The sequence below is a fragment of the Ceratosolen solmsi genome, unplaced genomic scaffold, assembly GCF_000503995.2.
Source record: "Ceratosolen solmsi marchali unplaced genomic scaffold, CerSol_1.0 scaffold29, whole genome shotgun sequence".
Taxonomy (NCBI): Eukaryota; Metazoa; Arthropoda; class Insecta; order Hymenoptera; family Agaonidae; genus Ceratosolen; species Ceratosolen solmsi.
In genome coordinates, this window is record NW_011948417.1 from 2,714,005 (window position 1) to 2,786,093 (window position 72,089).

Genomic DNA, 72,089 nt, shown 5'->3' on the forward strand with positions numbered 1-72,089 from the left:
ATAATTAACAACACAGTCTAAATGTAGGCCGATGTAAAAATTAATTGTTACAAAATTATTTCTACACTGGTATGTAGAATCTGTAATCTAGTAATGATTTCAATTTTGTAAAATCCGAGACCCTTTTTTACAAGTAATCCAAGTTTAGAACACTCTTTTTAGATTTAATATGAAAGATTAAATTTGGCTTTAGAGGCTGTTTGTGTCAAGTAAAATGTGGACTTTATAAGAAAAAGAATTTCTATCATAAGTAGTTATAAAGTTATAAATAAAATCTTTTTCAACTCTAAAAGTTATTACAGTTACTAAAAACTTTGTATTAGACGTACGTGATATATGTGTACAAGTTTTCGGGACAAATGTACTGATTTATAACCTCCTGTTTCATTGTTCTCTACAAGCTAATATAGCTATCCATTTTTTTTACTGAAAATTAAATTCTTAACAATATAATACGTAATTATAATCCGTGAGATACAAAATAATAGTGCCAAATGGAATCAAACTACATAGAGAGTAGCAAAAGCATTTCCGAATGTTGATGAAAATATATTATAAGTATATACAATTTAAAGTTACATTATGATATTTATAACAATGTAAAGTAATGTCAGATCTAAAACGATAATTTAAAAGTCTAAACAGCAATTTTTAATTTAATTAATCCATATAAAAAAAATTACATGAAAAAGAAAAGTCATCGTAATAATAATATTAGGTAATTATTAGTTAAAACTTTTGTAATTTCATACTATTAGTAATACATTTTTTTATTAATTGGATTGTTTAAAAATTATTATGCGGGATATAAGTTATATGTATTTCATCAGAATATATGTTTTAAAATATTTTATCAAGATCATAATTCTTTCATTACTGATCAAAGTTAACTATTTTATTAATTAAAAATTATTATACCTTCAAATATATCTGCAATACTTTTATTACGTAAAAATATCTATATACTATTATTTTAAGACAGTCATATTAGAATAAAGAATTTAATGATTTAATAATTGCTTCAACACAATTAACATATACTGTTGGCACAATTTTTATTATCAAATTTACCTTTCAATAAAAATAGAAGCAAAAATATTTCTTCTACGTATGGTTATTAATTGGCTTTTAAATAAAACAAATTATACACATATGTTATATGTTTTTTCAAAAGCAGTTAGTTTCTTTCAGTGTATACAACGAATCTGACAGAAAACGATAACAGGAAATAAGATATTATTTATTCCAATACTTAAAGAATAACTTATTCCTATATTATCTTCTACGTCTACTATATTGAAGATTAATAAACTAATATACATTATCTAAAATTAATATAAAAAATTTAAGAGAAAACATAAATAACTGAATATTTTAAATATATATATATATATATATATATATATATTATTTTTAAACTTGTAAATTAAATTGTAAAATAAATTAAAATATTATTAATATATCGTATAAATAGTCAATGTCCATATTATTTCATAGAAATATATGGTAAGACTATGATTATATAGATGTTCTTTTTTTTTTAGAAATTTTTAATCATTTTTCTCTTCCACTTATATATTACTATGTAATTATTAATTGAAAATATATCATGAAATATTTTTAAAGAGAATTGAACATTATTCTCTTGATATAACAATAATTTGGATAATCAACCAAAATCCTTATTGACTCATGTCACTTTATATTTTTATAGGCAAGTCATACACATTATCAAATATGCGGCCATTTGATTAATTTTATTAAACAATATTAAACGCAGAAATATTCTAAAGTTGATTTATTTCTGAATTATGTAACACAATATATGTTAGTTACAAGATGGATTTTACTTACATATGAGGTTTTTCATAATCTAAATCTGTAAATACATTTGTTTCTTTCGATATACTTCGACTTGCATTAACTTAAATTTCTTTTGCCAAAATATATTAATATTTGTATAAATATAGATATTTATATTATTTCTGCAATACTGATATACCAATATAATATACTAATATATTCAATTACAGTGTTGATAATCATACTTTCGAATATCTTTACTTACAGGTAACATATTTATAATAATTCATCTATAAATAAATCTCTGTGTATTGCCATACTTAATTAACTATTATTTATCGACTTTATTCATGCATATATTATAATAAAATATTTTTACTTACCGTGCAAAATAATATTTATACCTTCAAACAATTTATGTTTTTATAGTAATAAATAGTCTTTATTATTGTTACTTTTAATTAATTTAATTACTTTATTAATTATTATTAGTATAATAATCAACTTCTTAAAGTATTTAAAAGATTAACTATAGTTTGCATATGAAAATGAAGGATTTATTACATTTAATATTCGACTCTTTGTTGTAGATGTTATTTAATACAAAGTATCTTTAATAGACTTTCAAGCACATCGTAATATAAAATGAAGAATTTAATTTAACGATGATGTTTACGATTATTTGTAACATATAAACATTGATAAATTGGTTTTTTGAAATATATACTTTACAATGTCTAAACGGGTACACTTTACTTAAATTATTATTAACTATTTTAAATATTATTAGATCATATTGTACAAAAATTTTTAATCATAAATCAATAGCTCATAATAATTTATTAAAAATTAAAAATTCCATAAAATTAAGTATCTATAAACATTCAAAGATTTAATATTTTTCTACTTTAGATTCTATATTTTATATTATAAACTATGCTATTTGAAATGAATTATATTTAAAGTTTTTATTCTCAATCATTAGTATTTAACAAATCATAATTACACCAATTTAAATATTCTAGATGTGTTAATGAACATAGAATTATTTATAAAATATATTTAATAAGAGATATTTTAAAGTTGGCATATAAATACAAGTATTGTAAAGATATAATTGGAATTTATATTATTCAACTAAAATCGAGTAAAAATAAATCAGACTAATCAAATTCGTAAGCAAAAGCTTTTACTAATAGTGATATAAATAGTTAATAAAAATTAATAAAAATCAAGTAATCAAACATTTTTTTCATCAAAGTCATCTGAGACTCAAAATATTTTACAATAATAGCCAAGTAAATCTAATAATTAAAAACATTAATAATAAAGGGTTAATTAAATAATATAAAATTTAAAAAAAAAAAAAAAAAAAACAAAGTAATTTTATTAGTATAGTCGTATTAAAAATCATATATCTGTATTAAGTGTTATTACCGCCTAATAATAATTTTATAATTTTATACATTCTTGTGACTCATTTTTCTCAAAGTTCTTAATGTAATATAACATTAAGTTATATTTTTTAGAATTAAATTTTTCTGAAACTTTCAATAATTTAATAATTTCAACATATCATAAGGAATAGAAATAAATTGAATAGCTGTAACTTTCTACATTCATTCATGTACTTAAAATATGTAAGTAATATACATTAGTTTTTTATAAAAATGTTTTCATAATATAAATATCAATAATTGTCTAGTATACAAATAAATATTGTTCAATAAATCTAATATTGTTATTTTAAAAAACTCTCAGTATATATTGGATAAATTTGAAATAAGATATTTAAAGAAAATGCAATTATTATTAACATGTGTAAGACATTGATTTCCACACTTATTTACGCGTGTACATTACATTATATAATCAAGAATAAAATAATAATTTAATTATTTATAGCTACTCTAACAAGATTGAAATTCAATAATTATCTAAATGAGTTAAAAAAAATTATTGTAATGGATAATTAATAAAATGTTAAATTTGTAATGTTTATTAAATTTTGTAACTAATGAATGCTATATAATAAATTGACAACAAATATAATCAAACATAAATATATATGTAAATTATTAATATAATAATCTAATTCGATTATCAACAATATAATTGTCAATACAGTTTTATTTTTTTACTAAAAATATATATATAATATCGAAAAATTATTTTATACTATTCTTATAAATATTTACATAAATACAGCTTACTTATTTTGTTACACAATAGCCAATTGAATAATGAGAATAATAGTAAATGTATTTATAATATATCGATTGTCAGTTCCTCCACATCGTGTGAAACAATATCTTATTTATTGTTTTGCAAATAATATTCTAATACACAAACGCAATGCATATCTTGAACTGGCATGTTTGTAAGAAGAAGGAAGTAATTTAATGACTCTAATTTACTTTTAACAAAGGTGAATTTTAATATAAGGTATATTACAGCTGCAATTTTCACCTTCAGCAATTTTCACATTTAGTCTGTAATAATTTATAGCCGCATAAATACGTACATAAGAAAGAAACTTTGTCTCGAATCGACAAAATATTTTCAACGGCCTTTATCAGTTTCATCACTAATGAATGAATCGCGAATATGAATAAAAATTAAAAAATTCAACTCTCATTAGAGTTTCGATAAAGTTTAACTTAAGTATATTTCATTCGTCACTTGATCAACGAAAGTTATTTTATTTTACTGTGAAAATTATAATTATAATTTAATTTCAGATTACGGAATTAATTAAGTTTTCAAACAAGCTGAAATATTATAATTACATTGAAAAATTGAGATACCAAGTGTAGTTTAATTATTTTATAATGAGCACATCTAAGCAACTTAAATACGCGATCGATTTTACAAAATACAGCATTTGGATTCTCCATTTCTGGTCATTTCCGCAAAATATAAGCAAAATACAAAAGATAGTTTTAGAAATTTCATTGTTTCTATCGCTCATAAGTACAATACACTATCTTATTTCCTTAATATTGGCCGTTTACGTATACCAAGACGATTCTGAAATCATGACAAAAAATGTTTGTTTCTGTTTTGCAATTTACCAATTAGCAACAAAACAAATTTGCATCAGATTACGACGTGATAAATTACAGGTTTACGTGCACATATTTTTACTATAGTAGGTAAGGTGACTGTGATTTACATATAATTATACGGATAATTTCAGATTAAATGTGCACTAATAAAAATCTCTTCTAAAATATATTTATCTACACTTGTTGTAGTTTAAGAAGAATAAAATTATAATACTATTGGCGCGAAAAGAAATTAATATTGGCAAGTTAGCAAATATTTTATTTCTTAAATTTTTTTTTTAACGTGTGCTCGCGAATTACATAGCGTTTAAATTAGAAATACTTTTTAAAATAATGTTCATTAGTTTGTAGAGAATTCTCGATATTCTATTCATAAATATAAATATTTTCAAGACCTATTTGGCGAAGGGAATGAAAATTAAACATTTACTTTGTTAATGGCACTTTCGTCGGTTGAATTATGACGAATTATGAAATCTTCCTAAAATAACGTCATTATACGTGACTATCTGATACTAATTATGGAGCGTGAATAATAAAAAAAAAAAATAAATAAATAAATCAATAAATAAATAAAAACAAACAAATACAAATAAATAATGTGCACTACGTTATATCTAAATAAGAAAATTGAATTTATTAATAACACAAAGATAGATATTCTACTTACATTAACAATCATCAAAATAATTAATAATAATTTTGTAGCTTAAAAAAAAAGATGAAAGTATTATTTACTAAGTGCACATTACTTGGAAAATAATTAATGCATTAACTTATGAATTATAAAACACTCACTACGACTAATGTTAGAGTACGAATTTTGTATAATTATCGATGATTATTCGCTTACAGGCATAAACCATTATCTCGCTTCTATATTGACATGTTCTTCGATGCATTTATAATTCATTATGGTACCTCTTAAATTTTACATCTTAAAGTTCTAATTTACGTTAGCTTTATGAGTAGAATGTAATTCTTTCTAACAGGATAACAATGTAATTAACAAACTCATGCTCGAAAATAAAATAACGAAAAAGTAAAATACCTGCTTACTTGTATATAATACTTTTATTATTTTAATAACACAAAGGGTCGTTTTCTTCTTTAATTTGCCGATTAAAAAGTAAATTAACATGAAATACATTTTAGAATTTCGTTTTACGAAGGTTACGCTTGACCTGAAATGACTTGGGTATTAGTTATTATTGAAAGCCTTATTATTCACATTGCCACACTGCAATACGATTGTGGGGATAATTTTTTAATCTTATTTTTTAATTGCTAATATTCACGTGTCATAAAACACATTTAAATATATAATGAAAAGAAAAGTATTTATATAATAAAATTTATATAATGATTAAAGAAGAAGAAAAATTGGAAAATAAGCTTTACAATAGCAGCGATATGAACTAAATCAAAAAAAAAAAAAAAAGATCACAAGTACCTTAGCTCAATTATAATAGGTAATTTTATTTAATAATAATTTAATCAAATTCATTTTAATACCTCGATGTAGAATTTATTCAACGAAATGGAAAATTTCATACAATATGCTAGCCACTCGGATAAGCTAATTTTAATGAAGTATATTACAAAATGTAAAACTATCCATATTGGTATTGCATTGTGGAGCTATTCAACGGCTGTTACCTTTATAGTTAGACCGTTTCTAACCAAATATCCATTCCCAACTGATGCTGTATATTCTTTTCCAACAAATAATATTTATAGTATAATTTTCATCTATGCGCAACAAAGTCTCGCCGCCGTTCAAACAAGCGCTGCTGTATTACTCGATTGTTTAATAGCGGTATTATTATGGTTTGTATGCGCTAGATTGGAAATTTTATCTCTATCATTAAGAAATTGCGACAATTATAAAGACCTTTTAATTCATATTAACCAGCATCAGAATTTATTGAGGTATGTATTTGCACGATATCAATGAATATTTAAGAGCTTCGTAAAAAAAAAAAATGTTCACTTTTCTTAATAATCAATGGCGCAAAGTATATAGTTTATTTAGATATTAAAATAAAATAAGTATTCATTGATAATATGATCTAATGGCTAAATGTAAAGGCACTTTCTCCTAAAGGTACGTCAATGACGTAAATGAAACAATTGACCTTTTTGTAATATCAACATTAGTGACTTCGGTTGGCGGAGTTATATTTAGTACTATACAGCTAGTGAGTGTAAGTCGAGGCGCATTATTATTTTAAACAATGCTACAATGTTTGAATGTAACAAATTAATTTAAATTAATTTTATTACGCCATTAGCCGGATATGTCATTAGCCGAGAAGGCACAGTATGGGATCGTTGCAGTCACAGCTAGTTTTGGGCTCTTTATATGCTCATGGGCTGCTGATTCAATGCTTGATATGGTTTGCATATTATCATTATATATTAAAAAAAAAAAAAAAAAAAAAAAAAAAAAAAAAAAAATATTATTACATGTCAATTGTTGGCATTCAATGTGTACATGTCGATATAAAATTTATATTTTCGTTCTAATTTAGATTTTCATTCATTATTTATTTAAAATCAATGTCCAATTTATTGTAGTTTAATTATTGTAGGGATATGTTGTTGGAGTAAATGCATTTAATTGCAAATGGTATGGAATGGAACAAAGGTCAAAAACTTGCGTACAACGTCTTGTAATGCAGTGCCAATGTCCATTAAAAATTGAAGCGAATCCTCTGCTTCCTAATTTGACGTTAGAATTTTTCGCACAGGTATCTGGTTACGATCCATTCAATTATAAATTCATAAATAATAGCTGGTTGATTGTAAATTTATATAATTTTTGTTCCAGTTTGCTCTATTGACTTTTAAAATTTTCACGAGCTTACGCGTAATGGTTAGCTAGAATGGATATTATAAATTTGTCAATTTGCTAATTGTATCAACAACATAACTTACCGAATTAACAAATTAAACGAATAAATCGACAAAAACAAAAACAAAACAAAAAAAAAATAAAGAAGTTCAATATTTAAGTTACACCTGAATATGAGCAGATATAATGAAACAAATAAAGTATAGGCACAATAGTACTGTAAACAAATATATTTTTATTAACTGCATATTATCAACTGTATTTTAAATAGCATAAACTAATATAAAGTATATTGACAGATAGAGAGAATAAAAGACAATAATTGCGAGAAAAAATAATGATGAAAAGAATTAATAAATTTTAATGTCAACTATTATACTTGTTCTTTGTAAAAGTTTTAACTTGCTCGTTTTCTCCAGGAATTCCAAAAGATTTTTGTCCAAGGCAATAAAAAATTTTTAATTTTATAGTAAATGAATTATTAAATAAATCTTAAAATTATTTTTTTCAAATATAATAGAAAAACAGCACAATGTTGTAACTATTGTTGGGTTTTTTTTTTTTTTTTTTTTTTTTTTTTTTTTTTTTTTAAATACAATAAATAAAAATATATATCAACCTTGTGAATTATATCCAGCAATAATACTAATTTAAACTCAGGTAATTTATTATATTTCATTAAAAAATTATTTTTTAAGATTTCTTGTTAGTTCTTTATAAATAAGAGAGAAATTTTTGGATAATGTATGTTGCTTCTTTACGTAAGGTGAAATAATTTTAAGCAATAATACAATAAATCGCATGTTACGTTATAAAAGTAGAATCTGGCGATGTAAAATCTAGGGCTATAACTTTTAAAATATTAATCAATTCTCTCTATAAACTTATAAATAATAATTTGTTTAAATTACGGTGAAAATTACTTTTTGGTTAATGTAATTATTATAAAAGTCCATTTATATAAATTTATTTTCCTACCATTTATATAAAGAAAGAAAAATTTTTTGTATACATGAAAGATGTAATAAATACATCGATCTTAACCACCCTAAGAATGATAAAAAATGTTGAGCATAAAATTGTTAATAAACAAATATCGTGTACATGTTGAACGTTTATTCTTAGTGGAAAGAACAAAATTTCGATAAACGAATGAAGAGTCTAGTGGATTACTTCCACTTTGATGAACTCGCCTTTACTTCTCCAATACTGCATATACTTTACTTACTGTATCAGAAAGTTAATATCACAGACAATTAGTTGCAATCAATAACTTTCTTTAAAGAAAAAGTACAGAGTAGAAGCTGAATGCTTTCAATCACTGTTTTCAATCATTCTACACAATAATATATAGTGTAAAGATATATATATATATATATATATATATATATATATATCCAATTTCAAACGTATCTACTATAGTACGGTGGATAAAAAATAATTTGATCTTGTATGAAAATTAATATCTCTTGAAGATATTATAGTGATTATTTCAATGTATACGGTATTACTGTATTACGAGGACGAGAGGAGGTCACTGTGCGTGGGGAGTACACTAATATCTTCTTGGTACGGATTAACAGTTCGAACGTACACAAACAGGGAATTAGTATAGAGAGTAAGACCTCTCAACGTGTTACATGAATCGCGTTAGTCTAAAATATGATAGTTGGCGTTAATCGTAAGTTAAGTTATTATAACAGACCACAGGAACAAACTTGTTCGCGCAAATATCTATATATGCAACACTATGTGCACGTACTCCGTGTGCAAATCGGAGCTTACAAGCCGAGACCGTTACTCTTCGACTAATCGAAACTGCTTTGAACCAATTTCATAATTCAAGCCTTATAGCGAGTGCTTACGTATAATGAATTTTCTGGTTTAAGAAGGTTATTATTATATTAATATTTAGATGATCGAGCAGAATAACAAGCTTTCTGTATAAAAATACTTGAGTCATTCCTAACACAATGATACTTCTCATAATCATATTATTATTTCATCATTATTGTTATACTTAAAACTTATGACTAATAATTATTATTCCTTATAAAATCACTCTCAATGGGATTTACAGATATTTGCATAAAAGTGATTTTATATTTCGTGAAAAATAATTGTGAAAATAGTTATGTGTAAAAATAAAATTTACAATCTTCAAATTACAAATATTCATGTAAATGTAAATAAAGTTTTTTTTTTTTTTTTTTTTTTTTTTTTTTTTTTTAATATACTAATGATATTATTTTATATGTATAAACTAGCAACTTGTAATTAATAAAAAAAAAAGAAAGGGAGTATAAAATAATAGAATTAAATATCCTTTATTTATGCGTATAAATACGATATGCTGTTCATAATCACAAAATTAATTTTACTTAAATCTTCGATCATAAATTGATTTAAACGTGTAAATTATAACTTTGAAATTACTATTGTGCTTCCGTACATAATTATATTTCTACCAATACAATCTGAAAAATGATAAAAAAAATAAAAAATAATATTATATGTTAAAACTAAATAATTAACTAATTATAAATTACATAAGAGTTAAGTTCAGTATCATTTATTATTTCATTCAGCAGGTAAGAAAGTGTTTAAACTATTAAGTTTGTCATAAAAAATTAAAGATTGGTTTCATACATTTTAATAAATTTATATTATTTTAATTTAAATATTTTCATAATTTTAACAAATCCTATAATATTTAATATCGATATAATTATAATTATACTATTATTCAAGATTATAATGGTATTATAATTAATTAATTATAGAGTTATATAATAAATAATTATATATTTGAGATGGTGATTGAAATTTGTGCTCAATATAAGGAAATTAGAACGTTTTTAACTATTTGAAAATTTTAGAAAATTAATAAATCGATATTTTGAGATTGGGAAAAAAAACCCCAATAATATAATATTCCAAAAGTCTACTATTATGGTATCACGACGATCCGATTGAAATTGTGAAAGTAACAAGTTTCCAAAAATCATTCTCCTCAACAAGAAAAAAGTACAATCATGGAGTAATAAGTTATTGGTTACCTAATGAAATCAGTAATAATTATATCTTTTTAATTTACTTAAATAGTCAGAGCTGATTAGGGAAGTAATTTAAACGAAAACAATTTATCCTCAAACACCATTACTTTTTTTATATTAATTCATGCATGAATACACGAGTATATTCTTATAATCTATTATAAAAATGAGAAAGAAAATAAATATCAAAAACAGCAAGGCGCAACTGAAACGTTTAAATTGTAAATAAACTAGCAATGCTTTGTTTGTTTTTCGGCAAGTGAGTTAAGACACTTTTTCATCCTCGAATAAATAATAATTTACAAGATACGAAGAAACTGGCAAACAAGCATCGTCTCCAATCAAGAAGAAACTTATCCAGAACCATTATCCTCGTATTGATACGTCGAAGGAATAAAATGAAATGCAAACTAGATCTTATCAAGATAACGAGCTGCTTACTTTGCTATTTGCAGTTTCCCCTTGTCGAAAAATTCTTGATCTTGTTAGTGGTACAGTAAAAAGAATCAAATACCTTCGTAATTGTATAATTAATATAAGTACAGAAGTAATGCTGATTTTTTTCAATTCTAAGTGATCAGAAATCGCGAACCGAAGAACAATTTATATAACAAATATAGAATAAGTACGCGTGACTAGTAAGCTTAAATAGAATTGACAGAAACATAGTCCTCAACAACATATTATATAATATGTTAAAGGCAATTCTATTCTACCTACAAATTAAATACACTCATTCCGTTAAAAAAAGATTTCTTTCTTAAAGCATAAATGATCTTCAAGCTGTAGCCGCTAAAATTGTATATAATCTATATTCTATTCTAATACAATATTTATTAATATTTTTATTAATTTTATTAAATATACATAGATATAACACTAATGCATAATGTTACATACAAAATTTATATATAAATTATATATATATATATATATATATATATATATATTTCAAGTATTATTTTTAAAAAATATAAATTTTACTTAAAAAAATTATGCTTACATAAATTAATGTTTTAATTAAGTTAAACTTCACAAAACCTTATTTGTTTGTATAATATAATTGTATGAAATTTCGAAAGCTTTATATTACTAAATATTTACCTTTTTTAATTGTTTTTTCTTTCCTGAGGCTTCTATTTTATTATTTTAGTTTTCATTAAATTTTCTAAATAGGGAAATTAATTTGATAAATCCAAACACTTCATTTTTGTGGTTCTATGAGAAATTCTATCAAGTCCTTTTTAAAGTTTATCTTTAAAGTAAAAATATTATTATTATTATTTTGATAATTAACAACACAAAAAATAAAAATATAATGAACTACCGATATAAATTTATAATAAAATTTACCATACATTATCTTAAAAACAAAATATTCTATAAATATTACTTAAATAATTATTTTAAAAATATAAAAAAAAAAAAAATATTAATATTTCATTACAATAATAATACGAATGCTGAAATATAACTTATAAATACATATTATCTTCTTTATTTGACATTCTATTTATCATTATAGATTTTGTTTATTATTTTAATATTTAGCATTATCGACAGTTAATATTATCTAAAACAAAGTCAAGTGTCAATTATTTTTTTGAGAATTTAAAAATAATATAATAAATACAAAATAATATCATTAATATTCCTATGTATACTAATATCTCTTATGAATTAAGCATCATGAACTGCAATAAACTACATCATCTATATTTAGACGATGTTTAATATAAATTAAAATACATTCGAATCTTAGATGTGGATGAAAATGTAAAGTGAAGCATAAGTAAGCAAATTATTTACTATAGGCACAGCATATTGCACTTTTGAATGAAATTGTATTATAGTTGCATCAATGTAATGGAATTAACAAATTGCTGCTAAATATCAATTAAATGTGCACTTTAAGCTATTAGCATGGAAAATCTTAAGAAAGCTTACAAATATGAAGGCGAGCACTTTAAAATATCTAATAGTGAAAATAAAAAGTCGTATTGTATATTATATGTATTTAAATAATTATTAGATAATAATTAATTATCAAATACTTTAATTAGTAAATCAGTTTAAAATAATTTCGAAATTACTCAAGCATTTATTTACTATTATAAACATATAAATGTTATGAACATTAAAAAGTAAAGAAATATTTCAATTTGTTGCATCAAATTTTTGTATTATTATTGGTAATCACTAAATATAAATAACATTAAGGATACAATTTCTATTACATAAAAAATACTAAACATTTAATAAATATATAAAATAATAAATATATTTTTTATTTTGTAATATTCTTTACTCTACTCTTGTTGACACTTTCAATTTTTTTAGACGATCTTGTCACACCGTTCGAACGCAGCGATATTCTTATAAATGTCAATGATCTGGATCGATAGTGTAATGCAGATAAATCTATTGGTCTTTTTTCATACTGGAAATACTCTATAATAATTTGAAAATCGAATAAGCAAAATTAATTTAATAAGTCGGTTTGATGTACGTAAGTTTCCAATTACAAATATAGTACAGAAAAAGTATAAACATTATGATAGATATTACTAAAATACAATAAAATTGTATACCATATAAGTTATAAAATGATACGATTTATCATATAATAAATAAGTATATTAGTGAGAATATAAGTATTTTTAGAAAAATGTTGCATACACTTATAGTTTATTAAAATACAGGAATAATAGATACTTGAAACTTTATAATCAATACTTTAAACCACTGAAATGATTTTATCGGCTAATATATAAATTGAAATCCTAAATATTGTCTATTAGAACAATAATTGTAGATATATTCTCAATTCTAAGTTAATAAATACCATAAAAAATCCTAAAAATTAATAACAATTACAATTTTATAAAAAAAAAAAAAAATTAAAACAAAATAAATCCTAGGTATATTTGTTATGATATATATATATATATATTACGGGGATAAAAAAATCTTTCGTGAAAAAAAAAATGGTGGAAATCAGGAGAAGGGGAGCATTCAAAAACACAATATCATTTAAATTAATATCAAATATAGTTCCTTTTCCACTGTTAATATCTGAGAGATTAACTTAACTATAAAGATAAACTAAAATAAAATATAAAGATAAACCTTTGCTTACTCGAATCAATAATAATTTGTCGTATACGTTCAGCAAACCGAGCAGATTTCAAATTTTGACAACGAGAAATGCATGTTGATAGGGACTCCCCAGAGTGGTTTGGGAGACGCGTTGAATCTTAAAACATGAGAATACTATCGATCATAGTGGAAAATAAGTTATAATTTAAGAATATGCAGAATATAAATCCAGCCTGTACTTTGATTGCGCTAAAAACTAAAAAAAAAATAGAGGGCGCCATGTTGAGACATAATAGTTTACCAAGACGATTTTCTTAGTAATCTATAATAATCAATATTTACAATTTATATAATACTATATTATATTCTATTTAATTAAAAAGACAATTCCACATAAACTCTATGTATTTTTTAAAAGTAACTTATTATATTAATCAAATTTTTCGTATGAGAAAATTACGATCTATTCGGTCACCATTTAAAAAACTATAATTCCATACCTTTACTTTAATAATTCAATCTATATTGAATAAAATTGGATTAAATGTCATCAAATGAAGTTAGATTACCAAACAAACCATTTTATTTATTTAAAACCCATATATATATATATATATATATATATATATATATATATATACATTTCCTATTAATATCTTGAATTACATGGATACAATTTTAAATAAAATATATAAATACATAGTATTAATCAAAGTCAACATAATAGATATTAAAATAACAAAAATATTCAAGTTGATATTAAGCAAACAATAATATTAGTAAATTCAAAACATTCATATTTAATAATTGTATTCTTCTTAGAAAAATGTAGATATATTTTTATTGGAAAAAAATTTTTTTTACATAAAGTATTTATAATTTCACTTTACCTATTATAGAGTACTTTACATATTTATATAGTTTTATATAGAAATCTATCGTTGGCGCATATATTATTGAAATATAACATTACGTTACACAAAGATTACATTTGGTAAAAGCTGGAAAAAAACAATTATACTAAAATTACGAAAAATACTTTAAATGTTATATGAAAATATTATTTTAAATATAATATTTATCTGTTTTCTTTATAATATCGTAACTATTAAGATTATTGCTATTGATTCTCTTCAAATAGGATACATCCAATAAATTGTTATAAATAAGTTATAATAAATTCGAGCTTCTATTTTATTTAAGAACATATAAGATTTAGGCATCAAGAATAATAAGTATTTACTAAATCATGCAATTTAATAATCGCTATCAACAGTATTTAAAAATATTTAGTTAAATTATTAAACAAAGTTATAAGTTACTTCAATTATTTTTTAAAAATTAGTTTACTCTATTATCAATATGCATTTAGATTTTGAAAAAATGTATTGTAAGAAAAATTAAAAAATAATAAGTATCTAATATTATATATTTTTCCATTCAAACTATAATTTAAAAATTATGGTATTATTAATACTATTATGAATATTAATAATATTATTAGTATTATTCTATTAGTACAAGTATTATCATTATATTCTATTCCTTATATAAGTTTTATGAATGCGCTGAATATAAATATTTTTCATATAATATTGTACTGTTTAAAATTAGAAATAATAACTATCCATTTTAAAATATAAAAAAATCGGACACTAAATAATCAATAACAAATATTTCTCTTATTATTTCTTGTATAGTAAACCACAATTATAATAGAAATTGATACCTTCACGGAAAGTAGGAAAATTACTTTTAATAATATAGATCAACTTTATTTTGTAACTATAATATTCTGAAATTATGTATCTTAATCAAATTTCATTGAAACTGATATAAAGCCTCATTATGGAGTATAGATTCAGCAATTATGTGATACTGATTCTATTACTTTGTATTATAAGACGTAGATGATTTTATTGTTATAAATATGTGTAAAGTGTACTGTATTTTGTAGTATAAAGTTACATTAGAATAATAGGAATACCGTATCTTGAATATATAAGAACAATATTTCTAATCACTGACAGTGAAATTCATTGCAATTACGTATGCAATTAGCATATAAACAAAAATTCAAACTCAATTTAACTGTAATTAATTAAACTATTTAAACTATAATTAATTAATATTCATTTGAATAAAATTGCATTATATAACTATAAAATTGTAATATGGAATTAAATTCTATTATAAAATTCTGACATAATATTAGTGATAGTATAGAATGACGTCGCATTACTAAGATTATTTAAAATTATTTTGATTTTGTTAGTGTCATTTTATAATTGCTATTATTATATCATAGCTCTATATTATTCATATTACTGATAATTCCAGTTTTATTTAAAACACTTTTTATTAAATATCAATTATATAAATATATATATATATATATATATATATATATATAAGAAAATGAGACAATTTTTCAATGAATAAAGATTATTGCGATTATTCGTTTAATTCGTCGATTGCAAGATAAATAATGAAATAGAAGAGACAATATCTTCACTAAACCCAACTACAACAACCTGTTATCTTTAGAATAAAAAATTGGATCCATGCCAAATCACATAATTATTTGAAATCAGTCATAAAAATATGCAAGCTTGAAATAAATTTTTAATGATTTCCGAACATAATTACATAACGGTGAACTGAAGAGGTATGTCCATTAATTCATCTAATACATATAGTTTAATTATTAAATCTTGTCAACAATGTATAGTTATTTTTAAAAATTTATATCAAATTTATGAGTACCTACCCAACATCAAAAACATTAAATGTCTAATAAGCCGAATAAGATTCTACAAATTTACAATATTAAGGCAGTAGAGATTATGATTTGTAGATAGCTATTATTCAAATGAGAAAAAATCAAATCATTAATTGTGCGTATTAACATTTTTTTTACAATTTGAAAAAATATTCCTTCGTTCTAATTATAATAATATAAAAATGGTAGTGAATGTAACAAAACAAATTATAAATGAAATAGAATAGAATATTAAGATATACTTATTTTTAGAACTATAATCAAAGTTATTGAAAATTAATTTCTATGTGTGCAGATGGGTGGAATAAATATTACATAATACATATAAATTAATATGCAAGATTAATTTCCTTATAGTTTATTTCAAAAGATATATCTTCAATTGGTTGTACAAATTACAATTTATCATAATTGACTGGTCCGTAAGTTCTGAACATCTTATGACTTGTAAAAGTCCTACATTTATTTTTGTTTGATAATAAATTTATATTCAAAGTAATATATACATAAATATTTTTTTTTTCAAAGTGCATTATATAAAGTCATATTGGATGATTATTGACTATTACTATTAAATTCAAAGTTTTTAATTTTACTTATTTCCGTATGAATTCAATTTTGTACTTATATCCAAAATACTAAAATATTAAGCAATTTTTTTCATATGTTTTTTTTTTTTATATCAATTTTCATTAATTTTTTTAAACGAATACAAGCATATAAATAATATCTGTAATTATATATATATATATATATATATATATATATATATATATATATATGTTATGACACTTCTATAAAACTCGATAGTAAAGTCATAAGGTAACAAGTAAAATAAAAAAAATATTCAATTTTTCTAGATATGTATGAAAAAATAAAACTAAATCTTTAAAAATATTTATAGAATTTTTTAAAATAACAAATAAAATTGTTATAATACCAAAGCTTCCTTGTATATAATAATAAAGAACAAATTTGGCAACGCTTCAAAAGATATAAAATTCAAAGGTGTAAAGAGATCAAAACTCCTTTACAAACTTGTAAATAAAATTCTATGAATGATAAAATTATATCAGAAAGTATATAAAAAACTATAAAATATTTATAATATTTAAGTAATATTTAAAAAATTATAATACTATAAAAACAATTTGTAATTAAAGCAAACGTCAATATTTTAGATTAAATGAAAATTTGTATATGAAATTCTTTTCACGTGTAATAGTTTTTAAATAAAGTATTTGATCGGGTGATTGAAAATAATTATTAACAGTGAATTACTAATTTTCTCTATCATTTTAATGAAATTAAAAAAGGTAATCATGAGAAAAATATGCTTACATATAGTCGATTTCATGTACACATGATTTAACGAATGAAAATTTTTTAGTTACGTCCAATCGGTATTGATTTAAATAAAAAATTATTTTGTATTCGAACATTTAATTCTTTCTGTAAATGTAAGCTTAATACATTGACTTACAAATGTGCGAAGAAATTTATAAAAAAAAAAAAAAGTATTCACTCATTTTGATCTCCCAACATTCATCTCATAATATATTGCAGTCAATTTTAAGAATTTCAGAATTTTCTCACATTACTATATATTTATAATACTAAAATTCGTATTTTATGACTTAGTAAAATGTTTAATAGCTTTTAATAAATAGAACATGTACTCTTCAACAATTAAACTTGATATTTAACGCTGTACACAATGATAAATATTAAAAATAAATTAGAAATTTATGTGTTAATAAAAATTCACATATAAAATTACTCTCATCTGAATATCAACATAATACAAAAAATCATTCAACATTGTTGATAGTATTTCGTAATATAGGTGGAACATAACTTTTTAAGTTAGTAACATGAAAATTAGTAATCAAGAGATGATCAAATTTATTCCCAATAGATAGTTTGAAGAGAGTTAAACAGATTTATTGTTATGATTCTTGTTGCTGAAGTAACAGTCAAACAATCTAAAATCATGAAAACAATAAAAAGATAAATATTGCTTTACTTACCAGATAAATATTTCTTTCTAATCGTCACCTTCGACGAGAGGACTTATAAAGTTAAAAAAAAAAACAATAATAATAATGACAAGAGCATTTGTTTTAGCAGTGTTGCCAATTTATCTGCAACCTTATTTTCGATTATCAGTGAATAGTAATAAAGTGACATTAATATATTTCTTATCAAGTTGTCTCTTGTATTTTTCTCGGCTGGCATCCTCGTCTATATTTATGTTTACGGGTCTGTGCATACTGATGTTTTGTTTTTTTTTTGTTTTTTTTTTTTTTTTTTGTTTTAAACATATTAAGAAATCAAATTATCTTGAGCACATTTATAAGCTTGGAATATTGTAAATAATTTTTAGCAATTTGATGAAAAATTGTCATATATAAAATAATACGTTTTGTAAGAAAAATTTTAAATAACTATGAAAAATTTTTAAAAATCTAATTTATCTTTCAAACGCTCAAAATTCGTATTTACATGCTGATTTGGATAGCTTCATATTTCCGAATATATTACTGTGGAATTATATGCGCGCACGAAGAATATATTAATATCCGTTATTAATATCCTCGGTAGATGTAAAGACGTCTGTAAATGTTATTCCAATTCGGCATAATGAAATCATGATTAAGACTATTCTCATCCAACTTCGTTTTATACTGGACTTTGTCTTATGTACTAATTGACATCTTTCTAGCCCCTTTCAGAAAATAGTTTATAGTGCACAACGTAGGAGTGCAGTTACCTGGCAATCCGAGGTACATTGAATATTCTGTGCTTAAATCAGTTATTCTTTATAACATTTATGCTTATGATATATTCTCCTCGTATGTTATATTACTCCCGCTTGATTTTCTCTTAAAAAGAAAATATATTTCTCATAACTTGAACTATAATTACATTTGCGATTCACAATAATAATTAATAAATGATAATGCTAGTAATTTCATTCGTACTTATGGCAACCAACTTCTCTAGAGAATTAATCGAAAAAGTTTTGCTGCAAATTCAGCATTAAAATACGAGTTTAATCAAGCGGGCTAGTCTTAGGGAAAAAAAAGAAATAAATAAAAAATTAGTATGATTATGCGAATCAAGAATAATTGAATGACGAATTCTAATGAATTATCGATAGTGCGTGAAAGGAAATTGACGTTCCGATTTGTCAAGTATCCATTCATAAATTGTCAATTATTTCAGAAGGGTAAGAGTATGATGAGCTGGGCGATAAAAACAAATGTATGCCCAGACCGCGGAAATAACGACCTCCCTACCGATGCTTATAAATGCTTATAAAAACGATTCACATTGGTCGAAAGAAAGACGAAATCAATGAATGGGCTTGATTTTGACAAGCAATTATACATGTAACGCAGTAGGAACCGGATGAAGAAGGAGAGAATGATGGAGAATACGATAGCTCCGCCAATCTCTCGTTGCGGACAAACAGCCAGAAGCAAGTTCGCACGGCTAAGCTTGAGAATTACCGAGAGAAGGCAGTGTACACAAACAGTCAATGTTTGAATCCAATTCAAACTGAGTGACCTATATAAGTGCAAAATAAATATACTATGCATTCAGACAAAATTGAAAATACGAAAATGAAAGCAACATTCTTGAGATTTAAATATTTTCAAGTCCTATGGCGAAAGAGTAAAATTTTACGTTAGAGATGGGAAAATCATTTTCAGTTATTAAATAATCTATCGAAAAATTTACATCGTCTACTTTCGCATATTTACGACATTTTTCTTTCTTTTTTTTTTCACCGTGTTAAACTCATTCTTCTCAAATTCTCTTACAAACTGAAATAATGATGCGCGCTCGCATTATACGATAGCAGCACCATCTACCGCGAGTTCCCAAAGACAAAAAAAAAAAACAAAAAAAATACCTACGTTCCACAAACTCCAATATACTCTCTACATGGGCGCTGATTCTAAACGAATGAATCATCCAATTTATACTATCAGCAAATATTCTCATATAAAATAATAATGAAAACATATTTTGGACTTAATAAAATTAAAGTCTAATTAATTAAACTTAATATATTAAAATTAAACTAAAAATTGAGTCGCAATCCAATTCAACGGCAAATTACCTTCCGTTCGTAATTCAGTAATCTTACATGTGACATTTTGTCCTCGCGAACTTTAAATAAAAAAACTGTAAAAACGATTTTGGAAAAAAAAATCATTTTACTTGTTCATGATTATACATTTAATTATATCCTGCTGCATACAGTTCAATTTTCAAGGGTTTTTATTAATTGAAAAAAAAATTTCAAAGAAAAATGATATGTCCTACACGTAATTGTTATTCGCTATTATTTTTGTATTATTCCGAAAACTAATTTTTATATCAACGGTATTACAAAAACATTCAAAACTATCTTAATACTTGAACTTTTATATTCAATACATTTTGTTTATTACTAGTTTACTAGTTTTATGCCGACCATGCGTTTTGTCGGGATTGATATTTCAATTTTCTATTATGCATTCAATGTATTTTGAATTCGTTCGTTCGTTTTTTTTCCATCAACATTGTGCCGATCTCATATTTTTATACTTTTACTTTTCCGCATTTTATTTTATCAAATACATTAAAAAAAAAAAAAAAAAATTTTTTTTTGGCCCTTTTATATAATACACAACTTCTCGTTTAAAAAAAAATATCTAATTCCACGCTTTTTCTATGATATCGCGGTAAATATTAACAAATATATAGTCTTGTATAAAAAAAAAAAAAAAAAAGAAGTTTGAATACAGCGGGAAAATAATTTATTGAAAAATACGTTTTTTTATTTCCAAACCGTAATATTAGTGGTTAGAAGGCAGCCATACAAAATGTTACTCATGTCACATTTAAATCTAATAGATAAAATATTGAACATACTCACTTGCTCTTCAAATATTAAATTCACAATGACATCATATTCTATTTTTATCAACAAAGTCGTTAATACAATTAAATTAATTATAATAATGCGAGTTGCATTTTTTTTTTTGGTTTTTTTTTTTTGTTTTGTTTGTTTGTTTGTTCGTTTTTTCTTTTTTTTTTATTATTATTTAATTACAGATTTCTTCAAGCTATTTCCCATCGCTCTCAATCCCACCGTGTATTTCGATTTTGATAACTTTATGTAGTAACTGTGATTGTAAAATATAAAAGGAATTGAATGGTGCAATATTTATATAATCGCCGTCCAATGGAATGGTGAATGGTTTCCTGCCAGGATATTTTAAATCAGAAATTTTTCCTATTTTGACCACAATCAATGAACGATGCGAGTCGGAGAGAATATGGAATTCCTTTGCCAATTGCAAGCTAGAAGCTTAAAGGCTCTTTTGGCAAGTTCTTTAATTGGATTTTGAAAAGAGTTGCACAATTTTTTTTTTTTTTTTTTTTTAATATATGCTAGAGAAGATAAGCATTGCATTCGAAATAAGAGCCTCGGTAATTCAGTTCGCACGTTGGTATATTGTACGATTGATGTATAATTTAATGAAGACATAAAATAATAAATATAAATTAATAATTAAGTTTATTTGCGATTTATTATCTCCCATTAAACATAATCCTCCTCCTGTTAGATATAAATATTTTTGTCGCCTTACAAAAACACTTGATGCAATTAGGATCCACATAAATTTCGCTCTAATTATCATAGTGTTACATACTTTTTGTAAATTTCTTTTTCACACATAAGTCATTCGATATAAGTTGAGATTCCTGACCGTAAATCTACTTACCTCTGCATCGTCATAAACTAAACGCACTCTGCTTTAGCAAAATTACTTGTTCCTAGCACAGCCCCATTGAGATGAATAGTGGCTTTCCGCATTCTCCTCGTTCGACAGTATTTTCTTTCTGGACGGCGATACCATTACAGCGCAATTTCACTACCTGACACAGCAGCATCCAAGTCGCATTTTCCCGCGGGTAGATATATTCGGGTAGTTGCTGGAAATTTTCGCGGTCGCGATATAATATAAAAATAGGTCAAAGATGGAAAGCACGAACGGAGCGCTCGCTATTCAACATTTCTGTCGCATTTCAATTTCCATTTCCTCCCGTTCCTCTTCACTCCCTTACCCACACATCTTCGTTCCACTCTTCACCATTTTTCTCACAATCTGTGATGCATTCTTACATCGCTCTTCTTCATCCCTGACGAGGTCGTCACAAATTGCATAATTCATGTTTTCTAAATACATGTTGTGTTACTAATCATTATTTTTATATTCCATACTCTGCTTAACACCTGTCGCGCTAAATTTATTTATATTTGTTCTGTATATGTTTACCTATTTGTTATACTCGTTATATTTCTTCAATCGCTTTCATATACTTTTACACGTTCACCTTTAGAACATATAATATAATATCCATACATATTTGTATAATATTATATACGTACATATACAAGAGTATTATCATACAATTTATCATATAAATTTTCATATAAGAAATAACATTAACTTTCTCACTTCAATTTACATTAGTATTATTTATTACTCCTCGATTATACATTCAATACCTGCAACAACAAATATATAATTTTTAGTATTCGAAACGTTCATCTTAATTTTAATGATCTAATTCTCATAAATGTTATTCAATTTTATTATTTCGATATTATCTTTACCTTTTTCTATCACCTACCGAAATTTTTAATAATATTCAACATCATTCGTGACATATTTCCTTACTAATAAAGAATTCTAGAAAGATTCTAATCACTTTGACTTGGATCAGCAATTTTTCTATATTCACTCTTATTTCTAACTATTCAAATATAAGTTAATTATTAACATTTGACTCATTTTTTTCTTAATTAACAATATCCATATCCATAACAATTATCACTGCAATATTTATCAAAGAAAATAAATAATATTTAGCTATGATTTACCCCGAAAATTTACTCTTCCATGCAAAAAATAAAGGCAATTTTATTCTTTTTATTTAAAGAGATTGATAAATAAATTAGTAATTCATGTCTGATTATAAAAATACGTGTAATGAAAGGATGAACGATACACTAATAAATTGATCACTTATGCTGAAGTTTACATAAATTATAATTCTTTATCGTCAAAACTTCAATTTTAGAAACTAACTTTTAAAAAGTATCTTCACGACACTGTAAATACTTGTTTCATAAGCTTATCGGCATCTTTACTTAATTATCAAAAAATTGATTGTTGATCTCATTTTAAACAACTTTTAAGCAACAATTGTTTAATAAAGAAGTCACTCACCCAAGTTTTGCAATGTTTTGTTCACTGCGATCGAACTGGCAATTCCTGTTATTCTCTATCCTCAATTTCTACAGTGGCATGCCACAACTGCATCAAGTCTTTCGTATATATACATATACAAAGGTGTGCATATTATATATATATATATATATATATATATATTTAAATGTATATGTACATCAAATTTGGTTGCGGAGAAATCCTCTAACATCATAAAGTTGACAATCCCGGATTCACGTAGGAATTACGTTTACTCAATAGCTCAACGTTACAGAAGCGAATACTGTGTTTGGTAAGACTCATTAATATTTATATGTGTTGATTCAATTTACAAGTACAATCTAAATTAAGCAGTAAATCGTGCAAAAAGTACATATGAATAATATAAATTTTGTTATGGTATTTCAATTTAGTGTTGGTATTTCATTTTCCAATAAAAGCAATAAGCAAAATAGGATTTAAAAAATTATAAAAACCTTATGAATTAATGAATTAATAAATATTGTTGGAGACTTCATTTTACAGACACACGCTACACACACACACGCACACGCACAGAAATACATACACATGTATATATATATATATATATATATATATATATATATATTTAAGAATAAATTATTTATTCTAATTTAACTAATTTTCATAAGAGTTTTAAAAAATGAATGTAAATGTTACTTGTAAAAAAATAAACAATAAAGAAAATTAAAGACGGAAGAATATTATAAGAATGTGTGCAACAGAAAACTGTGTGATTGTACTATAGTTTCAAATCAATATAATTTAACATTATTTTAATAAATATATCATCAATTGATATTATCGATTAAATCAAATAAATGTATTTAAGGAAATAATATGCTGGCTCAATAATAAAATTAAATTGAATTACAACCATTTTTGTCAAAATTCGTAAGGTATTCGTTTAAAAACAAATAGAATATTTTTTATTTCAATTATTCGTTAGTATTATAACTTAGGATATCAATAATTATAAATAATTTTTACCGGCTTTTATATTTAACACCAATTTTTATTTATAATTTATAGCGCAGTATCGTATGAAACAGTCTCATTAAATATTCGTATGTATATCTAAAAATTATAACGTTCTTAATAAAATAATTAAATCAATAAAATAAGTGATTTTAACTATAGAATTTTAATAAATTAACCCAATAAATTATTGTAAATTAAAAATATGTTTAATGTTGAAATTTATTCTATGAATACAAAAAATATGGTGATTTAACTTATTAATACACTGGCGCTTTAAACTTGAATTTACTTCCCTCGTCGCTGCTTTTCTCATATCCTTTGTAATCTGTAATGATATTTCACCTTTTCTTTCTTATATTCTCGAAATATTAAAAATTCATATTCCATGGTTTACATGGTTTAACCTGTGCTCCATGTTTATTTAATTAATTTATCCCATTTTATTCTCCGTATGATATTTAAACAACGTAATAACATTCTTCCTTAAAAAAATGTTTATACGATAAAAAATAAAGAGTGTAACAAATAAATTGTAAAAACTATAATATATATATAACTGAAAATAAAATATAATTATTATAATTTTGATTGTTTTCATACAATGCATTAAAGTAAGAAAATTAAAATTCTAATGATAAATATAAATATAATGATATAAACTCAATATGATTTTACCCAAAGTATTCTGGTGCTCATAAATCACGAATAAAAACAATTGAAACATCCAGCTCATAATCACTTTAAAGTATGTATGAATAAACATATCAACAGATATTTACATGTGAACTGAAGTACCCATAGAATGTACACCTCTACGCCTGTCATTTTAATATAAAAATATAAAAAATACTGCGTACCAATATTGACTGCAGATTTAGTTCAATTAATATTCACATTAGGATTTTATCCAATAAATTATATTAAAACTGCAAGTAAAGTTAGACTTGAAGTTACGTAAACCAAACATACATGATATGTTATTCTATTTTCATTATTTATAAGCTACAGTATTTATTGTCAATTTAGCCATCGATATTTTATGAGATGTTTTATGAGATATTTTATGAGATTTTATGAGCAAGATGACTTGAACGTTTTGAATAAAATTGAAATCATATTTCAATACATATAGCATATTTTTATAATTATATAAAATTCCAAAAAAATTTTCAATAGCCTTTTTATTAATTATCTATAAAAGCTTTACTAATCGTCTTACAAGATAAACAATAAACACTCGGTGTATTTCATTGATAATTATATATGATCGCATATTGTGTTAAAAATATATATAATAAGTAAACAATATTATAAAAGGAAAATTGTAACTGAAACACTACGGAAAGTAAATATAATATGAAATTTATGATACCCTAAATATTAAAGGATGAAATTATATTCTACTTCGTTATACTTTACAATAAGATATTCGACAAACTTTTGTCAAAATTTATAATGAGTTGATTAAATTATGCAATTTGTGATTTATGAATTGAATTCGAAATAATTATTGTAAAATTTTTTAGTTATTTTAAATTAATTAATATGTACATTTTTTACATAAAACTTATACATATAAATATATTATAAGATACTTATATTATATGATAATATAGGTTATAGAATTACCAACAATAACGTTTTTTTACTTTTTTTTTTTTTTAAATATATTTTAAGTATTAAAAGGTGTACTTCTACATCAAATAGCTGAAAATTTTTAGATAAAAATTCACTGAAATAATATTAACTACAAAAAACTAAAGAATAAATTGCGTTATATACAATATAAGATAGATAATCTATCAATTTTATTTTTTCATTTCATTATTAAAATTATACTAATTATGATTAAGAAAAAAAATGCGATATCAATATATATTTTATAAAATGTCCAATTCTTATAATTTTAATATAATTTTTGCAAGTAAATCTTGCCACTTTCATTTATAAATACGGAAAATGACTAATATTGCTCAATTTATATCGTTTATAAACAAAGTCAATTTTCGTTCGTTTGTACTTTAAAATTTGTATTTAATTATCTAATAATTTCATTGATTTTCAGATGCATTAATTTGATTGTGCAGCATAACTCATATATTGGCTATTAATTACATTAAATATCGATAAATATGAGAACGATCTCGTTATTGTCTTCTTTTCAATGCAGAAAGATAAAAAGGTATAATAAAAGAATGAATAAATAAAATATGATTTACGTACAAACAAATTTTCAATTACAGATAAATGTGTGTTAGCAGTCGTTTATTAGTCTATCATAAAAGGAAGCTTTGTATGTGTTGGAAATCCACACAGGTAAAAATATCTCAACAGCTATACAATTTTAAATATTAATTTTTATAATTAATAGTGTATTATCTCTATTATCACAGATATTTATTGTAATTGTAGTTATATATTTATTTTTACTTGTATCTAAATTTATTCGATAAATGAAATTTTCACTTCAACTATTACGATCATGTTAAATAAGTTGGCGTATTTACAAACGTTGACGTACTTATGATGAAATATAATAGTTTCAAAATTAAATTGAAATAATAAATCCTTATTGTTGAATTGAAAGCCTATAAAACAGCATCTACTTCAATGACTAAATAAATAAAATGGATTTCGAAAGTAACCCTTCTCTTCTATAGATTTCTCTCTCTCTCTCTCTCTCTCTCTCTCCATCTATTTATTCTCCTATTCGTTCTGCCTTTAACAGTATTTATATTGGATTTGATTTTACCATTCTATGTTAATTTTAAAATTACTCTTCAAGCGCCATTGTCTGCAAATTTAACGATTTCGTAGCCCAGTTAAACACTAGCTCGTTGCTCATTTTCCGTTCACTCGTCAACTGATTACAAATCATGTACAAAGTGAATCGTTGATTACAGTGGACAATGTATACTAGGTTTCTCCTCATTATCAAATGGTAGAAAGTAATGATTGATGTAAGTGAACGTACTTTAAACGGTGCCTTAAAATTCTAAGTTTCTGTTTTAGTTAAAGTAGATATTTGTCACACGATTAATAAGTTTCATCACTAAATAACCTTTGAAGAATTTAATTAGTTAATAAATTTATAGTCTCTACCATATTAGCATTCGATACAAAATGAACAAGTGCAATTGAAATAATGTTAAACAAATTTAATTACAATTTTATAAACTGATTATTTATTCAACAAAGTATAAGTTTTTCGTCAAGTATTTAAAGTATTTGTATTCTCTTATTTATTAATTTATTATTCATACTAACGAGTTTTTAATATATGCCCAAAATATTGTAAAAATATGATTCAAAAATAAAATTCTCTTTAAATTTTTAAAAATGTAATTTTTATATATATTACATTATGGTTAATAATTACTATGAATATTAGTTTAATTTATTTACCTTTTTATATAATCGCTTTATTTAAATTATAAAAAGTTAAGGCATAACGCCTAACACAAGTTGTATACTGATAATAGCATTTTCAAAATTACAACATATATTCTGAATACATAGTTTTAGTTTAGATTTTGCGTTTTAATATAATTTAAGACTGCGGACAAATACTACAAAAATTAAAAAAATAAAAAAGTTTTTTAAATATACCTTGTTGAATGCATTTTGTAAATTACAACATTTCTTTTAATATTAACTCTTAGAATAATAACATACCTATTGATATATCTATACAGTTCTTTTGTTATGTATAGTAAATCAAATTGTTTGTTTTTTTTTTTATGCTAGTATAAAGATATTAATGATTATTATTGAGAAATGCAGACTTGTACTTCTTTTTGAACAATAATTGTCACAGATACGTCGTTTTATCGCAATTTTCTTATGAATACTTTTGGTAATTGTAGGAATGGAAAACAACAGGGGCATTCAAATCTTTGAAAAATTTAACTTTAGAATGAAGGCTTTGAAAACATATCGAAAGTCTTGCAAAATAACAACTATACGCAAATATCTATAAATAGAAAAACTACTATAATATGCACAGCAGCTCAATAATAATTAGAGCGTACAAGTGCTACAAAACATATAGTTATTTATCCTCGCCATTTTGATTAATTTTTAATGTGACGCACTAAATATACTTTCGCAAGTTTTCTAACTGACGTATTGGAGTATTTTAGCTATTGGGCCTCTATTATAATAAAGGAAAGCCCAATTAAAGTACAACCCTTGTTTAAAAGCCATAGTAGAAGCAATAATAACATTTAATTAAAAATAAATAAAAGATATATAGACTAATAAATAGTGTAATGGAAAGGATAGTTTTAGCCGCGATCCGGTATATGAAGTGAATAAAATCTAATTATAAAATTTGTTTTTTCTAATTGCCATACGAATTCATATAGAATTATAAGTCCATATAAATATTACAATTAAATTTATGAACTTTATTAATAATAAATTATTTCATAAATTATTTGATTAATTCTCATAACTCCTTTACATTGATTGAATAGCATTTAATTTCGAATATATATATTTGTAAATCCAAAACTATATATGTATAATGCTTGCCTAGGCCACTTAACATTATACATTTAAAAACATTTTTTTTAATATATACAGACATAAATTATCAAATGAATTCAAAAAAATTTGTTTCCTATATAAAATTAATGGGCAAAATTACGGCAATCTGGCCTTTAAATAATGACGCGAACAAAACTCAAGTTTATCGATTTGAAATGATGTGGTGGATGCAATTCATTATAAATAATTCGGTGTTAATACCACTTTTACTCGGAGTTTATTTTTTTCGTAAAGATTCTTTGAAAATGACAAAATCATTATGCGAATTTGCATCTGTAAATGAAATTTTCGTTAATTTTTTAATATCTAAAATTAAGAGAAAAAACTTTCAGGTAAAATCATACAATAATAAACATTTTATTATTTAAATATAATTTACTTTATTTAAAATATGCATTAAAAAAAAAAAAAAATTATTTTATTGATTGTAAATATTTCTATACAATTAACTGTTATTTATTTGTATTGGTAGAATACCATATGATTTAATACAAAAAAATTCTATAGAAACATTTCCCCTGTAAAAAAGAATTATATTTGTTATTATTTTTAAATAAAAGTGTAATAGTCTCTTATTACACTAACAATAATGAAAAATGAAAAGAAATCATCTTGAATAATAAAAGTATTGCGTAATTTAAAATATAAATATATATATATATATTTCACTAACAGGAAATTTTTAAAGAAATTGAAGATTTCATTGGGAATGCTAATCATCGTGAAGAAATGTTGTTGAAGAAATATATAAATAAATACAAAAATTTGCAAATAGCCACGACTATAATTTTTCAAATGACAGCATCATTATTTATAATAAAAAGCGTATTTAATTCGGAGCTGTTACCGTTAGATACTTGGTATCCATTTTCATATGAATCTCAAGCAATTCGAATTGTTTTGTATATCATTCAAATAATAGGAATTCTACAAACTAGTCTTGGCATCATAATGGATCTGATGCTTTCAATTATATTTTTCTACACTGCGGTGCAAATTGAATTAATAGAATACAAAGTAAATGAAGCTAAAAGTAAGACGCAGCTAATAAAATGTGTTCAAAGCTATCAAAAACTTAAAATGTAATTAGTTTAAGTAGCAACTTTTGACCAATGAACGACTACATAATATTAAATACTTAAATGCAAAGCTAATTTAATTTATTAAAAAAAATGTCTTTTCATTGACTTGATATTGATTCAGGAGCAATGATAAATGTTTGCCAATTGTATGTTTTCATTGGTCAATTTATTTTCTAACTTATTCAAGATATTATCTTTCAATAATAGTATTAATAATAACAATATTATATCATTTAGATTTATTAATAAAATGAAAAACTCTATTCAGTTGTTAATTTTAAAGACAAACGTAGGGATGGTATTTGTTATTATAAACGCTGCCTTGCAATTACTTCAAGTAAGTGATATTAAATAATTACCTGTAATTGTTTAAAAAAGCTTTATTATTCTTAATATGTCAAGAAATAATCATTTATTTCATTAATGTATCGGTGTGCGTTTGTATTTGCGTGTGCGTCAGTGCGTTCGCGTGCGTTTGTATCCGTGTGTGTGTGTTCTTTTATGTATAAATTATTCGTTTTAGCAAGAGTCGATTGGTTCTTCAACAGCATTTGTTTCAATGTTAATAGCAGGTTGTGTGAGAGTTTATATTACTGCTCAACCGGCTCAAGATTTGTATGAAAGTGTAAGCTTTTAATGCCTTAAAACTATGGCATCATAAATAATTGCTCCTTATAAATTTTAGTAAAATTTTAGGGACAAAACTTAGCTGAACGTACTTTTCAAATATCAATGCTACAAAACTCCGTATCAAATGCGAAAATTGGATTTATGTTGGCTATTCATTGCCGACAACCAATAGTGATTTCAGTGCCAGGACTTATAAAAGCTTATACTTTACAATATTACGCCGGGGTAAGTAAAAAAGTATTTTCTTATTTCATGAAACAAGTATCGTAAACGACTCAGTAAAATTCATTTTATTTTTTTTTTTTTAAAATATATGCACAAGAAAAGTTGATCATACGTGGTTTTTAAACTTTAAATAATCGTAATATTTTTAAAAATTAGAATAAAATTGACTTTATTACTGCTATCCAGATGCAATAATTTATTGATATATTTATATGTTTTTGTGTGTGCCTATGTGTGTGTGTATGTATTTGTAGTTTCTATCTACATCTGTAAGCTACTTTGTTAATTTGAGAACAGCATTAGATAGATGAATATATAGTCGAACTAATGGAATTATTTATTACATACTTAATACTAAAATGAAGCTTTCAAATACTATTAAAGAGATCCAGAATCGAACATAGTGGAATTCAACTTTCAGTTTATCTATACGACTAACTAAGTAATAATTGTAAACCTGATGTATGAACATTCATTACATATTAAATTATTACCATTTTTTATGGAATATATTAATTATTGTATTAATCAATCATGACTGTCGATAAATTTTACAAAAAATACATAAAACTTAATTTATAATTATTATAATAATATTATAACGATATAATAATTATTGATAAATCTAAAAATATTTGCGGATAAATTACCAATAATTTATATTGATTGCATAATTAATATTTAAGGCACACTTCAATGAATGTTAGAAATTTGCATTTATAAGGACATTACTTGAACGTCTCATGAATTAGTACAATAAACATTTGCTTTGGAAATTCGAGACTTTTGCTTATATGATACTTAGTTTGGTTTGTGAATTTCACATTATCAATAATTTCTTTCATTATATGTTTGCCATTTACTCTGGAACATCTTTTCACGTCTTTAGACATTTTCTTCTCGTTGTTTTTATAACCTATAGGTTCATTCTGCCTTTTCTCATAGTAAAAACGATGAAATAAAACGATATCTCGAATGATTAGTATATATGCACATACACACACACACGCACACACGCACACGCGCGCACACACACACACACACATATATATATCGCGAAGAATAAATAAAATAACGCGTAACGAAAGAAAAGTACATTATAAATTGAATTATGTATTACAGTGAAAAGTTTGAAATTTATTGATCAGCAAAATTAATAAAAATTTTAATAGTTCTTACAAAATTTTGTATAATAGAAAAATGAATTTTAATCTTTACTAGTAACTTTTTTTCACATTTTTCTGTATAATAAATAGCATTGAAATTAAGAGCGAAATTATTAGTTTTGATTAAATAAATATTATTCATCATTATGGATTATTATAAAAATTTGTTGGAATGAATTATTCATTTTAAGCAATAAATTACAAAAGATATAAATAAAAATAAATAATAAATTGCTCGTTATACGAACTAATACACAAAGACGAATAATTACAATAAAATAATTAATAAAAATTAAGCAAAACATATATTAGAAATTACTAGTTCGAGCAATACAGATCTTCCAAGTAAACATGTTAATTACTTAAAACATGTTAATTTTATTTTAATTAGCCTTAGTGAAATATAAGATATCGGAGATTAGTTTTATAAATCAAATATTCACATTCCAATATTGAAAATGAAGTTTAAATGTGAGGGATTAAAATTTTACAAAATTCGATAAAGTTATTCAGGGATATATTATTGAAATACTACTTCTCAACCAACTAATAAATCATCGATCTCCTTCATTTTTTAGTGCCATTAGAATTATGAAAAATATTGTAAAACGGCAGCGCCGAGTTTTTGTGAACATAACGGACCATAAATAATCCAACTATAAGAATCGGGAGTCGGGCGAAGAAAAATTTAACAATCGAACGTCAGCTGATTGTTTTACCCTCTTTAACTCTCTAAAATTATCAAAACGTTCGCTCTACCTTAACCCCTTAATTCTAATACAACTAATAAAAAGAAATATCATCTGATTATATAAATCGTCCTTATTTCCATTCTGAAAATACCTCATCGACTCCATTTACAAAAAAAAAAAAACATCAAAAACCTTACGTCTAGAAATTGAAGACTTGAAGATCGAATGGTTGTTACGTTAAAAAGTTTGTATCCAAAAGTTTATGTCAAAAAGCTGACTTTTTGTACTTAAATCGGCTTTACCCTAAACATTTATAAAATTATCATGCAGCGATAGTCTTTAAATACCTAATGCACAATCAAATGATAAACCACTAACGTATCGCTCTTCTCGTACTTACTTTCATAATTATTAAATACTTATATAACCATTCATTCTCATTTCTTCTCTATAAAATCCGTCATACGAATTGCAAATGAAGGGAAAGGAAAATTTTTTCATTTTAAAATATTGGTGGATTTTAACATATTCACTATATATAAAATATATATTAGATAAATAAATGTATATAATATATATATATATATATATATATTAGAATTTTAACCGCTTATAAATTCAATTTATAAGTAAATTCAGTAAAATAAGTAAACTAGTCTAGTTATTAACAAAAATAATAGTATCCAATATTATTATTGTTATTCTATCAACTATTATTTTTATGCTTTTATAAATATCGTTGAAAAAAAAAAACTTCATTGCTCTAAAAACGCAACAGCCTTCTTACTCTTCGTAGTTTTTCAGTGTCTAACATTTCAATTTTACAACTTTCTATACGAACGAAGCAATTTTTCGTGGAAATTAAATGACACGTAGTACTCTATATATTGTAAATATTTAAATACGTGATTTATGTAGATGAAAAAAACAAGTCATTTATCTTAAATGCTGCAGAAGTATGAAATAAGAAGGATTTGCGATAACTCGTTCGGTAATGACTCGAATTAATCAAATGAGCTTCTATTCTAATGTGAACTAAATTTTATTTGAATTAGGTCAAATGTTATCCTTAAAGTAGTTCCAAGTTTATTTGAAAGTAATTAAATAAAAAAACATGAATACTTTAATTGGATGCTTAAAATGCGACTTAAAGTGCCATTATAATTAAAATTATTTTTATTTATAATTACTGAACATAATTAACTATTATTTTAATTTATAGACTTTTATTTATTTTATATTTTGTAGGTATGATGTTAACTAATTTGAAAATCATAGAATATTTTATTGTTAAAAGTAAATACAAGATTAGTAGCAAACTTTTTATTACCATTCGTTAAGTAAATAATATTTTCCACATTCTAATTAACGTATTAATTATTATGTTGAATGTAACAAGAATATAATTACTGCGATTTAGTTATGAATATAACAATTCTATTATTGTTTATTACTTTTCTCTATTGTACTACTTATCAGTTTAAATTGTGTAAAAATCAATAATCCGTATATCTAATTTCTATATTTATATTAATTGCCAACTAAATTTTAAATTCAGCTTTAAACAACAAATAGCATTGTCAAATATTTTATTTAGTTAATTATTATAATTTATATTGCAGATCAAATTTTTCAATGAATGTTGTATAACCCTAAAAACTGATTTTGTCTATGTCGTAATTTATTATATATATTGTTCTCATATAGTAAATTAATATTTCAGTTTTAAATTCCAATGAAAAATATATATTGAAACATACAATTTTATCATAAAATTTAAATTATTTTTAACAACTCTAACTAAAGATAATAGAAAATAATTAATGAATACTATCAAACATAAAACTATTTCCCCATTGTCTCGAAAATACTTATTTATCCTATATTTATTTAGTTTAAATAAAAAAAAAAAAAGAAGAAAAATATTCCTCATGTACAATGAAATTATTAAAACAGTATATAATATGACATTGTTAAAAATTTGATATAATATTCGTAGAAATATACTATCCACGTTTATACACATACTTGTAATTGATTTAGGAGTAAATAAAAATTACCTAAATTGAGAGACCAGCTGCTTCAATGCAATATTGTACTAATTGTTTTAATGTTGAAAGAAAATTGCAATTGCAAATTATTGATTAATTTGACATTTATATATTATTATATTACTGATTATATTATGTTTTAAATTATAAATTTGTAAAAAATTCACTTAATAAAATAATTTTCACTTTATTGTGATGACATTTGTTTTTCTACTAATCAATTTGATATATTGAATCTTCCTAAGGAATTGTAAAACTAACCAAATATATAGATTATTTCACTACTACCAAATGACTAACATTAAATGATTTTTTTTTTTTTTTAATATATATTTATATTCTTTCGCATCATCCAGATGAAACAAGAAATTTTAATTCAATCTTTGCGTTATACCCTATTAGCTATTCGTGTCTCCTACAATATCCAAAGCAATTTATGAAAATGAAAAAGAATATAGACATGCGATAATATATAATAATATGAATAAAATAATACGTTTTATCCTTATTAAAGAAAATAGCATTAATGCAATATAAGTCTTACGTATTTTTCTATTTTTCTTGAAAAATAATCCTATCTATCAATATATAACGTATGTCAATATAAATATATATAAAGAAAAAATAATCAAGGAAAAAAAACATTTATATATATTCAAAATAATTGAAATTATTACAAAGTACTGGAATTTTTTCCAAATCATACAAATTTCCACAATATATATAAACTTATTATTGATTAATAAATGAAAATCAACACAATAGAAAAATAATAAAACAAAAGCTATTTGCGAATGGACTAATATAATAGTTATATAACATTATTACGAAATTGATAAAAGATAAGTTGTTATTGATAAGTAAATCGCTCGTTATTGGCCAAAACTGCGAACTCTCTACTAGAGCTTCCATTAATTTATCAAAATAGGAATATCTCTCACACCTTATTCATCTCTCTACTTACTACATAAGACAAACATCCGTTTCTTTTGGCTGTAGGAATTATGTATCTAAATCTGCAATAGTTCAATAGTATATTCTGAAATATACCTCCAAGAAAATTACAAAATCTGTGGAAAGCATGTTTCTACATTGCGTCATAACCATATCACTATTTTGTAAGAATTAATTAACGAGTGTGCAGACCTAATAAAATAAGCATATAAAATAGCAAACAGCAATAGCTTAAGATTAATTTTAAACAACACACGTACATTATATTAAAAAAATATATATTATAAATTTATAGTTCAGTAGAAGATTAATTTAATTGCATTTATTTTAAATACACACAATTTTATATAAAAAAAATTTTTTCATTTACATAGTACGTATATATATAAATTGAATTTAGATAAACCTAGTTTAATATTTGATAGGTGAACTTTGTTATAAAAAAAGTTTATTTAATCAATATATAAGCCATTGTCAATATTTTAACTATAAATACATTTTTTGTATAAAGCTGATTCAGATATATCCGTACTGTCGATAACAAATTAAAATAAATTATTAATTCATTAATTTGTCGCTTTAGGGGAAAAATCTTTCATAAAACCAAAATAAATATTTATTATATGAATGATAATGAACATTACAATGGAGATGATCATAAAATAAATTTCTTCTATTAATAGGAAAAGAAAATCGCATAAGTTTATAAAGAAGTAATTTGGTAATTTCAATCAAAAAATATAAATAAAACAGACATACCTTACAAAATTATTATAGCCATTTTGATTACTTAGATTTCCATGGAAATTACTATTTATTTTTGTAAAATTTATTATTAATTCAAGAAATACATGTTTAGTTATTTTACTTTAAAACTATTTAAATATCTGGATAATTTTTTTAAATTTATTCTTATATTTAATATTACATATCATGCAATGTTAATAAATGATCATTAATATCATTGATTATACATCTATGATATTCATATTTTATTAATATCAACTTTAATGAAGAGATCTTACGAGTATTACATTTATTTTGTAAATATATAATTTAAAGAATACTAAATTAACAAATGATATTTCACAATTATTAAAACTAATACAATTATATAAAAATCTTACATATTAATTTAACTTATAAATGATAACTGATTTTCAATTTCTGCTAATAAAGCGGAAACGAAGGGGTCTATCCGGTACATTCATCATTAAGAAGCGGCTTTCTATATCTGCATAATCATATTCGATTATAAATTCGCGAATTATCTGCAAAGTTAATGAGTGTTTAGAATCAAATTTGTGAACAATTTCAAAATTATCTATTCGATATAATTAATATAAATAAAAATTATCAATAAAAGTAAAGCTGTTGGGGCTATAATTGTTATGAATTTTAGCAGTAATATATTGGAATATTTACCTTTATTGTAAGAAGCATCATTTCTAGCTTGGCAAGATTCTCTCCAATACAGTTTCTAATACCTTTTCCAAAAGGTAAATAACTATTTTGAGGATAAGAATCATCGGAACTCTTTAACCATCTGTCCGGCTTAAATTTATCCGGATCTTCGAAGTTTTCTTCCCGTTGAGATGATATTTGATTAGCCATAATGATGTAAGTCTAAAAAATAAAGTTTTTTTTTTTTTTTATAATCAAGTGCAATACATATGTATAAATTTCATCGTTATTGTTTTATTTTTACGCCTTTAGGAATCTTGTAGCCATGTAGTATTATTTGCTTTGACAACAATCTCGTTATATATGGAAATGCTGGTCGCAACCTAATTTATTTAGAAATTTCGTGTAATTAATATGTGAAATTATATTTATTCGAGTGAAATTCAATATTACTTAGGCTAATAATTGTACCTTAAACATTCATTTATACATGCATTTAAATATGGCATATCGATAAATGTTTTGCTCGTGAAACTATGATCTTTTGGTGTTTTCGAAATTACTTCTTCGTGTAAGCGTCTTTGTATACGAGGATTCTTGGCTAAATAATAAAGCAAAAATGCTTGACTATTGGTTGTCTGAAAGCAAAATTATTATGTTACATTAATTTTTACTCGAAAGAGATTAAATATACATGAAAATAAATAAAATTAAATGACACGACCAATTATAATAATGAATGAATACGTGAATATTTATAATATGAAATTGTAAAAAAAATAGATAAATGATGTTTTAAAATATTGAACTACAATGAAGTAGGATTTTTTTTTAAAGATTTTCAAGCAAAAATATCATAAAATACTGTTGGATAGCGCAATATTTAATAATAAATTTTTTTTTCATTATTCGTGAAGAATGAAAATTCAATTTACAGTTTATCTGAAATATTTACTCCTTCAACTTTTCATTAAATTTCTGTAATCTAGATTAATTTTATGAATTCGTAAAAATATCTAATGACAATTGTACCGCATTAACTCCTAAGATTATCATATCCATTAATAAAGTTGCCAACTCCTCTGGGTTCATACGCTGCTTAAAAAGAAGATTTTCGAGAATTGTCAAGCGATGCTGATTTTCATCTTCGTGCATTGACAAATTGTTACGTACATGACTCTGTGCATTTCGAATGTATTTTCCAATTATCCTAAATACAATTACATAAACATAGTTAAATAAAAATATGCATTATACGTGACTATGTGTGAAAATAAATTCAAAGAGTATATTATTCTTTTAAATACATTATTTTATAATACTATACATATAATATAATAGTATACTATATCATTTTTTTATTTACTTTTATTCACTTTTTTGTATGCATTATGTTATTTTTTCTTTGCATTTAATTATTAATAGCACTATTAATAATGTTAGACTATCAATAATACATTATGATGGATTATTATACAATAATAATATTAATCTCTGTATTTCAATTTTATATGCAATACAATAAATATCCAATGAGGATACAAATTTTCCTATAATAAAGTATTGCTTGTATTAATAACAAAAATTTTTTAAGAATATTATTGAATAATGCTTATATATTGAATGCTATCAAACTGATAAATAGCAATTATATAGATTAATATGATATGAATTGCGATTGTAATAAATATTGGATAGTAAATTATTAGTCATATTTTTTATTTCAAACCTTATCACTTTCAATCATTATTACTACTAATCATATTTACTAATTGGCTTACGTGGTTAAGAAATTATTATTCCGCTTATTCAATTGTGTTATGAGACAAATGCACAAGGCTAGGTATTCTATTTCTAGTTTTAACAAATCTAAAATATTATGAAAGTTTAGAAAAAGTATTAGTAATGTTTACTCTTTAATAAAGTCAAAAGTTTTAACAAAACTTCGTTAAAAGGAAAAAGAAATAAATATTTGACTTTTTTTCTTTAAAAGAATAACATGTTAAAATTCTTTTCTTTTGGAACTTTTGTACTTTTCTTGCTTCTCTCAAACATCTGAAATTATTTTATGAAAGTTCTTTCGATACTGGAACAAAGAATCGACTTTCATTATTAATCAAACAGCAGATCTTGTTCCATTATTTATTTTCCAATTACACGTATAAATGAAACAGCAAGTTTATCGATCAGTATAAATATAATATTCATTAAATTACTTTCGTAATATCGTTTCAACAACTAATAGCATTGAAATCAATTGAAATCATATTTAAATGCAAACAAAATTTGAGTACTTATTACTTAATGCATAAATTTAATTGTTACATATAAAAAAAACATACCTCAATATGCACTATATAGATAGTTCTATTTAACATACTTTTCCAATGTAAAATGTATATATGCTGCAAAGTATTAATGATTTTACAATATACATGATAACAATTTCAACTGAAAAATCTAACAGCGCATAAAGAATAAAGTTAACATAAGCTATCCGACAAATACAAAAGAAAATTACGACGCTAACGCTAGTTCCAGTTCCGTAATTAATTCCATTAATGCAGCTCTGCGTGTAAGCAGAATACAGTAAAGATTTCGTCGTAATAGCAACCCACGTAAAATGGAATGATTTTAGTATATAAAAGCAAACGAATGGCTGAGCCAATGTCAGAACAGCGCACAGTGCTTTGACAAAATAAGGTGATACCGCATAAATTCCACTCTACCAACACATTATATTCACACTTGTGCGCACTCGTTATATACCATTCGCAAACTCTAAGCCTGAGTGCACCAAAAATATATAAACAAAATTTTTTTTAAATAATACGCTACGCGTATAAACTAGTGATTATTTTAAACCTATAAAACGCACATATTTGCACGTTTATTCATTCCCGTACACTAAACATTAATTTTTAACAAAAAATGTTAATACTCAGTAAATGGATATTTTATTTATTACTTTTATAACGAAAGGCTTATTATCCTTTAATATCACAATATAGTAAATAATATGTCATACAATGTTAAGTAATTTGATTAATAAGATATTTCATTTACTTATTCATTTAAATGCAAAAAAAAAAAAAAAAAAAAAAAAGAAACTCGTTACAATCGCAGTTACCAAATGTTTAACGATGAATTATTACAATTTACAATTATTTAAAACATTAATTTTGAAAAGTTACTTTCAAAGTCACCTTTAACCGAATGAATATTCCTCATTGTAATGAAATATGCATTACTGCGGTCAACCTTATCTTGCGCGCTTACTCCAAAAGTAACTGCAGGATAGTTGATATAAGGTGAATATACATACCAGACTCAAAAAGTTTAGACAAATCTACCTCAAAAACTACTTTAAAGCGTCGAAGGAGCCCAGTTTGCTGAGTAAAGATAGTGAGAAAATGAAGTGCTGCGACTGCAAATTTTAGACTATATATGTCAGAACTATGTCATTACGCAGGAAAACAGCCGAAGATACGTGTCAATAAGCTCGAGGAATTTACTGTAAATAACTGAGATAATCAATAAAATAATAATAGATTTAAAAAAGGGAAACAAATAAAAGTGATAATACGAGTAAGTGAAAAATGATGACGGTAATATTAAATTATAGACGCATAGTAGGTAAATTCGATAAATCTTGTTAACAGGTTTTCAAATACAAAAGTAGAACAGATTGACATGCATATAATAAGTAGATTTTACTACAAATCATACAGAAAGTTTCATAATCATGTAATGTTAAGACAAATAAAGCCTGTATTTTCTATAAAATTCAAAAGCGTAGATCTAAATTCGAAAGGGAAGTTATTTCATTGCTTATGTCAATGTTATATACATTGATTATATCAATTGTAGATGACGTAGAATATTACTCTTTATTTAACAGAAACAGATCTTTGAATAATTTAAATCAAGAAGTTTGCAAAAATTTACTATAATTTTTAATTCATTGAAAATATATATTATTGAAAAATTATTTCAATAAACTTAAAACTAATTAACTAACTAATTAAAAAAACTATAAATCTCAATTTCACGTGTGTATATATATATATATATATATATATATATATATATAAATTTTAATTTAACTATAGACCAACAGAAATATAATACTTAAAAAAAATTATTAATAAAAAAGTAATTTTCATTATTAAAAAATACTGATTATAGTATTCGTATTACAAATTAATATGCAGTATTTGGAATTTCAAATTAAATTTAATTCTTTAAATAAATAATAAATTTTAATTAAAAAGTATATGAAAAAATGATAATTTATTTAAGAAAAAAAATGCAAAATCCCCTATAAAATTATCAGCTTTTAGAAGCCAACATAAAACATTCGTCACAAGTCATATTTGCATTTTGAATTATCTCTACGTTTTGAAAAACTATGGATAAACTAACACCATTACATTAAGGTACTTAAGATTATTTAATACTTTCATTTTATCCTTTTAGCATAAAAAGGTCTAAATAGTATAGGAAAAATGAAAAATTTTGACTGCAAATTTAATGTAATTTTAAGTAAAAGAAAATTATTAAAAGATTGTATTACTAAATACCAGCTTTTAAGTAATCAATAAGAGAACACAAAATAAATAATACCAAAGTTTCTATACAAATATATAATTAAATATAGTATCATTGCTTATAGATCTTCAATAATTTCTTACATAGTAAATTAAAAATAAAACTTCTATTTATCAATATTTTAGTTCAAACAAATAAAATTTATTTTAGAGAGTTTATTTTCTTAATTTCCGTTGTTTCAATTAATCACGTAATTTAATTTTGTTATTCAATTCTATTCTGTTTTACAGCGATAAAAGAGTTCTCGATATAAACTTAATTATTAATTTCAATTACATAAATTATATATTGTGGTAATTGTAACAGAGTGTACATATATAATCAAAAACTTATATAATCTGCTAGTAAATAAAAAAAAAATATAACAAAAACGGAATTATCTTACGGCTTCTATATTTATTATAATGAACAAAATTCAAGTGCCATAAGAGAAAAATTTAAAAAAGCTTACGTATAAAACACTGCGAATCAAGCAGAAATATTGAATTTCAAATGGCAATATATCTTAATTGTTTATGAAATATATTTTCAAATATTCCTTGTAAAGCTTATACATTATTGTTATACATACACAATGAAATATCTTGTATTGGACTTTTGTAAATTAATATTATAAACAAGTAATTCACCTGAATAATAATTCATCAATGATAAAATGTAACAAACATATATATATAAGCAGAAATTCTTTTATTATTGAATAAATTATTGATTGTGATTTATTAATTTATTTATGAAAACTTTTATTCAGATACTATATTCGTTCATAAATTTTAAATGCATAATTTTCGATGTATTTTAACAATATTAATAAACTTATATTTTTACATTTAAAAGAAATATTAAAATTTTGTAAATCAATTTTACATTATTTCATTATTCATTCAAGTTTTATCATTCTTTAACAAATTTTTATATCTAAATTATTAATTCTGCTCATACTATCGAATAATATTTAATATCGATATTAAGCTAATTTTTCAAATTAACTTTTATAATATTTTATTTTCATTTTGTTCCTTTCTTAGGCATTAAAAATTGTTATTAAATTTTTATTTAATTAAATTTAAAAAATTAATTAAATATAATTAATAATTAAAAATAACATATTCAAAATTTTCTTTAAATATTGTTTTCTTTATTTACTAGTATTGTACTTTTCGTCAATCAACAAAATTTTACATTCAAGTGGAAAAAAGCTTTAGTTTATAATTAAAAATATTTCATAAGATTATAAAATTCAAATGGAATTTAAAAAGTGAATGATCAAACTTTGAAAAAGCAGAGATAACCGTTCCATAGATATTTTTTGTGGTTCATTGGTAGAGGAAACAAGAGTTTACAGAAGGTACAATGGCACAGGTTTCACAATTCAAGTGAGAAAACGTGTCACTGTGCTTTAAACTGTACTGTTGTGTCTATTCTTCTGCGTATATAAACCGCTGGAATGTGAACAAGATAAAAAGATATATTTTCACAAAAGAGCAAGGATGCCGTATCTCCATTGCAAAAGCATTAAATAAAATGAATGCTAACAAAGGAATATTACATTAGGCTTAAACATAAGTATTATTTATAATGAAAGCATTAAAAGATTTTGGATTAAATGAATGCTTAAATGAATTTATGAATTCTATGTTTGAGATATAACAGCGATATTATTCCTAAATACTATATGTATTGAATTTAAAATGAATTCTTGCTATGAAAGCTTTCGACCAAATAATTACAATTAATCAATATTTCGTTTATTTTACTATTTCAATTTTTAAACATATTTCAAGCATTAAAAATTAAAAAAAAAAAAAAAAAAAAAAATTAAACTAACTAAATTACTAATCAATTATTATTTATTGCGCATTTAATGTATTTCTCATAGCTGAAGAAATGAATGAGAAATAATTAAAATTTGTATTACAAAGCACAGCTGAATAGTAGAAATTAACCGTCAATAAAAAATTGTTTAATAAATCAATGATTTTTTCTTAAAATGCATTATGCATTTAGCACGAGTCAAATATATTCACAGATAAATTTAAAGATCCAAAAGATTCTGCAGTAACAAATTTTATTTTATAAGATGCATTATTTTATTTTTATCATATTAGTTAAATTACTAAGTATTGTTTTGATTTATTATAACAACTAAGACTTTGCCAAAGTGCCGAACGTTATTACAATGCATCTTATAACAAGGGGTTTATTAAACTCCGTCATCCCTCCAGAAATCGGAATGGCAATTTACATGTAAGCCTCGTTGAAGCGAGAACGAGGACAGCGCTAAAATCTCGTTTGAGCTACATCATCCAAGATTGGAGGAGGATTAAACAGCTTCGCTTTCTCACGTCGGATCCATGAAAGTAGCAACATCGGCAGATCGTCACATACTCGACTTTTAATATATCACTATCCGTAAAGAGATATTGCCATGCACTAAGCATCGACGGCCACACGAACTTCGTTTATATTATTTCATATTAGCACGCTACACTGATCTCTGTATGTCAACAAAATCCAACAAATATTTACCCCTAATAATATGATTATTAACTATCGGATATTATTAAACTTTACTATGAAATTTATTATCATATATATTGTAATGGTATTGATTTAGAGCATAATATTTAAATACACGTAAATTATATATATATATATATATATATATATATTTTTTAAACTTGTATTTGTTAAATTTGTATGTATGAAAATATGAAACTCAGCATTGGTAATGCAAATGATTGAACATCTGCATACATATTATCAGCATAATATAATTTCGAATTTTCATAAATATATTCCAAATTTAAAGAATTAAACAATATACTATAAGCTAATGGATTCTAATTTTACGACAAACTTTTCTTTAATTTTCCCTTTTTTCAATGTATAAATTTGAATTTTTGTCACTTCCAATACATTATGATAACATTAATCGTCAGAATTTAATGTTAGGATTGTGTATTAAATCGCTGCATATATTATTTGTACAAAAATCAATATTCAATATAGTTAAAATAAGTTTATGCCACATGATAAATTAAAAAAAAAATAAAAATTATATTCCCACGATATCATAATGAATGATATGAGAGATAAACAAAACAAAAAAAACATACCAGTTATATGTGATAAGTTGGATAATATCATTAAATAATATTGTAATAAAATAAATTACACAATTTTATATAATGATAATAATTGAATGAGATAAGTATTATATAAATTATTCGTTTCGATTAAAATTAAAATATTTAAATAAATTACATAACGTAATAAACTTATTTTAATTACTTCATTTACTTATTAAGAGCATTTATTGTGGTATTGTTTATTATAGATTTTAAAAACGATTTGATGATTATTAAAAAAAAATTAAATGTAGAAGGAACAGCGCGTAAAAGTAAATGCCTCCACCCGTATAAAAATTTATATTTGACAATAGCGTGATTTCATAATTCTCTCGCTCTATTAGTATTATATAATTTAAATGAACAGTTAGATAAATGATAAAGCAAAAAATACGTGAATTTCCTCACCCATCAATAATATCACATGCGCTGAATAATTTCTTACTATAGGGCGTGTCTATCATCCTCCAGAATTGAAATCCAGTTTCACATCGACTCATATAGTGATGAGCAGTTGCGAGAGTTTCGATAAATCGAGTGATCTCCGAGTTCTTATTGTAACTTGTCGAATCGAGAAATCCTATTTTTTTACTTATCATGAAAATCCAAAAACATTCCATGCTCCATCGCGATAGCTCATTACTGAAGTCACCGGACACCTGATTAAAATAGATTTTACACAATTCTATTGTAATATTCTATGAAATGTCGACTGTTATATTACAATAGTAAAAAAAAAAAAAAAGAATACAATTTTTAATTAAATTTATCGAATTTCAATGGTATCCTTTCGATGGTATTAAAATTATTATTATTATTATTATTATTGTTTTTAATTGGTTCAAATTTCTAAAACAGTAGTTTGTTGAACTAAATTATTATTTATTATTATTTGTGATATTTGTTTATTTTAACATTTATTTACGTAAAGTAGTAATCTGGACGTATTATGAAATCCTCGTTTACCTTCTGAAAATACATTCTATCTAATGCACTTATTTATTAGTTTTCATTTCTCTACTGAAAATTAATATTACGTTATATGCTTAATTATCACTCTACGTATGTATTCAAGTAAAATTATTGTTAATCATTCAACTTTTTTAGAATTAATAATCTAGATAATTTAGAATAATAATCTAGATGATTAAGTAATGTGAAAGAAATAATAATAATAATACATCTATAAGAATTTCTTACTGTGATTGAATTTTTGTTCAATAATAAAAAAAAAAAAAAAAAAAAAAAAAAAAAAAAAAAAAAAAAATCAAAGAAATAAGTTTATATATACCTCGTCTTGTCGATTTTTTATTTGACGAATTCTAATTAATAATTCGTCGCATGCCATCTCGAATTTTTCAAATTCTTTATTTATTTGCTTAGCAATAGGTGTTTCCAAAACTTTCTTCGTTTGTAGCCACTGCATACTTTGTAATCCTTGTCTATTCAAAGAATTTTCATATTTATCTAATGCAATTCTGTATCATAAAATAAACTACGAATTTGAAAAATTTCAATTTTTAAACTCGTAAAATTTATAGTATTTAGTGTTAAATGTGTAATAAAATTAATATGTATACATATATATGTATATTAAAACAATAATTATGATTATAATAATGATTTTAATGTACGATAAGTAGTTTTGAAGTTGAGTTTTAAACAACTTCGTGCCGGCCGTTAGCCAAATGAATAGCAAAATAAAATTTCTTTACATATATGGGAATGAATCAACTACTTAATATAGCTTATAATCACTTAAATATACTTAAATTAAAGCGATACGTACGAATTGTAGGGTCCACTAAATCGATACTTCCTATAATTTAATCGATAATGTTGAAGTACATCGATACCACTTCTGGTAGGTGAGTCACCTTCTTCTTCAAAAACTTTCGCAATATGTTCGGGCCTATACTCACGTATATTTCAAATGTCATCATTGATTGCATTAGACTTATATTGAATTGTCATTAATTTAATTATTATTACAATAATACCTATGAATAAGCACAATGTCTCCTGCAAATGGCCCATTTAATCGAACAACTGGTCCATATTCATTAAACAAATATTTCAACGGTCTGATATTTCGATTCCACGTTAAACGTCCTTTAATGAAAATATATTGGATAATAAATAAGTTTTTAACAATTTTTGTAAAATAAATTTGAATGCGTATTTTTATATTGAGAAATAGGCTATGCCTTGTGCATATATATATATATATATATATATATATATATATATCGATTAATATATTGTATAAAAAGTAAAGAAAAATGTATATTAAATTCCATTAACAATAAATTCATATAAAGTACACTGGTATTAACTGGGCACATGTTTGCTGAGTAATATTGGTTTTATAATAATCCGTTGTTAATTACAGAAATATAATAGTTTCTTACTTTTGTTTAAAAATTTTCTTGGATTATATAAAAGTCCTTGACAAATTTCTTTAGAAACTGTCCGGTCGGAAGAAGGGCTTTTGGATTGCAAATGAATTTTAAGAAAAAGTACGGTGCTCGCTCTTATCAAATGAACAATCAAAAAGTGAGGGAAGCGCGGGAACAAGAATAAAAACCAAGCCCGTGCAAACAAAAAAATCTCAAAGTGGCAGTGAGCCATCGAGTAATCGTACCCTCGGTGAGACGGTTGATTAGCACACTGCGAAAAAGTTGCGTACCGAGTAGCGGCACGTATTTCCAATACTTGTCCAATAGCTTAAGGAGTGCCGGGCCGGGAATCTCCTCGAATGATATGGGAGGCTTGTGAACCATCAGGTCCTCCGTAACATTGGCCACGGTGATATCGCCAATCCTCTTGGTTGCTTTCGTATCCAGTTGATCAAGTAATGGTATAGTGTTGGTTTGCTCCTCGACCGCCATCTTCTTTGTGAGCGTCGAGTCTAACAATTCGTAATGGAATTTGTTAATTGTTGTTGTTGTTGTTGTTGTTGTTGTTGTTGTTTTTCTTTTCTTTTCTGTTTTCTATCTTTTTTCGTTCTTTTTTCGTTCTTTTTTTTTTTTTTCATTTTATTTTATTTATTTCCTTAATGTTCGTAATATTTTTCTCGCGTTAGTATCATGGATTAATTTTATTATTATTATAGCTATGCGCTCCATTGCACTCGACAATTATGAGGAAAACTTCACGATAGCCAGCTGAACTATTGAATTATTATCCATAATTTACAATTGTTCAAAAGATCAAATTTACGTTAAATAAATTTTTATCGCAATACTAATATGTTAAGTAAAAACATAATGTGGGAATATATAATTAATGAAATTGTGAAATATAAAATTCAGAAATCCGCATCCACAAGCATTTTCATTGACTAACGTATTTTATCTCCTATTCTTAATAATATATTGTACTTACTAATAACATCGTTATTGAGTTTTATTTGTTCCTTTCTGCCGACTGCAGGGACTGGATTAGCTAATCTGCTTGCAGATTGACAAATTATTCGCTTTGAAAAGACACATAACCGCCTATTTCTAATATATATACCAGAAAATAAATACTGCATTTTCTGAAAACAAAAAGGTTTATCTTTATTTTATATTCAATCATCGATTATAAATATATATATCATAATATCTGCAAACCTTTTATTTTATTAGCTATTATTTAAAATAGTTACGGGGAAATATAACAAATTTCAAATAAACTCAAATCAAGTTAATTGTAATCTCAATCCACAAATGTATAAATAATGTGGTTGCTATGTCAACAGAATTGTGTGACCTATATTATAAAATCAATTATTAATTTATGTTTTTTATGAATTTTTTACATGCCCTGTTTAAAAATATTAATTTAAAGGGAAAAATGTACTGAAATTAAAATTAAAATTAACAAATAAAATAAATATAAGTATTTTATTTGTTAAATGTAGCTAATGAGTAATTATTGTAACCTCGTAATTGTCATATCAAATTTGACTTACTAATTTTATGAAGAATGTGTCGCTGTTTACTATAATAAATTATTAAACGAGCATTGATCTTTTGTCAATCCTGATGTTTCGTCAATCCTGATCTTTTGTCTTAGAAAATGTTCATTAACATGAATTGATTACGATTGTCATTCGTATCGTCGTTAAATTTAAATATTTGTTGATATTACGTTATATTATCAAAATTAAAGAGATTGAAGAAAAAGGGACATATTTAGCAGAAAATAATTGGACAGTAATAGTAATATATTTTTTAATATAAATTGATGATAAATTTAATTATTAGAAGAGTTATGTTAAAACGTAAAAGTAATTGAAGTAATAAAGAAATATATTCAATATATCCACATACAATGATGAAGATACGTTTATTTTTAAGAAGGAGATGTGTAATAGATGAATCGAGATGAAAGAAATTCACAACATCATTAATTAAAGATGAAAAACTCACATGTCCATTATAAGATTATAACTTTTATTTTTATTACAAACATATATACAAAGTAACTGTAATTGTATAATTATAACAAATTCGTATATTAACATATCTTCATTTAGTCATATCTGCGAATATTTATATAATTGCACATATTTTTAATAAAATTAATATTATCTTAATATGTCTTCGGATTTCTTTTTATTTGCTCAATTGCTTACTTATAATTATCAAGACAATCATCAGAAGACAATTGAAAACAAGAAATTAGAAATTTATAATATACAACTCATAGCTTAAATTACTCTTCATATAATAAAAAATTAATGATTAGTTGTATTCTGAATGGAAAATTATTCATTATTGAAAATAATAAGTCTAATAAGGTTCAGTGTATTTGATGGAAATAATCAAATACAATATTGTATTATATTTTAAATAAAGACATACGTATATTTACAAATTTAACTTAAATGAATATAGATATGCGTGCAAATCTGTCAAGATTAACAAATTTTAATATGTGAATTGAAATTTGTCGTCAGCAATAATAATCATAATTATATTTTTTAAGGCAGCTTTTAAAATTTCAAGGTACCTTTTACATTAATTATTTAGAAAAACTTTTTTTAATTGTTCTCTCTGCATTAATTATTATTAATTTTATATAGATGAAAATCTATTAAGCATTAAGTTCTATCGCTGAAAATTAAAATTTTTTACCTAAATCTACTTCTTATGGGTTTAAATGTAAAATCATTTAATTAGACGAAGTTAATTAGAATAACTTACTTAACCTTAAAAGAAGAAAAAATTAAAAAATAATCGAATAAACAGAGTTTAATGAATAGAAATTTTTCGCATATTAATTGGTGCTGTTGCTATGCAAAAATAAAGAAATTTTCAAATAAACTCATGCAAGATTATTCACAATAACCTCGATTAATTTTCAACATACATCTTAATATTATAAATTATATTGCCAGACAAAGTTATATTGACAGTATTCGATGTGAAAGAAGATGCTAAGAAGGAAGATAGAGAAACGTATAGACTGCTCTAGCCGTAAGCGCAATGTGCGAATGAAAATGCAATGAAACGGCATGGAGCAAACATAACCTCACTGACCGCAGTTCGAAAAGAGCACAGGAATTACAGAAACAAGACGAGATGCGAATGTACCCACCTACCCAACTGAAGCACGCACACGCACGCACGCACGCACGCACGCACGCACGCACGGGCACGGGCACGAACACAAACCATTTGGTAGGCACTATAGCCATACGAGCACACCAATTTTTGTTCAAATAAAACGTTTCTCTTATTACGTTCTAAAACAAAAATATTATAATCATCTCGCATCTAATGGCAGATAATCCACTCGCCTTTCTTTGTTTTGAAAATTTATATTTTAATGAAAAATCATAAAAAATTGTGCGAAAAAGGAAAAGAAAAATCAAGCGTTTATTTGAAATATAAAGAAAAACAAAAATGAGTGAAACTGATTGAAATCGATGTATTCAAATTGATTTGGTACTTTGAAGAGAATGTACTTTATATGAGAAAAAATTGTCGAAAATTCACGAAAATAAATTAGGCCCCTTATATAACTCAAATATACATAAAATATTTAAACAAAAACATAAGAATACGTACGTATCGATATTTTTAAATGTATCTTTCAATATGTAGTCTTGACAAATGCTATTCCGACAATAAATCAAACCATAATTTATTGTTTAATTGGATAGCATCAAGCTGATGACGACCCTATCACATCTGCGTGAATGAATACATAAATCTCGGTACTCAGGTTCATAGGCTTGAAAATAAAATAAAAGCACAGCGCCATGCCGCTAGTGGTTGATTTTACAAATATTCGTGGTCAATTATTATAGAAAAATAGAACGAACAAATTAATTCAAGAAAGATAATTTATAATGTAGATATTAATAGTAGTAAAGTTATGTTTTCTTCGAAGCCCTGTTAATCTGCTAAAATGGCAATTTTACATTCTTACTGCAGCCCTAACATTGAAAAAGCTCTAAAATATTTTCATTTAGTTAGTAAGAATAATTAGTAACCTTAAAATTATTTTTATTCGATCGACCTTTTATTACATCTATCTTTCTTGCGCGTTTATAGATTATCGTAGGAGTAGATTGGTTTTTATAAATTTTAATCTAATTTACACCTCGGGATATTTTAATTTAATTATACATAAACGAGAACATTATAAGCGAATTTAAGATAATTTATATTGTGCAAGAGGCGTAATTTAAGGCTTAGGTAAATTGCTGAAAGACAGCGAAATTGCTGAAGGACAAATATTATTTTTTTTTTATTTTTTTTTACTTATTGGGCACTGGATTCTCCCCCCCCCCCACCTCCCTTTTACTAAGCATATCGTACATCGATAAAATTTTAAAAATTTATCATATCACATAAGTATACAATATTTGTAAGACAAGTGTATTTTCGTTCCAATGCTGCGCAATAATAAAATGAACAAAAACCGTCCTAACATAATATTTGATCCGCCATTAAAAACCTATCGACCTAATTTCTCAACAAAATACTACTATCTCCTCATAAAAATACAACCTCCTTATCGCGCGTTCGACGCTCCTATTCAATTACTATAATTCGTTTATGCGACTCTCCGTGTTTCGTTAGCCAAAATTGCGCGAAATGCACACCACTTCCGAAGACGTCATCCTATAAAGTAGAGCAATGCAAAGTTCGTCAAATCTGCACGAGTCATTCTCCAAATGTCTCCTGGGCATTCTACTTCCGTAGCAAATGTTCGACATCCTGGCATTCGACTGCCGCCTCCCGGTCGTCCCCTACCACAACCCACCTTGGCCACGTTTACAGCTCATCGCGTCATTCTCGCAAGAGGACGAGAGATTTGCTCCTCTTCCTCCCACCCTCCCGCCCACCGAGTGTCAAACAACTTTTATCGCGGTATCCAGAGTTAGTCGCTCGTATCCAGCCACGTCGGCACGTAGTGCAAGTCGTGACACGCTTGTTTTCTCATTGGCACCAAATGCGCCGACCGAGCTATTAGGAAGTAGTCACTCGGGCCGTGACAGAGGTCGGCGCGACGGGTCCCCATCCCCCACTCCACCGCCGACGATGACAACGACTCGAAAGCCGCGGGGGAATGGGACTGGGAATGTGCGACAGTTGACGAATGCCGGGCGGAAAAATTTCAAGCTAATGAGCATCGATTGTTTTGGGTCGAAGGATAATGGGCGAACTCGCCCGTTCCATCCTTTTCCAGAAATTTGATGCATTTGTAAGCTATGTATGTTGAAGCCAATAAAGGTAAATCATACGTTTCATTAATCTGATTTTTTTTTCTTTCTAATAAAGTAGCAGCCGCTCGTGGCGGATCTTGTTATTCTTTAGCCGATTAAGAAGTTAAGCTTTCGGGATTGCTCGACTGCGTCTATGTGTATTCCGATTTATCCGGAACCTATGAATTAATTGGCAATTTTACTTAACAACTATACTCGATCAATATTCAATATTTTCTTTCCATGTCATTTCTTAAACAATCAGCTTTATCCTTCTGTGCACATTTAAAATCCACATTTAAAAATGTCCACGTAATGAATGTTTTAACTGAAAAAGCTTATAATATTTTTATAATTCTAAGTTATTCCTAAAATATTACAAAATTTAATTAATGTTTAATGTATGAAACTTTTATAAATATTACCGCTTTGTTCCCTATTATATCAAAATTTCTTTTAAAATTTTCAATTTATGCATCATCACGTTCTACGTAAAAAATTATTCCTTCAAATATAAATTCTCGCTACCTCGTATATGTCGTAAGATCGCTCTACCAATGTAATTAAAATCAACTATTATTATTTTTCTATAAATCGATTGTTATACTTGCGATAGCATACTGTATTTGATAATAATGAGTAGTAATATTATTACAGGAACGAAATGTGCCTGTCGATCGTCTTTGATAACAAATGTCGTGTTAGTAAATTCAAAATGGAACGAGATCTAGTCTTTCGATATCTATTCATTCGTAATGGTGATTCATAAAATTAGATTGTATAATATATATTAAATAAAGTGAATATTGCTCCATTTAAAATGTAGAGACACAGATAGAGTGAGAGAGAGAGAGAGAGAGAGAGAGAGAGAGAGAGAGAGAGAGATGAATAAAATAAAAAAGATATAATAATTTAGGCACGGAAGAAGCCGGTAGGATTGTAAGTTAGAGAGCGCATGTACGAGAGTAGCAGAAAAAAAAGTGAGAAATGTGAAAGAAAAGAAAGGCGATAATAAAAAATAAAATAGCAAAAATTAAAATCGTGAAACTGTAGTAGTAAAAGCGAATAGTACTGAATCAAAACGAAGAGAGCTGTAAAGAAAGTGTTGCAATATCATTTCAGCAAAAGCGATGAGACATGAAATTAGAGAGAAAAAAGTGATAAATAATAAAGTGGTGATAATTAATATTTTGTTTTCTGTAATCAACTAAATAATGAAATATTTTTACTTTCAGCTTTATTACCATGTTCTCATAAAGTTGAAAATAAGTAACGCAATTCAATTACGATAATTAATTTTAATATGTAAAAATACTTTAATAGATTGTATTTATGTAATGTAAAGAATTTTTTATTTACTTAGTTAATAAAATCTGTACAATACTGCTATAATATTGTTTATTAAAATAACAAAGGCCAAGATTTATAGATAAATACTCAGAAGATATTATACAGGAGAAGGAATTATATAATAATAATATCAATTTATGTGTATACGTTATTGATTTTAAAACGTTTTAATAATAAAAGAAACAAATTTTTAAAAAATTCTAATTTTTGTCATTTAGAAAATTCATATATAAAAATCTTTATTATATCCAATGAATTATAATTATATTTTCAAAAATTTAAATAATTTTATAATAAATGAATGTTTTATTATGTAACGTAATAGGCATTCTAAAATATAGTCTCTATATATAATTTTATTTTTCTGCAATACTTTTCAAAATGTCTAAGATTGTAAATTAATAATTTTTGTTAAAAAAAAAACTATATTATTATTATTTGAGTATGACTGAAAAGTAAGGTGAAGGGAAACTTGACACATATTTTTAATTAAAGCAATTCAATACGAATTAACGTACAATATCAGTGTTGTCTCATTAAAATAGTTGATCTGCTAATTTGATCATTAATATGATAATGTTATCACATTAAATCATAAACTATACAAATACATGTTAAATGATAAATTGACATTTAAATGATTACTTTCAATATTTAATATAATGGTTTTGTAGTAAAAAATTTGACAAAAATTACCTACATTAATGGAATTGGAAGGTTGAAATGTATCAACTATATTACTACATAACCATATATGTTAAGTCAACCATACGTATCAACCACACATTCAATTAAAGGTTTTGATGAAATCGAATAAACGGTTAAGTTATGCATTATAATTATCTCCCTCTTTCATTAAATTTACAATTTTTATCGATAATTGTTTGTAAAATATTTGGTATATAAATGAATATTTGAAAAAAGAATTAAAATTAGATTCAACTTTACGTATTTCTTTAAACGAATTTTTGCTTTGATTCGTGAAATTTTATATGGATTTTTTTAAAGCGTTTTTAAGTATTAAAAAGAAAAACCAAAAATCATACCCAATCAAACCAAAAAACCTAGAGTTTTTTAAATAACATTTAAAATACTTGAAAAATATCGATTCAACTGTCCGAACTGGAAGATCACTTGTCATTGACAATATCAATAAGAATCTCCAAACAACTGATGACATTTTCATAAATATTATATAAGCAAAATATAATCTGAAAATATTAAAATGTTAAAACTGCTTTATGTAACGATCATTAGTGCCTTTATACCAGGAGCATATGTATATATATATATATATATACTTCAAGAATTATTTAAAGGATTATAAAAACTAAATTGAAATAATTTAGTTGCGTATAAATTAATTTGACCTAATATAAGATATAGTTTACTCTATGAAAGGGCACGCCGAGCCGAATATTTAATAATGATTAAATTTAAAATAACTTTGGTGTTGCCTGGTATTTTTCATTATCTTATAAATATTTATGAAGATATAATAATGACAAAATTAAAATGTGATTTTTGCTTTTACTTAAAATTTAATATAATTTCCAGTATTATTTTCAACCTTATCAATTCTTAATAAAAATAATAATATGTTTTTTATTAAACTTAGGATTGTACATTTTTATTAATATTTAATTTGCTTTGCCATTGAAACGAATGCTACATACTATATATTCTCTATATTTTCGTATATTGAATTGAAAATTATATTCTTATAGAGAAATAATTTGAGACTGTGACTAGGTTAATTTTAATTGTTAAGCATTCACTTTTTATTTAATATTCACTTAGTTAGCTAACGATTAATTGTATTCGCAGTATTTTAAATTGAATAATAATCTTTTAATTTTAATTACATTTTGTAATTATTACTTTCTATCGTTGTATTACATAATAAATGTTAATATTTTTTATGAAAAGCAAGTACATCAAAGGATAAATGCATGAAATGTAGTAATAAAGATAATAATCATTACAAAATCATATTTTGATATTATAATGTGTACGCAGCTTTCATACTACTATAAATTACCTGAAATCTAAAATAATAAATTTCAGTTAATTATCAACTTGAAATTTTGCACTTTTATTTTTACGTAGAATAATGCCGAGTTTAAATACATCGGAGCTTTTTTTTTATCGTAATGTGTCAACACTTCAGAGTGGCTGATAACGTCCGCGATGGCTTATGGTCAGTTTCTCTCTTGTCATCCGTCCTAGTCTTTTCCCAACTTCCTACACATCAAGCTATTCTTAAATGAAAAATGATAATCCTTGTTGTTTTATCGAATGATTTAAAATAATTCATTGTAAAACTGTTGCAAGCATATGAAAATTACATTTAATTGTAATTATCAAAGCTTGTGATTTTAATATAATTTCCAACTTGAATGTATTATTCAAAAAAAAAAAAAAAATTCTCAACTATCTATTTCAAGAAAATTAATTATATTCTTTATTTAGAGACCTAAATATAAAGCTAAAGTAATATTTATTTAAACTAATTTCGAAATTATTTTTTCAGCAATTTACACTGTATTTATCTTGAATTCTCCGTTATACACTCCTTCGCCCTCATTCTCGCACAGTCTCCTATCCTCTCTTATTCTTTTCCTTTCTATCAAATTTTCACTGCCCATCTCTCACAAGTGTCCTATTTACCCTCAATCTTCTTTGTTCTTTCTCCATGCGAGCATACATTACATTTAATTGACGGTTTTAATGGGTATTTAATTAAAGATATTCAACAATCATTCATGTAAGCGGATTGTAAGTTTTTTCTGTTTTTATTTCTCCATTAAAATCGATAAAAACAATTTTTTGTTAATGTGAATTTTATGTCTTTAAAACATTATTTAGCTTCCAAAATCCAAATATATTTACGTAGGATTATGTATTATAGGGCACAGTAAAATAATATCGGTATGATTTGAATTTTTCATAATTATTCATATTAATTGATTTATATGATCTCGGAGAAATTGAAACTTCGACTAAACGAAATACAGTATTTTGTATAAAGACATTGAATGAGCAAATCCATAGCAGATTTACACAGAGTAATAATACCTTTTATCGAAGACTGGCTCGCTTATAATAAATAATACACTCGTATTAGTGATTTTTTGAAAAATAAATCTTATAAGTGTTTCGTAACATCGATTAAAAGCGCTCCAGCGAAATAAAACTTTTTAAAATCTTCGGCTTTATTAGTATGGACCACAGCATTATAAGACATATTATACAAAAAAAAAAAACTCACATAGGAGAATATCTACTGGTATATTAGATTGAAATTTTCATGTATCTTTTAAAAAAAAAAAAAAAAAAAAAAAAAAAAAAAAAAAACAGAAACGATAAGTGTTGATTGCTATACATAAGAAATAAATAAACAAATATCGTTTATCGTATACCATTTCTTATTTTGTCCCCGTATAATTGAATTTGCGCATCTATCATTGGCTCCAAAACATATAATTAATATTAAGATTATAGTCGATTATTTTTGCATTGTTTTAAATGGAATGACTGAATTAATTATAAGAAACAAATTGGTCAAATCCTATACAATTAACATATAAATCTTTAAATTTCAATTGAATTTATTAAAGATGTAAAAAAATTATATGTTCATAAGTGCGACAAAATCCGATATTTTTTTTAGACGATTTTCAATAATTATTAAATAAAACATAATAAATTATTAGATATAAATATATATAAGACAATGTATTAAATTAGATATGAATTAAATGTTTATATAAAAGATAATAATGTACAATTAAAATAACTTATTAATTATTACATTAATCAATGCAGAATCATTACAAAAAATATGTTTTTTTTTTTTAGTATCCAGCTCAACAAGGACACAGGTAATATATTAATATTAACAAAAAATCAATAGATCGAATTGAATCTTTTATTAAAATAGTAAAAATAGAGAATGATATTTCGTCTCAAAACTGTCTTGATTCGCAGTGAGAAAGTTTTGTCATAGCAGTATTTAGTACGTCAATGCTATCGATTACTGGTCGTTACTTAAGATAAACAAAGATCTCAAAGTGTAAATTAAACGAAACTAGACTGACAACAATAATATTTTCTATGATAGTGTATGGAATCATGAAAATGCAAAAAATAGATATTATTTGATATATTATTTTTCATAGAATTACAATAATCTCATGTTTAAAGAATATTCAAATTTATAAATTTTATTTAAATAACTATAATAGAATTTTTTAATAATTTAAATAATAATAAATTATGATGTAATAATTACTATTAAACGATATGAATGATTAAATCAACGATTCTTATTAAAGATAGAAACTCTGCTATAGATTTGTTGTTTTTACCTATAAAGTTCAATACAAATAAATAGAATACCGTAAGAATACGATAGGGATACGACAAATAAATAATAAGTTTGCAATATTCGAAACATCAGAACTTTCTAAACGATACTTGGATTATCAGGATAGCGTTTTAACTTTATATTCGAATGGCTGAATATTCGAAACGTTATATTCAAGAGTTTCACGAACCAAAACATTTTTTATGTAATCAACCTTCGTCTTTCATATTTATAATACGAAAAGCCATAAAAATATTTGTTAATATTTAGGAAATAAATTTTAAGTAGTCGTGGTATTTTGAAATTTTAAAATTTTTAATAAGTACTTTAGTTGACATGATCGGCTGAATACTTTTTACGTGAAAATAGAATCAAATGTTTGTGTAATAATGAATTCACAAGGCTTATCATATTTCATTTTTACTGCTTTGTTCTCTTTAATATCAAAGCCTTTAAACATGTTAAATATTCATACATGAATGTATAAGAATTGAAAGAACTGGTAAAAAATTTGCAATAAAATAAATAGTAAAATATATAGTGAGAGTTAGAAGAAAGTGAGGATCGTTCAAAAACTCTTCAAAAAATGAAAAAATATACTAAATAAATTCAATGGATAAATGTGGATCGCGCGATGCCTGTGCGCACTGAAAGGCATAACTCCTAAAGAAGTAGAAAAAATCGTTCATCTAAAGCTGCTTAAATCATCAACGGAACAACGAAAAGCTTAGATGAACAAGATATAAGGGAACTCTTGACAATAAGATGAGATGACCAACAGAATCGGCCAACATAGCTTTCCGAAATGAATTTTATCCTTTGTTTCCTCGTTCTTGCAATTAATTCAGATTTTTTCGCTACGTACATTTATAGCTACACTGTCATCTAATGATTTAATTTATACTATAATTATATATAATTATATATAATTTTTTATCGAATACAATATATCCTTATCTTGCATGCACTATTATTACCTTGTCTTTTTCTATCTCAAAACTACCTGATTTTATTAATTTAACATACATACATGCATACATACATACATACATACATATATATATATATATATATATATATATATAGACATTAAAGATTTCACAAGATATTATTAATGTCGTAGGTATCTTTAACCTTTGACATGTGGTCTATAACTTTATAACTTGTATTTAAGTTATTATACTTTTATCTGTTACAGAATTCTAACTCTTGGAATAAAATGGTAAAATAATTTTGTCACAACTTCGATTCGTGTGTAGAAGTGCGGGCGCGTGAGATATGATTTGTGTAAGTGCTTTTGTATGTTAAGATTGATGTCGCAAAATGTGACAAGAGCCGCTCGTGGATTAGCGGTAATAGATCGAGAGTCACGTCCTCCGGCTTTCCTCACTTTCTGTCCCCTAGGAATCGTTAGGGAAGTGGTAAGTGTGCGACTTTCTCTATCGCTTTCTCTTGTCCTCTCTACGTAAAGGAATTCTTTGTTTGCCCTTACTCATACTCCCGTCTCTCTCTCTCTCTCTCTCTCTCTCTCTCTCTCTCTCTCCCATTCTTTCTTCTTTCTCGGACTTCCATCTTTATCTCCAAATACGTCTCAACGTATCTTTTAATTTCCAGGTTCATCAACAACGATAGGACACGAAATTATTCTCCAACCGAATGGCTGATCTCCAGGATCTTCCGAGAGTATTGACAATTTTTTTTTTACAATACACGAAATATCGCATTATAACATTAACGTAAGATCAAGTGATATTAAGAGATAATAATGGTACATAAGCAGATGTAAATACGTTTTAAATTTGTAATTTTTTATTTTTACCCTCATTTCTATTCTGACACTTTACTGACTAATTATTAATTCCTTTATAGTATTTCATTAGTACAAATTATTAAATTCAATCGACTAAATTTCCATTAATTTTTATTCCGATAAATTCTAACGTCAACAGTATAAAATATTAATGACGCTGGAACATTTAATCGCTTAAATCATAGATAAACTACCAGCTACGTCATTAATATAATAAACAAATGTTTTATATTTGTCTTTATCGATCATTTATAAAAAAAAAAAAAAAAAAAAACATCGTATATATCTCTATAAATGAAATGATTGCAATGCTTTCTGCTATGTGTCAAATACCTTAAATCTCAATGATCAACTTAGTCTTAATTTAAATTGAAACAAGTATGAAAAGAGGCTATGCATACATGAAAGCACTTTAGCGGTAACCTCATACGTAATTTACGTAAAAGTCTTGTCTAAAGCTGTGTTGTCTTGCAATCTAGTTATTCATGCATGGCTTATCACAATTAAAATTTAAAGTCAAAGCGTCCTGAAAGTTTGCATTCAATTTCTGTTCAATCGAAATTACATATATTTTTTAATATTCTTTTCCAATTATTATTTCATGTATGTAGTACTTTCTGTATTATGATTAATGTGCATTGAGTTATGTATACGAATTAACATGCATAGCTTTTGCTATTTAATATCCTATGTACCCATTTTCAAATACTTATCATGATATATTTAATGAATCATGAAATAATTATTTTGTATTATTACAGTGATAGCGAAAGTGATAAAAATAATAAATTCTATAACTTGCATAAAGTTGTTGTATAAAACAAGAATAGAAAAAAAAATCAATAAATTCTATATAAAATATCAAATACGATTAATCCAATCAAATTAATTCATAATCGAAAATATTATTATTATATTTTTTACTTATACTTTCATAACACATCTCTTTCATATCACATATTATTTATATCGTTTCTCTCGTTTTGTTCACTTGTTCATCTATATCATGCATTTTTCAATTATATAATTATGTATTTAATGATTTTAATAAATTCTTAATTTTCATCAAGCCAGACAAAAGATAAAATAAAATTTAAATCTCTCTAAATTGTGTATAAATTGGAAAAATTCCTTAGTATAATCATATAAACTATTTAAAATATTTTTAAAAATTCAGAGGGTTGTAAAATAATTGTTATAGTTTAACTAAATCATAATGCTAAGAACATACGTTATAAAGAGTATATTTACAGAAAATAAAAAAAAATTATTTATTATAGGTGTTATATTGTGTAAATGAAATTATTATTGAATCGATTATATAACAAATAATACTCAATACATTTAATTATTGGCGATTTTTTAAATTAAAAACAAAAACGATATTGTTATAAAATATAGATTCAATTCTTAAATTTCTAGTAAAAAATTTAAAAAATGCAAATTCATAAATTGTTCATTAATTAAATTAAATTAAATATAAAAATATTGAAGAAAAATTACTCTCCAATATCGTTACGAACATATATTATTAAAATACATAGTAAAGTTATATTTCTGTATGAATAGGAGAATTAAATAAAAATATAAAGTCTGAAATGTTGTTTTGTACTGTTTAATATAAAATTCAACTATTATTATATATAGAACAAAGAATAATACAAAAATTAAAAAAAAAAAATATATATATACATATATATGTATATATATCGTTTATTTGGATACCAGGACATTTCAATAATGGTAGTATAATTTTTTGTACTTCTGTCGTCATTTATTAAATTTTGATAGAAATAGGTCAACATAATTATTACAATAAATATTTTCATTCCTTCATTTCAATTTCAATCCTCTATAATGTATTTCCTATACTCAATGGTTGAACATTAACTTTCAAAAGCCAAATACAAAACCTTATCTATCAAGGTCTTTCTTATTCTCTTATCTTGATGCGTTTTCGAGTATAGAGACTATTGCATCGGTCCACAACTTCTAAACTATATCTCAGACTCCCCAACCAAACTCCATCAGCTAATAGCTAGTGACAAACCACTGAAACTATCACTTTTAGAAGTGATGAAGTTGTAGCGTGTCAACTTTATTCATTGCCTTTACTAGCATCACGGTAAGATAAAGTACTATGTATTTTATTTTTAACCGCGAAAGGTTGAGGAAATTTATAAGAATTATTTTAAAATATAATGCATTTGTGTGATTAAAAAATATTTTAATATTATTAGAAATCAAATATTTGTCAATTTATAAATTATCGTGAATTTTTACATATTTTATGCTAATTTTACGAATTATATTTGTATATTGAATGTGATGATTGTTACAGTGGAGTGGATTTTTAAACAAATATTTATTAACCTCCACTCGATCATCGAGCACAATTTTTTTTCTTCCTTTTACATTAATTTGTTTGTAATTATGCTTAAAAAATAATTTATTAACTTATTTTATATTATTTAATAGTAAAAAAAAGTATTATATTTCTAAAGACGAATGAAGAAAATAAGGATTAATAAAAATGAAAAAAAACTTATTAAAAAAAGCTTAATGTTATTTAAATTAATTTGACAAATAAAACAAGGTTTTTATGAATTTTATCGTAGTTTTCAATTATTTTCGTAGTTAGTTTAAAAGATTGGAATTTTGAACGAAAAATTCTTTGTATAAATGACGATTCTATTGACCAATAGTGCTACTATTAAAAATTCTCGATTAAATCAATTCTCGCATTAAAATATTTTTATTCAAGATTTTTATGACGAAGAGCCCGTTTCAGGATAAAATATTTATAAAATTCAATTACTATAATAACAAATGTTATATTTCCTTAACTTATGGCCCAACCTATCCTACATATTTACGAATTCATAAAAATTTGTTTCACACGTCATCATAATCTACGGCTAACAAATAAAACTTAAAAAATATAATTTGCTCTAGCGAAATGGATATGAAGAGAGAAAGTGAAAATGGATGAAATGAGAGGGGAGAGAGGAAAAGAGAGAGAGAGAGAGAGAGAGAGAGAGAGAGGGAAAAAGAAAAAGAAAACAAGAACGAAAGATTCATGTTATTAATATTAATTATAAACAATATTAATATTATGCAATATCAATAATTCATTAATAAAGTGTAAAAATTTATTAATATTTCGTTTAATAACGTATAGACATTTCAATGGCTTTTAGCCAGTTTTGCTAAATTTCTGATTCTAATACTGCAATGTATTATAAATGCTATTCGTGGCTTTATCCAAAAATAATATTATTACAATAATTGCACCAGAAATTTTCTTAAACAGAACCTAAAAATTATAATTAATAAAAAAAGAGTATTTAATGATTATCGTGTTTTTATTAAATTTCAAATTCAAGTACGACATATTCCTATCTGTTATATAAAGAATTTGATGAAGCGGTGACGTCTTAATGCGTAGGTCATGGCTGTTAATACAAAAACTTTCAAAAGACAAATGAGTATCATGCGACGTTGCCAATCACTCGGCCAACACTCGGACCCATGCATTCTGTACCTCGGCAATGACTACTTATCGATTTTTAAACAATTTCAATATCTATTCTTTTATTATGTGATTAAGGATTTCATTCCACATTGATATGCTCGTCATCTGAATCTTGTGCTTTAATAACTTTTTCACTCTCTTTCGTAAGTCGCCACTTGATTCGTCGATTTTGAAACCAGACTTTGACCTAAGCAAATTATAACATTAATATAAAATACGCGATGATTAAGCAATGACAATTTTATTTATTGAATAATCATTGGTACAACTTATAGTTATTTGTTCATTGTTCATATAAATATCGGTGAGCTATCACATGTGCTTGGTAAGCAATTAACTTTCATTATAAAGAGTATAAAAGTTGAGTAAATAAAAGAATGAAGAAATAAACGTATATACAGTTTATTTTTAATGTAATATGTTAACCGATCGTTCTTATTGTGAGAAAAATAATTACAAGCTCATTTATCAGGCTTATAAATTTCTAGTATAATAACCATTGAGTTGTGAAGATTGGAAATTAACAAAATATATTTGATAAGCCTATAAAGATTCAATTTTCAATTTTCAAAAATTCACATTTGTAATTTATATTGGATTTTATGTTTAAATCGACGAATTGTTTAACATCATGAATAATATACAATATTATTTGGCAATTTATTTTGATTTTAAATATTACACACAATGCTACGGAGAATTTTGCCATTTTACTACTTTAATATAATTTTTATATATATATAGATAGATAGATAGATAGATAGATAGATTGGTAGATATGAATACACTTAATTTTGATATCAAACAATTAATTTACTCTATTAACAAATTATTGCATAAACAAAATTAATCGTTCTGAGTATACATGAATTTGCATATCTGTTTTTCATCTTAGGCGTCATGATATTGCACAATACGGATGAATAATTCTATAAGAATTAACTATAAATTCTACAATACATGTCATGTGAATTTTATATTGTTATCTCGAGCAAAAGTACAAAGCTTTAATTTCTTTATAAATTAGGAATAACTGTCTGTTAGATAATCTCTTCAAATATCATGAGTACAATATCGAACAATAACACATAAGAGTGCCAAAAGTAATTGTCTTAAAGTGCAATTTATTACAGATTCGAGTATAATTATATAAAATAGCTAAAGCTAACTTGTGCGTCTGTAAGTCCCAGCATAGCAGCTAATTGTCGCCTATCGGGCTTCGCTATATACTTTTGAATGGCAAATCGTCTTTCCAAGCCCTTTCGTTGAAGGGAACTGAATACAGCTCGCGACCATGTTCTTCTTCGATAATTGTTGTTATCCTCTCGATTATTGGAGTTAACTAATGACGTACCACTATCTAAAGAAAAAAATAGAACAGTGAGAGGCCGTAAAAAGAGGCCTTATATCAATTGACAGTCCCGGTCACCCCTTACGTATACAATGTATTTATCATTTGTTAGCTTGTAAGGATGTATTAAAAGGCCAATATATCGGAAGGGTTCATTCAATAAGATTACAAAAACAAAAAACAAAAAACAAAAACAAAAAAACAAAAAACAAAAACAAAAAAAAAAAACAAAAAAAAAAACAAAAAAAAACAAAAAAACAAAAAAAAAAGAAATGAAAAGAAACTATTAGTGAAGGATGCTACAAGACTATTCGAATATCTTAAAAGGATAATAATTAAAACAAACGCGTTAAAGATGAAGAGATTCTTTCGAGACTACTAGTTTAGATGAATAAATGTGTTACGGATTTAAACGGATTTAAATTGCAACCCTAATTAATAGATAAGCCAATTTCGTTTGATTTATAATCGCGTTAAGATATTACAACATGTGCAAAAGACTAGAAACACATGAGTTGTTTCAATTTTTAAATGCACCGATCAATTCTTCGTCAATTGTTCTCGCGTTATCTTCGTATTATTATAATTTCTTAATTATAAATGTACATTTTTTTACTTATTTGAATTAGCATTTGTATTTACAGACTTGTATAATAAATTTATTAATTAAGATTAATAAGTAGGCATTGTAAATTATTTCAATAAGTATGCATCTCAACGTTAAAAAATTCGAATACGTAATTAATTTCTCAACGCCGCATAAGAAGTATAATTTTTCATATAAAACTATTTAAACTTAACCAAAGACAATTTTATTATGAAATTTTCGTGAAATTTCGAGGGAAATCGATCGATACCTATCAGATAAATGTAAAGAGACGCCGAATAAAAGCATTTAGATCAAAGCTTTTGTAATTTCGTATGCTCTATGTATAATATTTGAATACTTTGACAAATTCATTTAAAAATACGATAATACGTTTTATGTTTCTTTATAACGTTACGATTGTTACATCATCTCGAGCTGCTAAGAAATACAGTTTCGAATAACCAAAAGTTCAATTAAAACGGCAATACGTCCTATTCCTTTAAGTATAGAAAGTATTTTATACATAATTATGTAAGATGCCTTTTATATAATATTTATTTACTTACTTATTTAAAGATCTGAAAGATTTATTAAAAAATCTTTAAGAAAGATTTACTAAAATGACTTCCGCATTTACAAAGTAATAACTTTTATACTCTTTCATTTTTATTTTCTTTCTCTATTTTCCTCCTTTTGTATTTCCCTGTATATATCTGTTCATCCATCTATACAATGAAATTTGAGTTTATGGCTTCATTTAAAAAGTATATAACGAAGAAAACCAATTTTAAACATAATAGTCGGCTATTATTAGCTTTACCAGTTGTTGTTAAACTAGGAAACTTAATTTAATTCACCTATCATTAAATACGGAAGATTGTATTACAATAAATTTTCAAAGTATATTATGAATACTTGGTTCCATCTGTTTTTAGTAATGTATCTCTTTAAAAGAACAATGAGAAAAAAAAAAAAAAAAAAAAAAAAAAAAAAAAAAAAAAAAAAAAAAAATAAAAATAAACATATAAACATATATTAACAATAATAATATTGTTAATATTTTTTTTTTTTTTTTTTTTTTTTTTTTTTTTTTTGATATACATTTATTTTAATATATGTACATATATTATGTTTGTATAATAAACTTATTGTAAAATCTTCTCGAAGAAAGTTTAAAGAAAATACCATTGCTACCTTTAAAGATTGTTTAAAAAAGAAAAATATTATCACTTTATTTAAAGTCATGTGTGAACAATAGAGCTAATCAATGCGATTGTATTTGCTTCGGGCAGCATATTCGAATTTTTCAGTCATTATTTGAAATAATATTTATTGCTACAATGAACATAAATTAAATAAATTAAAAAATGAACATTTAGGCTGCAATAATTCGTAGAGCATAATTTTAACTATTAATGTGATTTAAGCCAAAGCTATGATATCGAATGAACAATAAACTGTCGGTAAAGGATACTGTTTGGAACAAGTATAAATCTTCAGTGGCACTTAAGATGTCATTTTAAACACAGACAGGAAACAGGAATACACTCGCGCGTAAATATTTTGCCTCACTTGCCTGCACGCGAGAATTCGTAAAGCAGGACAGTAGCCCACATGGCGGCATTTGTTAATCGTATGAGGGGCTTGTTTTATGTCATCGTCTAGGAATTGTAGTAAATTAGTCAGAGAACATTTTTCTTCAAATATAAATGTGGGTTAAGAGACTTGAGGTATATTTAATGATGCAATGTTTCACAATATGACAATTGTTTATATTTAACACCATAAATATGATATTACAATGTTAATTCTTTATTTCGCCTTACAGGCCATTCGTTTGTTATATCATTGACATTATATTATATAAAAATATATTCTCAGTAATTTTATTTATCAAAATTAAACTTTTAATCTAAGGCAATTGAGTACTTTCATTAAATAAGTGAACTAACGTTTACGTATATCTGAAAGTAAAAAAAATGAATGTATGCATTCATTATTATAAATGAAATGAAAGAATTCTCGATAGACATAAAGCAAAAATGTCTTTATATTACAATGTTAATAAGACAATTATTAAAGTAAAATGTTAGTGACATGTATATTTGTGCATAAATTATATTAGATGCAGAGGTTCGATTTCGAAACGATTCTTACTGCATTTAACTGAAATGTTTATATTACAAATTACCTTTCGGCATAGGGCGAATTGGATCTGGCTTAATAATATTATTGACATTACTAAATATATTTCCACAATTATCAGTTAGTGTTGTGATTAATGGTGACATCGTATCTTGCAAACAAGGAAAACTCTTGTAATTATGAAAATAACTACGTGATTCGTAGGTTTCTGAATATGGATATGATATAGAATAATCAGAACATGGAGAATTGCTTGATTTTTCTGTAAAAAAAGAAACTTTTAATTTGTTACTTAAACATTTTTAATATTAAAAATTGTAATAATTCATCAAACTGTAAGAATAAATTATAAAATTATAGAATTATAATGATAAAACGTATAATATTATAGAACTAAAAGCATCTATCAAATAAGATTATTATTTCATCCCTAAAGTCTTAGGAATATATATAAATAAAATATGAAGTACTATATGCTTTACAACTATTGTAGAATTTATTCGTGAATAAAATTTCTATACATTATTTATAATGAATAAAATGACGAGGTAAATTGAGGATAAAGTATAATTATGAATTTTAATTCGTTATTGATATTGGAATTTTTGTTTTCTTTTTTTTTTTGTTTTTTTTTTTTTTTTTTTTTTTTTTTTTTTTTTTTTTTTTTTTTTTTTTTTTTTTTTTTTTTTTTTGTTTTTTTTTTTATTTTTTTTTTTTTTGTTTTATTTATGTTTTATTTTTGTTTTATTGTTTTTATTTTTTTATTTTATTATTTTTTTCAATATGACTTATCCCAACTATTTAATTTAATATAATAATAGTATTCGTATAAGGAACTTTTAATTCTACAGATTTATAAAAATCAAATATTCATTAATTACGTATATATATTATATATCTATATTTAAGAATTTATCATATTGTGATTATTAACAATATATTAGTTATTAAATTTTATAAATTACATAATAGCTGTGAATATATCCTCTATAAATAATATAAAGTATATATTAACTATATTTGGTCGATTAGTGTGCACTATGTATTGAAGAAGAAAAATTTGACGCTATGCTAAGACCTCTGGCTGCTATCTTTAAAAAGAAAAAAAAGGAGCGATTACGTATGTCTGTCCAAACATATTATTACCTATCAGCTACAGTGATACGTTCTGGCCCACGTGATTGAGTTGTAAAAATTACTTTAAATTACTTGATTGCTTCGAAAAGCACATTATAAATAAACAAACGAAATTAAGGCACAACTTACCGAAGTTAATCGATGAATAATTATTAGAAAGTATTTTGTCTATACCAAAATTCAACTGCTCAACACTACAATTCTTCGTGGACATTTTCATAGTAGAATTGAAAGTACGCTGTGGAAACTCAAGATTCACTAAGCCTAGTGTAACGGCTAACCCAGAGGGGCGCCATTCTTACTCAAGTAGTTGCAAATGAATTTGTTTTTTGGGAGAAAAGCTATGCACGCACGTTGGTATGAAGACTGTCAAGACATTCTGATTGGGTTTCCCCACTTACGCTGGGCGTGACACACGGAGGATTGGTCCAGAGAAGCTCGTGTTCAGCTTCATTCGCATACACTGCACAAATAAACCGAAACTCTACATTATTGTTAAGAATAGCTACTTGGAAATAAAACGATCTCTACCTCTCTCTCTCTCTCTCTCTCTCTCTCTCTCTTTCTCCCCCAATCATTCTATCACTTTTCTAACCATATTATTTAGGATCAAACATTTTTTATAATTTACATTTAAGATGATCGTTAAGTCGTTTCGTTCTTATTTGTTAAAAACAATTTATATATTCTTAAGTAAAATCGACATGGAAGCAACATATTATTAGCGATGAATTAATTTTACATATCCAGACTGATATCGTTAATTTATTCTAATATTTGTATCGAGTTAAAATATTCGATATTTAACAAAATTAATGTAACGATAGGAATTAAAATTTCTATGAATTAGATTATTATTTACTTGTAAATTATATCATAGAATCAAATCTTTTTTTTTCCCTTTTTTTTCCCTTTTTTTTCGATTTTTTATAATCCAAACTTCAAACATTCATATCGAAAATACTATTACTATAATGATTAGTTCGAAAATGTTAAGTTAATTGCTTATGTTCACGAAAGCATGATGTACTTTGGAAATAATTGCATTTTGTAATATGCATCAAATATAAGCTTGTAATGCTTGAATTTCAATTAAAATTATAAAAATACCGTGAAACGAAATTTACGTACTAAAAGTTATTACTTTACAATTTTAGATATATACTTTTTGACTTATTCTAGTCGAAAGGCATTTAATACGGATTTTCTGAGCGTAATCATTCTATATCGGATGTGAAATATGAAAATTGAATTAGTTTTATTTGCCTTGTAAGTTTCTTAAGTCCAAATTACGGTTATATTGTTTAATAAATTAATAACATATTTAAAGAAATATATTATTTTTTGCTATATCAATTTTTGTCGAAAATGTTTTAATCCGGATTAATAAATAAGCATAAGCAAATGTAATATTTATACTATTTTTAATGGAAATGTTAATAATGTTATAAAAATTATAATATATAAGCGATTTTTACAATGCTGAGTTGAAAAAAATCAAAATCAGCATTCTGAGGTGTAGAATATTAAAAAATACAATTTCATCCTATAGATTAAATTAAATTGAAAATTATGAGAAAATAATATTCACTACAGCGAAATAATTTTATTTGTCATTCTTTTTTCAATAATGTTTTTTTTTTGTTTTTTTGTTTTTAAATAACTTAATACTTTAATAAATAAAAATTCTTAATTATCTCTGAACTAATTAACATGGATAGATAGCTTCGAGATTAGAAAATTATGGAAGTTCTAATTAGTAATTATTATTTGCAATATTTACAATAATAAAATTCAATTTTTATGTATCAATCAAAAATGATTATATTTAATTAAACGCGGTACTGTGTATAAAAAAATTTTATTTGGAAATAGATAGTTCATATATAACCACTATTTTAATAATCTTGATCGAAATAAAAAAAATATGAATGAAACAACATTTATATAAGTGCTTTATTAAACAAGTCCATACATGATTCTTCACGTAATAAGGTTCTATAAAAATATAAAGTTTGTTAATAAGTTGAAAAATTATGAAGCAAGTAATAAATTAAATGTAACTTCCTTATAAAACCTTCAAACCATTTAAACTAGACATTTTCCGATTAATTTTAATTGCTACGTATCTTAAAAATGGCATATCAAAGCTAATCTAAAAACTATTGCATGTTGAATCTGTCCAATGATGTTATTAACAATATGGGTAAGTAATAAATAAATGCTTTTATAAAGTAATTGAGTTAGCTCATTAATGGCTTTAATTTAATAAATTTAACAATGTTAACTTATGACTTAATTATGAGACGAAAAGTGATTTAGGAACCCACGGTATATAGTATTTTTAATTTCGTTATAAACTTATCCTTTTATTTTATTTGAATAAATACCAATAAACAATGTCGTTATGACGTACTCCTAAAATCTATGATTATGAAAATAGTATGTTTAAAAAGTTAAAATATCGACAATTTTCATATTCTTCATATTCATTTCAATTATAATGAACGAAGAGTTTCGGGCACATAACAATGTCAATTTTATAAAGTTTTAAGAGAATACTTTTGCCAAGAATAAAGGATTTTATAATCGTGTCATATCTTCGGCTTTCTTCCAATTATCCTTCCGATCTT

The 72,089-nt window shown here is 24.6% G+C and overlaps 3 protein-coding genes across 3 annotated transcripts; 1 reads left to right on the forward strand and 2 right to left on the reverse strand.

The window, feature by feature from the left end:
• Nucleotides 1–29,674: 29,674 nt before the first annotated feature.
• On the forward strand, nt 29,675–31,764 carry LOC105359969 (uncharacterized). Its single transcript, XM_011496740.1, has 7 exons — nt 29,675–29,848; nt 30,192–30,284; nt 30,348–30,598; nt 30,836–30,935; nt 31,122–31,223; nt 31,295–31,453; nt 31,708–31,764. The coding sequence occupies exons 1-7, from the start codon at nt 29,675–29,677 to the stop codon at nt 31,762–31,764; spliced, it is 936 nt and encodes a 311-aa protein (XP_011495042.1).
• A 5,674-nt stretch (nt 31,765–37,438) lies between these two features.
• On the reverse strand, nt 37,439–48,371 carry LOC105359629 (probable cytochrome P450 12a5, mitochondrial). Its single transcript, XM_011496258.1, has 10 exons — nt 48,107–48,371; nt 47,463–47,574; nt 47,252–47,374; nt 46,754–46,904; nt 45,871–46,121; nt 38,753–38,930; nt 38,192–38,358; nt 38,025–38,103; nt 37,742–37,942; nt 37,439–37,587 (listed from the first exon to the last, which is right to left on the reverse strand). The coding sequence occupies exons 1-10, from the start codon at nt 48,351–48,353 to the stop codon at nt 37,477–37,479; spliced, it is 1,620 nt and encodes a 539-aa protein (XP_011494560.1). The 5' UTR covers nt 48,354–48,371; the 3' UTR covers nt 37,439–37,476.
• Nucleotides 48,372–64,096: 15,725 nt separating this feature from the next.
• LOC105359630 (H2.0-like homeobox protein) lies at nt 64,097–68,500 on the reverse strand. The gene is made up of 3 exons (XM_011496259.1): nt 68,366–68,500; nt 65,404–65,594; nt 64,097–64,421 (listed from the first exon to the last, which is right to left on the reverse strand). The coding sequence occupies exons 1-3, from the start codon at nt 68,463–68,465 to the stop codon at nt 64,314–64,316; spliced, it is 399 nt and encodes a 132-aa protein (XP_011494561.1). The 5' UTR covers nt 68,466–68,500; the 3' UTR covers nt 64,097–64,313.
• Nucleotides 68,501–72,089: the final 3,589 nt, after the last annotated feature.

Coding starts and splice junctions, on each gene's coding strand:
- LOC105359969 (XM_011496740.1), top strand. CDS start 29,675: ATGTGGTGGATGCAATTCATTATAAATAATTCGGTGTTAATACCACTT. Junction 29,849..30,191: donor TTAAGAGAAAAAACTTTCAG/GTAAAATCATAC, acceptor TTTCACTAACAG/GAAATTTTTAAAGAAATTGA. Junction 30,936..31,121: donor CTGCCTTGCAATTACTTCAA/GTAAGTGATATT, acceptor TATTCGTTTTAG/CAAGAGTCGATTGGTTCTTC.
- LOC105359629 (XM_011496258.1), bottom strand. CDS start 48,353: ATGGCGGTCGAGGAGCAAACCAACACTATACCATTACTTGATCAACTG. Junction 46,122..46,753: donor TAAAAAATCGACAAGACGAG/GTATATATAAAC, acceptor TATTTTAATCAG/GTGTCCGGTGACTTCAGTAA. Junction 38,104..38,191: donor TGTATAAATGAATGTTTAAG/GTACAATTATTA, acceptor TAAATAAATTAG/GTTGCGACCAGCATTTCCAT.
- LOC105359630 (XM_011496259.1), bottom strand. CDS start 68,465: ATGTCACCATTAATCACAACACTAACTGATAATTGTGGAAATATATTT. Junction 65,595..68,365: donor AATTCGCCCTATGCCGAAAG/GTAATTTGTAAT, acceptor TTTTTTCTTTAG/ATAGTGGTACGTCATTAGTT. Junction 64,422..65,403: donor TGGGACTTACAGACGCACAA/GTTAGCTTTAGC, acceptor TAATTTGCTTAG/GTCAAAGTCTGGTTTCAAAA.